This window comes from Populus alba, chromosome 9, assembly GCF_005239225.2.
Source record: "Populus alba chromosome 9, ASM523922v2, whole genome shotgun sequence".
Classification (NCBI taxonomy): Eukaryota; Viridiplantae; Streptophyta; class Magnoliopsida; order Malpighiales; family Salicaceae; genus Populus; species Populus alba.
In genome coordinates, this window is record NC_133292.1 from 1,798,205 (window position 1) to 1,867,210 (window position 69,006).

Below are 69,006 nucleotides of genomic sequence, written 5' to 3' on the forward strand. Positions count from 1 at the left end.
AACAAATGCCATTTTATGAAATTCTTTTTCACAAAATTCATTTTCAACTAGTATAAGTGAATCTCTAACCTGGTGATTTTTCTTCGGTTGTGAATGAAGGTGGCTACGGGACCCTTGAAGAACTGCTTGAAGTCATAACTTGGGCCCAGCTTGGCATCCATGACAAGCCGGTAAAGCACCTTTCCTTGTATCCAATTTGTCTAGCATTCCTGAAGTGGAAGAAGCCGATAATTTCTATTTATTTCTTGGTAGTAGAGTTCAATAAACCAAGTCTGGAAGCAGAATTACAGTAGGAGTCATGTTTTGCAGGTGGGATTACTGAATGTGGATGGATATTACAACTCCCTGCTGTCATTCATTGACAAAGCGGTAGAGGAAGGCTTCATCAATCCAAGCGCACGCCATATAATTGTATCCGCCCCCACCCCAAGAGAGCTTGTCAAGAAAATGGAGGTACTCATGGTGTTTATTTTACTTCTTGACAGGCCAGACGCTTGGGAGGGAATGGTTTTTGATATTGCAGTCGTCCTGACAAACTTATGAACTATGAATCTGTTTCAGGAGTATTTTCCACGACATGAAATAGTGGCCTCAAAGCTAAGCTGGGAGATTGAACAGTTAGGCTACCCTCCACAATGTGATATCTCAAGGTGAAAGAGATTGATCCATACAAAGAGAGGAAACAGAGCATGATATATGCTTTTGTCAATGCAATGGACTAATTTTAGATGACCAATATAGTCTTCTTCTTCTTCTTCTTCTTCTTCTTCTTCTGAAGTAAACTACAGACAAAATCAACCTTAAGATTCCAGGCATGATTCATCTCTCCAATGAAAAATCTGGTGCTGTTTTGTTTTGTGTGTTATTATTGCGGGAAAATGAAGGGAAGGAGTAGAATTTTACAATCGGTGAAACCAACGAGTTTGCAGTTTTCAAATAAAAAAACTGAAGATATAAAATTCCGCTGCCCAATGGGCTCATCTGCAAAACTTACAATGTAAAGCCTACCTGGGCTGGATTTTAATTCAAATCAAAATAATATATATTTATCCGTTTAACTCAATTGATTTACTTGTCTGTTTCAACACCAAGAATTAAAAAAAAAAAATTGATTTTGATAATAAAAAATAAAAATAAAATTGACTAGTCTCCTTTTCAGGTAAGATCGTGGCCCGGTTATGACAAACCATGCAAATAGAAGCAAGAGATGATACTGGCGGATCCAGTGTGTTGTTTAGGAAGAGACATGGACCTCAAGAATATTTACCCCAAGAAGATGAAGAAAAAAAAAAACCTTGGTTTACCCGGTTCTGTCTTTACCAATCCGGCTACTACAACTAGGCTTGTAGTGTGTTTGACATTAAGGATTAAAATGTTATTTGTTAAAAAATTTAAATTGTTTTTGCTTAAAAGTTAGGTTTTTTTTTTTTAGATTATTTTAATGTACTGATGTTAAAAATAAATTTATTTAAAAAATATTATTTTAATGTATTTTCAAACGAAAAGTACCTTGAAAAACAACCGCTATCACAATGCCAAATATGCTCTTAAATAGTAAGTGTATTTGAATTAATACTGGAATTAAAATTAAGAAAAAAAAAAACTAAAAAACAAGTGAATCATTGTGCACCAAGGTACAAGTATATTGAAATAATAAAATGATCATTCTATTCTTCTAAAATAAAATTGTTTAACTAGCTATTAAGGGCAAAACGGTATTTTCAATATAGTCCATTTTTCATTATCATATTGATCGAGGATAATTCAAGTCTTTAAATATTTTTAAAGTATGATAAAATAACTTAAATACCATTCAAAGCAAAAATAAAATAAAATTGGGATTCAAGGGCTTTTCAGTCTTTTAACATTTGATTGTACAATGAAATGGCTTTATTTTCTTTAAAAGTAAAATATTTAAAATTTAAATTCAGGGGCTTTTTTATATTTTCATCATGGTGTTTTAATAATAATCAATTTGAATAAGATGCAATTTAGTCTTTTTCATATTTTCATATACTTTGGTGGATATTTTCTTTTATTTTCCTTCTTTTCTCTTTCATTGCTTCGGAGTACACATAAGCCCTTCTAAATATCAAATGCATACTATCATGTCAGTTTGTATTTGTATCAAATTTACTTATCATTCTTCTTATTGTTATTTGTTTTGTTTTCAATGCTTTTTGAAGTTGATTTTTTTCAATCACATCTCTCAATATTTTATTTTATTTTATTATCTAATTTGGTCCTCATTCTTTTGATTACTATTTATTTTATTTTTTTCTTGATTTTTTTTTTAATTTCATCCATCAATATTTTATTTTATTTTATTTATTTATTATCAAATTTGGTCATCATTCTTATAATTGCTGTTTTTTTATCCTTTTCTTGATTTATTTTATTTTTCAATTTATTCCTCATTATTTTCTTTCATTTTGTTTTTTATACCAAATTTGATGCTCGTTGTTTTGATTGCTATTTGTTTTGTTTTTTAACTTTGGATTATTAAAATTTTGCTTCATGATCTTTTTATGTTTGCCTTTTACATAATAATCTCGATCTCATGACTTAAATCACAAGTTTTGAAAATTAACTTGATTTAACTCATGTATTTTTTTTAGATCTTCTTTTTAATTGATTTATTTTTAATTTTATCATTCGACATTAGATTATTAGAACTTGAGCTTGGTGACTTTTTTTTGTTTTTCTTTGCGTGAGATTATTCCAATCTCATACCTCAGGTCACAAGTTAGTTAAGTTAACCTAGGTCATGGGTTAGTTGAGTTAAATAAGGTTAACTTGGGTTTTTTTATGTTTTTTAAAATTTTCCCTTTCATCATTTAGCTTACTTGAGAGCGAACCTCCATTGTTTTTTTTTTTTATTTCTTTTATGCAAGGTTATCATGGTCTCATGACAAGGCCACAAATTTAACATGGTGACTTGAGTTAGGTTTTTTTTTTTATCCTTTTGAATTTTTTTTAGTTTATCCTTTAAATGTTTACTTTGTTGATAACTCATCATTGGATTTCTTTTATTATTTTTATGAGGTTATTTCATTTTCATTTAATTTTTACTTTGTTATTAAATAAGATCGTTGAGACCTTTTAACAATATTAAAAAATATATTTTTATAATATTGACAAGCATTCATTTTTTATTATTAGTCATTGATATTTTTTGGGTTTTTTTATTGTCATTGATTTTTTTTAATTATATTATTAAATTAACCAAGATTGTTAAATTCATTCAAATCAATGACCTAGGTCCTAGATTTTTCTTACTCTTTTAAAATGATATCATTGCTCATTGGACTTTTTTTTTAAGTTACAAAAATTTAACCCATCTTCCAATGTAGTTTGGGCCACCTATGTAGTACAAAACACTAAAAGAGATAAGTAATTCATTGTAGATTGTGAGACAATTTATTATAGATTGAAATAAGATTTTGTATTTTTTTTTTCATTTTGATCCTTTTTTATTATCCTTTTTTTTCCTTTTCAAATTCATCCCTTATGTTATGTTGATTGTGAGATTAGTAATTTATTTTTATTTGTTTTTTATATGGGTTTTGAGGTTAACTTGTTATCAAGTTTGGTGCTCGGATTCATGAAAATGGATATATATATATATATATATATATATATATATATATATATATATATATATATATATATATATATATATATATATATATATCTGCTCAATTGATTTAATTATCTATTTCAACACTAAGAATTAAAAAAAAATAAAAAAAGATTTTGATAATAAAAAATAAAAAATAAAATCGACTAGTCTCCTTTTCAAGTAAGATCGTGGCCCGGTTATGACAAACCATGCAAATAGAAGCAAGAGATTATATTGACGGATCCAGAGTGTTGTTTAGGAAGGGACATGGAACTCCAGAATATTTACCCCAAAAAGATGAAAAAAAAAAAAAACCTTGTTTTACACGGTTCTTTCTTTACCAATCCGGCTAAAGTGTGTTTGACATTATGGTTAAAACACTATTTATTACAAAAATTTAAATTATTTTTGCTTAAAATTAGTTTTTTTTAGATTTTTTTCATGTGCTAATGTTAAAAATAATTTTTTTAAAAAAAATCTTATTTTAATGTATTTTTAATCAAAAAATACTTTGAAAAAACAACTGCTATTACAATTTCAAATACGCTATTAAATAGCAAGCATACTTGAATTAATACTAAAATTAAAATTAAGAAAAAAAAAACTAAAAGAGACAAGTGAATCATTGTGCACCAAGATATAAGTATATTGAAATAGTAAAATGATAATTTTGTTCCTCTAAAATAAAATCATTTAACTAGCTATTGAAGGCAAAACAATATTTTCAATATGGTCCATTTTTCATTATTATATTGATCGGGGATAATTCAGTCTTTAAATATTTTTATAATATGATAAAATGACTTAAATACCCTTCAAAGTAAAAATAAAAATAAATTAAAATTCAAGAGCTTTTCAATCTTTTGACATTTGATTGAATAATGAAATGACTTTATTGCCTTTAAAAGTAAAATATTTAAAAATAAGCCCAAAGGCTTTTTCATATTTTCATCGTGGTGTTTTATTATAATCAATTTGAATAAGATGCAATTTAGTTTTTTTTTCATATTTTCATTTACTTTGGGGGGCTTTTCTTTTCTTTTCTCCTTCTTTTTATCTTTCCTTGCTTTGGATTTTACGTTAGCCCTTCTAAATATTAAATGTATCATGTTAATTTGTATTTGTATCAATTTTGCTCCTTATTGTTATTTGTTTTGTTTTCAATCTTTTTGAAGTTGATTTTTTTTTTCAATTACATCCCTCAATATTTTATTTTATTATTCAATTTGATCCTTATTCTTTTTATTGCTATTTATTTTTTTCTTTTCTTGATTTTTTTCAATTTCATCTCTTGACATTTTATTTTATTTATTTATTATCCAATTTGATCCTCATTCTTATAATTGTTATTTTTTTTTATCTTTTTCTTGATTTATTTTATTTTTCAATTTATTTCCTCATTATTTTCTTTCATTTAGTTTTTTATACTAGATTTGATGCTCATTGTTTGATTGTTATTTGCTTTGTTTTCTAACTTTAGATGATTACAAATTTTACTTCATGATCTTTTCATGTTTTCCTTTTACAGGGTAATCCCCGTCTCATGACCTAAATCATAAGTTTTGAAAATTAGCTTGATTTGACTCCGGTCTTCTTTTAGATTTTTTTTAAATTGATTTATTTTTAATTTCATCATTCAACATTATGTTATTAAAACTTGAGCTTTGTCCTTTTTTTTTGTTTTTCTCTACGCGAAGTTATTTTGATCTCATATCCCGGGTCACAAGTTAGTTAACCTAGGTCATGGGTTAGTCAAGTTAAATAAGGTTAACTTGGGGTTTTTTATTTTTAAAAAAATAAATAAAATTTTCCCTTTCATTATTTAGCTTACTTGAGAGTTAATCTCCATTGTTTTTTTTATTATTATTATTATTTCTTTTATGCAAGGTTATTATGGTCTCACAGCCAAGCAGTAAATTTAATATGGTGACTTAAGTTTGGTTTTTTTTTATCCTTTTGAAAATTGGTTTTTTTTTTTTTTTTTTTTTAAGTTTGCCCTTCAATGTTTTACTTTGTTGGTAACTCATTATTGGATTTCTTTCATTTTTCTTTTTATGATATTATTTTATTCTCATTCCAAGTATTACTTTGTTATTAAATGAGATCATTGAGACATTTTAATAATATTTTGAGAGTATATTTTTATAATATTGACAAGTGTTCATTTTATTATTATTAGTTATTGGCGCTTTTTGGTTTTTTTTTTTTATTGTCATTGACTTTTTTTAATCATATTATTAAATAAGATTGTTAAACTCATTTAAATCAATGACCCGAGGTCCTATATTTTGCTTACTCTTTTAAAATGATATCATCGCTGAATTGGACATTTATTTTTACGTTAGAAAAAATTTGACCTGACTTCTAATGTAGTGTGGGCCACCTATTTAGTATAAAAAAACTAAAAGAGATAAGTAATTCATTGTGGATTGTGATACAATTCACTAAAGATTGCAATAACATTTTATTATCCACCCCTAAAAAAATAAAAAAAATAATAATAATAGGACAAGGCTTGTGGACTACCCTCAGTTCGTGTGCCTAAACTTTTAAGTTTTTTCTTTTCACTTTTATTTATTTGTTTGGGTGATTTGTTTTTCAGTTTTATCCTTTAATATTTTATTTTTTTAATTAAAAAACATAATTTATTTTAGTTTAATATTTGTGGGTTTTTCATGGTTTCAAATAAATACTTTGATATTTAGTTAATGCTTACTTTTGCAAACATCTCTTTTTTACTATATAATTAAAGAAAAAATATTTATTTAAAATAGATTAAAGTTTTGAAACCAAGTTTAGTACATCATTAAACTCAATCACGTATGAACAAAAAACCTTAAAGTCAGCTACCTCCGGGCCTTCAATTAAGGTCAGCCAAACATCTCTTTTCTTCGTACTTCTTACCAAAATCTGAAGACAAATTTCCATTCTTGCCTAATGATCTTTAATTAGGAGACTTGTAATAAGGAGTCCGTAGGGTTTGAACAAACCGTATGTGTGAAATTCCTCGAGCGTCTACTAATTAGGTGCCAGGCCACTTGTGTATCTGTTGAAATTATTAAGCACACTAATTAAGACCTGAGCCTGCACAGAGATTGACCGATCTGAGTGTAGAACAAATCAAGCATACGACACCATTACGTATATTGATAATGGCATTATTAAGGGATGCACGTGGAGATCGGAGGGAGACCCTTCAGACTTTGATCTCTCTCTCTCTCTCTCTCTCTCTCTATATATATATATATATATATATATATATATAGAGAGAGAGAGAGAGAGAGAGAGAGAGAGCACGGAACCTGCTTGGATCTAACCCTATGTGGATTCCACTTAATCATTTTTAAGCTTCGTCGAAACCCCAGGAATGGCCTGTCAAAGTTTGCCGCTTGGTTCGAGTCAAAACGTCTCAGTGCGCTTGATCTTGAGGGCTCCGGATTGTCTTGCAGCAAAGAAGGTTTGACTTTTCTTAGGGTTTATACAGGGTTTGGACTTTTTTGGACTTCGGTTGTCGAGATTTAAAAAATGCTTAAAGTTGGTGATTTGCTTGTGAATTTGAGAGGATTGGATCTTCTGAAAACAATGAAGGATTACATGATTAGTGATGGCTATACTCTAGGCATGTGCGCGAGTGTGAGATCATGTTTGCATGGCATGTTATACGGCACCTGCATTAACTGAAGAATGACTTGTCAGTCAATAAATTCATAACTATTGTCGGCTTGAAATTTTTATCAGTAGGATAAAAAAAAAAAAAAAAAACCTAGCCTAAAGTCATGCATGATAACCATCATTTTAAGTATTATTTTAATACCCAGGTGTATATTTATATTCGTATATTTATTATAAGGAAATCCTATCAATATATCTTATATATTACATCATTTTTCAATCATTTTATAAAAAGAAAAAAAAAAAAGCAATTTCAACCTTTGTTTGTTTTCAATACAACCACATATGTAAATTATTTTTGTTAAAAGTAGTGTTTAAGTGAGTAGTTTTATTATAAATTTGATGAAAATACATCTTTAAATAAATAGATCACAAATATATGTTGGTGCAGGGATTGGAATATGAATATTACATAATAAAATTTTAACTTGCACTTGTTACTTTTTGTATTTAATTTTTATTCATTTAAAGGAAAAAATTTGTCAATACACACACAAACCCCTATAATAAAATCCCCTTAATTTCTCCCACTTCACACCTTGAAACACAACATTTTTGTAAAGAAAGAGGTGTTAATTTTTACATCTTCTTACCCCAAAATGAAATTGGTGGGGGAGAGGAAAGGTTTCTGTTTCAAGGTATTCCCGGGAACATATCTAGTAGAGATGAGGTGGGGTTATAGCTCAGAGGATTAGAGCATGTGGTTACTAACCACGATGTCGGGGGTTCGAATCCATCCTTGCCCACAAACCAACTAAAAAGGGAAGAACCCTTCCCTCAGGAGAAAAAAAAAATCATATCGAGATAACATATCCAAAGCTATGAAACTTAATTTGATAGAAAGTTTTTAGACCTCATCGGTAATGTGAACATCCTCATAATCACGTGGTCATGCGACCCATAACAAGATTGGCAATGAATTATAGAATGCTGAAATAAGTCTAATAGGAGTTTGACATAGTGAAAAGATATCCCAAGACACGAACATTATAGGAATAAGAACCTCAACCCTACAAATATCAATTCATGAATGAAAAATATAAGGCAGATACTATGAAGTCGGTTAATCTTTGATAAGACAATTTAATTCGTTAAAAAACTAAAAAAACCATTTATCTTGGTGGTGTATATATATAGATCCTTTGAACCTTGTCATATTGCTTAAATGGAGGAGTTGAAGTGTCATTTTCTTCTAACAATATTAATAAGGGATAAATATTACTTACATAATATTAATGAATAATAAATATTTCTTATATAATATTAATATCAATGGACATATAGTAGGTCCTTAAAAGACTTGTATACATCTAAGGGTGTAGAGAGATGATTATTCTTAAGTTTTAATATTTTATGTTAAGAGTCATAAGAATAAATAAAAAAAAAAAAAACACCTCATGACCCAATACGGGGCTTATAATAATCATTAGTTTCATATACATTTAGACTTGGAATGATCTCAAGCTCAAAGGTGATGAGTTTGATAGCTTGTCAGACTCAAATGTACTTGAACTCAGTGTGTAGCCAGACTCACGTTTATTTGGGCTAAGTGCTAAGCACGCAACTGAATCCAAGGGCATTAAGTCCAGTAGCTCGTAAGTCTCCATGTATTTGGACTCAATACCTAGCTAAACTAAAAAATGCTGGGTAGCATGGTAGTTCACCAAACACATATATACTTAGGCTCAGCACGTAGTTAAATTAAATGATATTGGGTCTGACAATTCACTAAATCTATATTTATATAAACTTAATAAATAATTGAACTCATAGATGTTAAGCCTGAAAACAAGTCAGGCTCATGTGTTCTAAGCTTAGCAATCTACTAAGTTTAGATATGTGGGTTATTACTTTGCCTTTGATCCTTTTAAATACAAGTTTAGGCACACAAAAAATTACATATATATAAAATACATTGATTTATGAATATTTATGGGTGGGGATTTTTCATTATTTGTTGAGCTTTACGACAGATAATATTAGTAAAAACAATTTTTTTTTTCCAAAAGGGAGAACTAAAATTTAAAGGAAAAATCGTTAGAATAATTAAAGCTGGGAGGAACGATATGTTCACTGAAAAAAAAATATATTATTTTTAACGCATTTATAAATAAAAATTACTACTACAACGATTCTACCAAACACTATAGCATATGTTAAATTTTTTAGTTAATTATTAGTTTCCTCTTCTTAATTCCTAGAAGCCCAATAATCAATTCTAAACTAAACTAATGTACTTTAGTTAGTTACTCAATAATTTTCTTAAGATCAAGGTTATACTTCACCGACCATCTTCTGCAAGTGTAATGGCAACTCACCTATAAACAGGACTGATTGTCACAAAAAGAGGAAGGAAGAATGAACATATAGACGATCAAATTCTAACTTTAATTTCTCTTTTTCTTTCTAAGGAAAGCGACAAAACTTGCTTCAATTCTACCTCCCACAAGCAAATTCAATCTAAAGTCTATGATTTTTTGCGTTCAACTTGCGGAAGTTTGGCAAAGGCCCATTAACAAAGTTTGCTGCCACGTTCATCTACCATGTACGATATGCTAAGTCAAACTTGGCTATAAACCAATATATAATATAAATACACGTGATCCAGTTTGCACTCAAATCTTTCATATGTAATAATTCTTGCTTTTTCTCTCTCTCTCTGCAATCTTACGGGTCTCTTATCAGCCATTGATTTAATATTACTACTGTTTGTGTGTATTTGAGGTTTTAGCTAGCTTTTAGCGTGCTTCATTTGCTTGAGAAGAATAGGGCTTTTTGCATGTCGTCTGTAGTTCATTTTCTTTGAAAACAAGGTAATGCCTTAACATTCTTTGTTTTCTTTCAGTGTCTTTTGTCCAGAATGGAGTATTTTTCATGCATTCAACTTGAGTTTGGAGTTTGGACAGATGCTCTTGATCTAGGGCTAGAGTTTGACATTAGTTAATTAATTGCAGTAAAAGTCTTCTCTCTGTCAGCTTGGTCTCTTGGGATTTGGATCGTTAATCAGCTTATTTTATTAATAATATCCTGTTTAATCTATTAGAGAAAGAGAGAGTAAATAACACCATAAGGGCTAGTGCCAAAAACGCTGGGCTAGCCCTTTTCTGCGGCATCAAAACTGGCTTTAAAATGCTGTCTTAAGGGCATGAGGGAGGGAGAGATGCATAGCAAGCAATTAAGGCAACGCGTTTGTTGAACACGTAATTGAGAGTACTAAACTATTATTTGTTCAAAGAAGCATTGTTTAAATTGATACTTTATTAATATCAACGTTGAGACCATGTGACCATTGATGCATTTCTCATGGGATGCTGCTTCTCTTGCACTTTTTATCACCTTTCCATACATTCATATATAAGCATGTACAAAGGCACTGGATCCGTTACTACACGAACTCCAACCAACACCATCAACTTGCCTTCTTCTTCCTCGTTTTCAAGTACTAGAGTTCTTCGGGGCTTTCCTGATCAGTCTAACAACACTGAATCTTTCACCATATTTTGAATTTATACTGTTTGGTTAGCGTCAAGGAATCCATCATGAAAGTTTAATATTCTAGTTGTGGAGTTCTGTATGTTTGATTGATTGATTGATTTTGCGTTTTCTTGCAGGTGAACATTGATTTTAATTGAATTCAAGATATGGGGTTAATCCGGAATTCGACGATGAAAAGTGGGGATTACTTGGAAGGGATGCTTAGTGATTATGTGGGAGGAAAGGCCAAGTCCAAGGTACAGAGGAGTTCCTCGGCAAGGCTTGTCACTGCTCTTACTTGTCTCCAATTTGCTTTTGCAGTTTATGCAACCTTCTTACTATACTACATGAGCCCTACAATAGATTTAAGAACCAAACCAGACTTTACATGGGCTACAAGAATCGCACAGCAATGGAAACACTTCATCATCCCACCCCATGTTCTTGGTCGGTACCAGGAAGCTGCTTCTCTTGTTACAGCAGAAATCCGGCCAATCAATCCGTCAGAAGTTTGTGAGCATGAAAAGATTGATTTCCAGCAGAAGAAGTCAAACGATGCTCAAATGATTAAGTTGAAGAGAGAGCTTTATGATGAGGTATTGGATTTTCAAAGTAAGTCTACTGGAACAGAGACTCTGTCTGAGCTAATGGCAATGAAGTCCAAGTGGGATTTGCGAGGTCCCAATAAACCAAGGGTCACAGTGATCTTAAACCATTTCAAGAGAAAGACGCTCTGTGCCCAGCTTGATTCTTTGCTTCACCAGACGCTTCCTTTCCACCATGTCTGGGTACTCTCATTCGGGAGCCCAAACGAGCTCTCGTTAAAGAGAATTGTAAACAGCTACAATGACTCAAGAATCAGTTTCATTAGTTCTAGCTATGATTTCAAGTACTATGGAAGGTTCCAGATGGCTTTACAAACCGAAGCCGATCTTGTATATATTGTTGATGATGACATGATTCCAGGAAGGAAGATGCTGCAGACATTATCTCACGTAGCAGGGACAGAAAAATACAAGAACTCGGTTTTGGGCAGCATTGGAAGGATTTTGCCTTTCAGACAAAAGGACTTTACGTTCCCCAGCTACAGAAAGTTCCGGTCCAAAGAGGCAGGGCTCTACTTGCCTGACCCTGCTTATGACATAACAGTTGATAAAATTGTGCAGGTGGATTTTCTTTCCAGTTCATGGTTTTTATCTGCAGAGCTCGTCAAGACACTATTCATTGAGGCACCTATGACCTTCCTGACAGGAGAAGATCTGCATCTTAGGTATGTCCACTTCTTACTGCATTTTGATCACTTTTATTTCCTAGTTAAGATTAAATGTGATGGTTTTCCTGTAAACTTTGACCTGAGGAGTCGCCTAGATTTCTGGGCACTGGAGTTTCCATACATTAATAATAATATCGTATCTCTCTGTGTCTGATTCAAGCTAGTTGTAAGCACGTACCATTTTTATAAAACATTGTGAAAGAATGTCTTTAAAGAAGAGTTGTTTTATCATCACATTACCTAAGTTCGACTACGACAATAATTGATCTTTAATTGGGTTGGTAACCTATTCAATAATATATTGTTAGAATCATAAATTTACTAGATTCATGGCTTGAAAAATGTAATAGATTAATGGTTTTGCTTCATACAAAAATGATACACAACTAATTTCCATCTAAAATGTAAAATCATCTCGGCAAGCATTCGACACAAGAATCTGCTTAGCATGGCCTCCCTTTTTTAAACATGTGGTCAACCTTTCTTCTGTTAGTTTATTATTATCATTACTGATATAATATTTTCCATTTCAAGATGATACTCTGTATCCTCTTTCCACTACTGATATTTATGTATCCACTAATCTGTCTCTTCTTAATTATATACATGTTTAATTCGATAAATGAGATGAAAAGGAAAAATTAGTTGGAATTAGCACTGCCTTTGAGATTCCTTGTTGCTCCTATCTGCTCATTATTGAGTATTATTTTGGTCAGGGCTTAGGAGTAAGTTCAAGTGTACCATCAATGGAGAATGGAGAGTGCTCCATTACTGATTTTAGTGGCTCTTGTATAATAAGCATAATACCAACCATTCAAATGGATTAATGTTTATTATTTTTTAGGTTTTCGAATTTGTGAAAATTACTGTTATCCATGTAATTTTAAGTCATTTAACTGCTATGATTATTACCAAGATAAGAAATTATGGTACCATGATACTTGATTGTGGAAGAACGACGAGTTCTCATAATATGAAAGAAAGTTGTTCTCTTGATACCTAACTAGTACTTCTCTTTCTTTTCTTTTCTTTTCTTTTTCCTTTTTTTTTTTACTGTTTTTCTACTTCCTGATTGAGCTTCTGATGTTATAATTTTTCCTTAACACATGCAGCTATCAGCTACAGAAGTACAGAAATGCTGGTTCATTTGTGCTTCCGGTTGATCCAAACGACAAGGAAACATGGGGTGATAGTGAGCACAGGCTAGCTTATGTTTCTGAAACCACTGTAATTTTCAAGGACATTGTTCAAGTCCGAGATGATCAGTGGTGGAGAGCACTCTCTACCGGTTATGTGACTCAATGGGCAGCAATGCACCCTCAAAAGATAGACGCACTCTTCTATGCCCACTCGGTCGATGAAGTCAAAGCACTTGCACCGCTTATTGAGAAGTTCAGGTCTACTGTTGGCAAAAAGGCATACATTGTTGTCTCTGGAGGCAATTTTTGCCCCTGTGAAGATGCTGCAACTGCTCTAAAATGGCCAAAGATTGTCTGCAAAGAGCGAAGATTCAAGATATTTGATTTGGCGGTTGCAGCGCAGACGGAAATATCGAACTCAGAAGTGCCAGTGATCCAAGCAGTGTACTCGAGCCTTAAAGGATTGATCAAGATTCACAATCCCAGTGTGTTGATCGCTGTGAATGACATTGATCCTAATGTGAAGAAAGCCTTGAAAATGGCGACGGAGACTGATACTAATGGCACAACAGTGGTTCTTCTACCAAGGCCTTCAATATCGAAGGTTCTTTGGATGGCTGATCTAAGATCAACAGCTTTGCCAAGTAAGAACACATCCAAGCTTTTCAGCCCTTGAATGCTATTTTCTCTAAATAAGTAACCATACATTTAACTTGCGTGCGCAGACTGGAATAAAATGAGGATTTCTGTCAACATAATCACCCAAAATCGTGCTCCTTCTTTAACAAGGCTTCTCAAATCTCTCAGCGATGCCTACTATGTGGGGGATGAGATCCCCATCAGCTTCAACGTGGACAGTAAAGTTGACGAGGAAACTATAAGATTAGTGAGCTCGTTTAATTGGCCTCATGGTCCTAAAACCCTCAGAAGAAGAATCATCCAAGGAGGTCTAATTCGAGCAGTCAGTGAAAGTTGGTACCCTTCATCTGATGATGATTATGGCCTCCTACTCGAAGATGATATTGAAGTCTCTCCGTTCTACTATCTATGGATCAAGTATGCTCTTTTGGCCTATCACTACGATCCACAGGTGTCGCTACCGGAGCTCTCCTCCATCTCCCTTTACACTCCTAAATTGGTGGAGGTGGTGAAAGAAAGGCCAAGATGGAATGCAACGGAGTTCTTTAAACGAATCCATCCTAACACCCCTTATCTCCACCAGCTACCCTGCAGTTGGGGTGCAGTGTTCTTCCCTAAACAATGGAGAGAATTCTATGTTTACATGAACATGAGGTTCACTGAAGATGCCAAGGCAAACCCAGTTCAGATCCCGAAGTCAAGAACAAATGGATGGCAAGCTTCATGGAAAAAGTTCCTCATTGACATGATGTACCTCAGAGGCTATGTTAGTCTCTACCCCAACTTCCCGAACCAGGCAAGCTTCTCGACTAACCATATGGAACCAGGGGCTCACATTAGTGCAAAGGACAACGTTGTTAAGCATGACAAGACAGATTTCGAGGTGCCATTGTTGAAGGAAGATTTTAGATCCTTTTTGCCAAATGGCAAGTTTCCTCCAGCATCAAAATTGCCATCACTTAACTTGTTCAACCAACCTGTTTCGCTCAAGGGTCTGAAGGCTGCCGGAGCTAAGCTGGGTCAAGATGTACTCAGGTGCGACAACGCCACAGAAATTGTGAGCGTGGATCATGAAACAGGGCTGCCTAAACAATGCGCAAAATTCTGATGACTGAAGATTTTTGTGATCGATTAATATTCTTTGTTCTTTTGAAGCATTTATTATGTCCATACACATGATTATTGGAGATATCAAGTGCAGGAAACAGTTGGACTCAAAGGTGGACAAAAGTTTCTTCCTTTGATTGGATTTCCCAACTAATTAAAGGTACTGCGGACCAGAATTGTTGTCGGGGAAAATGAGATGTGTAATTTTATTATGAAGCCAAAAGAAGCTTTCATAATTAAATGTATTCAAAACAAAATTGTGTTCTTTAATTACTGCAAACCTTCTTACATTTTCTTATCATCTCCTTTCACGATGGCTCATGAAAATCTCTGAGATATTCCATCCCTAAACTTTTAATATTTTCTTAATGTGGTCCCTCTACTTTTGTATTTGTCTTTCTATCGTCTCCTTTCATCATTCACTAAAGAGATTCTCTTGAGATATTCCTTCCCTCTACTTTTGAGATTTTCTTAATATGATCATTCTACCTATATTCTTGTCATGTACATCCATATAACTCTTGGTCAGTTAAGAATGTAGTCCCTCTTCACTAATTTTATTATTTTTCATTAATTCAAATCACATACTTCTTTTTTTATTTTGGATTTTTCTTGTTATAACGCATTTCTCAAATTAATAGAAAAATAAAGGAACCATAATCTTAATGGATGAAGAGTAAAGGCTAGGAGTTGAGAAAACTAAGATTTGTTATAAAATCGAGAAAAAACTTCATCATTCAAATTGGGCTTTCCACGGTCTACAAAACTGGACCAAGTGTGGAAGTTGTGCTTCGTGTTTAGCTTGAATAATCATGAGAAAATGAACTTATGGTGAAAATAAAAGACTCTCTAATATTTAAGTCAATAATAATAATAAAAAATTGTTAACAAGAGAATATTAAGTATGAAAAGCCTTTCTTATTTACTTAGTGATCTAAAAAATTTATAAACCTTGGTTATATTGGCTCATCTTAAATATAAAAAGGGTATTTGAATGAGAGGTAACTTGTGTTTTTTTGAGTAAAAAGTATGTTTTTATAGCTTTTAAAGATGTGGTTTGTGCTATAAAAAATTACTACACCTCTAAACCAAACACACTCGAAAAGTGATATTGCATTTGATTGGAAAAAAATATTGGTGTTCACCATTGATAATAATATCTAGGACTATCATTGACTGAGTAATTGATGAATGTCAACTATACATTGGAGAAAATAGCTATTGGTCAAAAAAGAGCTGTTTAGCTTGCGTAAAGTGTGGGACACTGTTACTATCGGCTAGAAAAGAATGGTGCCCTGATATATCAGTTAACACATTGTGTTTTTACTGTAATAGCATTGTAGCAGGGTTTTTTTTTTCGGAGCATTTTTTTTTTTCTGCTTTTGTTTTTTTTTTCTGGAGCATTTTTTTTTCCTACTTTTGTTTCTTCTTCATTTTTTTTACATGTTTTTTTTTTACCCAAAATTGATTTTTTTTTTAATTTTTTTTCAAAATTATCTTTGCTAATTTTTTTAAATATTAAGCTGGTTGAAAATTTAGCTATGTATCTTTTTTCTTTAAAACATTGTGAATTGCTATAATGTACTCATACATTGTTTTTTTTTTTGTGATTTGTTTATTTTTTTCTTAAATGGTTTTTGTAGATTTTATTTTTTTTATATTGAGTTGGTTGAGAATTTAGCTTTGTAGTTTTTTTTTTTTAAAAAAAAAAACAATATAAATTGTTACAGTGTTTCCCTACATAGTTTTGTTTTGCTGCAGTGTTCCCCACATATTTTTTTAAAAAATTATCTTTACCAAATTTATTTTTTCAATATTGAGCTGGCTGATAATCTAGCTTTAGCTTTCCCCACATGTTTTTTTTTTATTATTATTTCTTTTTTATTTTTTTTCCACAATTGTCATTTTTTGCATATTTTTTTTTTCTTTTCAGAATTATTTTTGTTCATTTTACTTTTTTTGATATTGAGCTGATTGAAATTTTAGTTTTTTTGGTTTTTGCTTTAAAACACTGTAGCTTTCCCCGTGTGTTTTTTTCCTCGCTTTTGTTTCCTTTTTTTTTACATGTTTTTTTTTTCATTTCTTTTACCCAAAATTGACTTTTTTTTTTTTTAAAATAGTCTTTGTCAGGTTTTTTTATATATTGAGTTGGTTTAGAACTTAGCTTTTTAGCTTTTTTTTTTTAAAAAAAAAAAAACACTATGAATTGCTACAGTGTTTCCCTTACATGGTTTTTGTTTGGCTGCAATGTTTCCCCACATGTTTTTTTTTTAAATTATCTTTGTCAAATTTATTTTTTCAATATTAAATTGGTTGAGAATTTAGCTTTAGCTTTAGCTTTCCCACGTTTTTTTTTTCATAATTATTTTTGTTGATTTTTTTTTTTTTTACTATTGGGCTGATTTATAATTTAGGTTTTTTAATTTTTTTCTTTAAAACATTAGATTGCTCCAGTATTTCTCTACATGGGTTTTTATTAAATAATTTTTTTTTTCAGAATTATCTTTATCGATTTTATTTTTTTTATATTTAGCTGATTGAGAATGTAGCTTTGTAGTTATTTAAAACACTGTAGATTGCTATAGTGTTTTCCCACATAGTTTTTGTCTTGCTACAGCGTTTCCCTACATATTTTTTTCATTGATGTTTTTTTTTCAAATATGTTTTTGTCAAATTTATTTTTTTCATACTGAACCGGTTAACAATTTGGCTTTTTTTTTCTTAAAACATCGTTGATTGCTACTGTGTTTTCCCATATACTTTTTTTTTCTTATGTTTTTTTTTTTAAATTGTCTTTGTCGTTTTTATTGTTTTTTGATATTGAGCTGGTTAAAAATTACAACTGTAGATTTTCTCATGAAACACTATAGATTGTTATAGTGTTTTCCTGGATGTTTTTTTTCCTTTCGTTTTTTTTTTATTTGTCAAAATTATCTTTATTGAATTTTTTTTTTTTAATATTGAGCTGGTTAAGAATTATAGTTGTACATTTCCTCACAAAACACTATAAATTGCTGCAGTGTTTTTTTAAATGATTTTAATATTTAGCTGGTTGAAAATTTAGCTTTAACTTTCCCCACATGTTTTTTTTTCTTTTTTTTATTATTTGCTTTTTGCTTTTGTTCTTCCAAAATTGTCATCTTCTTTTTTTCATTGTTTTTTTGTTTTTTTTTTCATAATTTTTTTTGTCGATTTGTTTTTTTAATATTGAGCTGGTTGAGAATATAGCTTTGTAGTTTTTTTCTTTAAAATATTATGGAAGGTAACAGTTTTTTTTTATATGATTTTTTTTACAAATCCACAATAATGCACAAGCATGCTACAAGCCCGCGGCATTGCGCGAGCATGTCACGCCTTTTACTAATATATTTACTTATTAATATATTAATATTATTATAATTATTATATTATAATTATAATTATAAATATTTATTTATTATATTATATTGTATTATATAACTATTTTTTTTTTTTTTTCTTTTTAATTTTTTTTAATGAATTTTTTTTGTTTGATTTAGTTTGTTAATGTTAAATTTTTTTTTATTTAGTTATCAGATTTTCATGATACGGATCTCAGGTTTGATGGGTTAGTCTGATTTGACAAGTTATTTTTTTCATTTAGAGTTTGTTAAAGTTAATTTTCTTTCTATTTAATTATCAGACTTTCATACTTTCATGACACGTGTCCTGGCTTGACGGGTTAACTTGGTTTGATGGGTTAACCCAATTAATTCTGAGTAAATCCATCATTTATTTTTCTATTTAGTTATCAAACTTTCATGATGTGAATTCCAGGTTTTACGGGATAACATGGTTTAAAGAGTTAACCCAATTAATTCATTTTTTTTCTTTTTCTTCATTAGTTTTTTTCTTTATGTTGATTTTTTTTCTTTGTTTTTTTTTAATTAATCTATTTAATTATCATATTTTTATGACACGACTTTATAGCTAGACCCACATCTAATATTCTTGGGTCCGGTGTTGCAGTCAGACTCACTTAAACTTGGGTCATGCAAGTTTAATTTTATTATTAATATTATAAATATTACTCTTAGGTCAGGCATTACAGCCAAACCCAAAGATTCTTGGATATAGCTTTGTAGAAAAACCTAAAATTTTTTAATTTTTTATTTGTTTTAATATTTTTTATGCAAACAAAAATGATCCGCGGCATTGCGCGCGGGTGAAGTATCTAGTTATCATATATGTGGTATTGTTTGCTCACTCATCAGGACTATAAAATATATGTGCTGTGAGTGTGTGTAGCTATTTAGGTTGATGCTTAGATAGTGATGTGGTCACCGTTTGTACCTAGGCCCAAACAATGCTAAAAATATATTTTTGAAAAATTGAAGAGTTTAAATTTTTATTTATTTAATAATTCTCACAAAAAAAATTAATTAAAAATAATTTAATAATATAAATGATATATAATTTTGAACATATATTCGAGATTTGTAAAAAAGAAAAGAAAATAATAGAATTACTTTGTCTTCTTATGAGTTTTTGAAGAAAGCTAAACAAAGTCCCAGACGAGGAGGAGACGAGGCCAGGCTACCTACTCACCCCAAATCTCTCTCTGTAAATTCGCCATTTCATCAATAAAATCAAATCGCGTAAGTTTCGAACCCTAAAACCTTCAAGATTTCGTGATATTGCGAATTGTTTTGAATGATTTGTTAGTTCGAATTCTGATTTTGAATTTCTCTCCATTAAATTTGGAATTCCTGGTAGATTTGAAAGAAAGAAAGAAAGAAAAAGGAAGAATAAATGAATTTAATAACGTGCATATTACGTGTCTGATTTTTTAGTTATCAACTGTGGCTGGCTGGCTTGAAGCTTGAAGAATCATTCATATGTGCCGTGTCAGTTAGGCTGCCTTGCGTTATCGATCATCTTTTTTTCATCTACCTTCTTCAAATTGAAGAATGTATTACTTTGATTCACAAAATGTGCTGCAGGATGTCAATGTGATTATTATTTTTAATTTTTTTCTCGGAATTTGAATTTTTTTGTTCTTTATTTTTTGTTTCTAGATTTGACTATCGAAAGACGTGCCGAGATGGGGACTATACATCGCAGGTTTGGATTACTATGATGTTGATGTAGGTAGTATCTTTATAATTAGTTTGCTAATCTAGGTTGATTAATCTCCAGTTTCTCCTGCAGTGGAGTTTATAGGAAAACAAATGATAGTGCCAGGCTCATTATCGTAACAATCGTCGGAGTTGCTTTTGGATTTTTTGTTGGTATATCATTTCCAGCAGTGACATTTACAAAGGTTTGTTGATCACTAGTTTATTCCGGGAGAATCCTGGAGTTTCCATTTGGTTTAGTTAGTTTTCTCTATTTCAGATTCACCTACATTCAAGCTTTACATCATCTCTCGATATGTCCATTGTGAATCAGAATGAATTTAGAAGAAGCAAATCACTTGAAACTCTTGGATCAGGCAGCAATGTCACTAATGTAAGTATGTACCTATGTTGCTTAACTGCTCATTCGTTTTGTTTATTTCATGTTCATTCAATGATATGCTTGTGCCTTGTTTACTTGCTCTCAGATTTATGTTCCAACAAATCCTCGTGGTGCGGAGTTATTGCCTCCAGGAATTGTTGTGGCTGAATCTGACCTTTACTTGCGAAGATTATGGGGTGAACCTAGTGAGGTATATTTAGAAATTGTGAATAAAAAGATAACATTCTATAGTTTTCATTGTAATTGATTGCGGTAGCAAGTGGATTATCTTTGAACTGTTGATTCATTTCTATCTAATATCGTTGCATTTGGCTAATGTAAGCTGTAATAGAATAGGTGGCGGCCATCTGTCTGTAACACAATAGAATAAAATGAAAGAAACTGGAATCTACGCTCCATAGGCCATGTGTTTTTTTTTAAATGGATGAGCCATGAATGATCTCCATGCATGGACAAATCGGATTTATTCAAGTTCTGGCGCAAATCTAGTTGTTGGATATTGATATTGTTAGGCCTCCAATTAACAGATTAAGCTTTTAGATGGAATTTCTTCAATACGAACCATTTGGTCATAATGGCTCTCAAGGTTGTCAAACTTTCTCTTTATTTGAGATCAATAGAGGATCCTTAAAATCGTAGCATTAGATCAATATCATAAATCTGCCAGATTTTACAAACCACGTGATACAATTTTCAAAATTGCAGATCTAAAATGCAATATATAAGCTCTGAATCATACTGTCAAATATAAAACTTAAATCGTAGGATACTGAAGTGTAACTTCCTGTTAATGATATCATTAGCACAGAAATAGATTCTTATAGCAAGTGAAATTTGCAGGATATGTTGAAGAAGCCAAAGTATTTATTAACATTTACAGTCGGTTATGATCAGAGGAACAACATTAATGCAGCAGTTAAAAAGGTATACTGAAAGATCATTGCACAAGTCTTTGTTTTTTAAATTGTTCGTGTTTCCATGGATACTGAGCCTTGTTTTTTTTTTTTTTTCCTTCTTAATTCTATGATAGTTTTCTGATGATTTCCAAATTTTGCTTTTCCACTATGATGGCCGGACAAGCGAATGGGACCAGTTTGAGTGGTCAAAAAGTGCAATCCATGTTAGCGTAATGAGACAAACAAAATGGTAAAGTTTATGCTCTGCTGCACAGTGTTGCAATATCTGTTATTAAGAACTTGTAAACACAGGCTACATACCATATTCATTAATGCACCCTTGAGTAGAGTTAGCTACCCATTGTACTGTGAGGATGTTGATACTTATCATTTAGCTGATAATTTTGTAGTCTGCTCTGCCATTCATGCCTGCCTATGTTTTACAGGTGGTATGCAAAAAGGTTTTTGCATCCTGATATTGTTGGAGCTTATGAATATATTTTTATATGGGATGAAGATCTTGGAGTAGAACATTTTAATGGAGAGAAGTAAGTTTTCCCTCAATTTTTTTTCTCTTCAACAGCTAAATGTTTCTTTTAATTCATCTATGCAAATTTTAGGTATATACAGTTGGTCAAGAAACATGGTCTGGAGATCTCTCAACCAGGTCTTGAGCCTAATAATGGACTTACATGGCAGATGACGAAGAGGAGAGGAGACAGAGAGGTTCACAAGTAGGCTTGCTCTGTGTGTGTGTTTTATTGGATCTGGGTGGTCTTATATGACTTGATTTTTTTTTTTTTTACTTTTTTCATAAAGAGTTGCTGTCTACTTTGATGAACAGGGATACAGAGGAGAAACCAGGCTGGTGTAGTGACCCACATTTGCCTCCATGTGCTGCGTACTCTCCCTCTCTCTCTCCCTCTCTCCCACACACACACACACACTCACTTCCTATGTGCGTGTGTGATATTTAAATATGCTATGTTCTTTCAGCTTTGTGGAAATCATGGCACCTGTATTCTCTCGTGAGGCTTGGCGATGTGTATGGCATATGATTCAGGTATTCTATGTTCAAAGATTGTGATACTAGGTTATCTGTAATTGTTTGCATAATTACATGCCTATGGGATCAGCATGCATGATTGTAATGTTGGAAGTTTGAAAACGGTCCAAGATGTCCATATCTTTTAAGGAAAAAACTCTGTATTCTCAATTGGAGGTAGTGGAAGATAGAATGAAATAAGGAGCATGCACATAGCATTGCCACCAGTCTGTGTCTAAATCATCTTCGTCGGTGTGCTTTATTTTTCAGCTGCTTTTAAAGTAATGGTTAGCATGCACATAGCATTGCCACCAGTCTGTGTTTAAATCATCTTCTTCGTGCATTTTATTTTTCAGCTACTTTTAAAGTAATGGTTTTAACTGTATGCTTTTAGAATGATTTGGTGCATGGATGGGGTTTGGATTTTGCTCTCAGAAGATGTGTAGAGGTCAGTGTTTTTCATCAATTGTCTCATTTATTTTTTGCAATTAATGTAAAATTATGTTTCAACTACTTTCTTGTGAACCTTCATGTGTAGAAGATGTCTACTACCATGCCGATGATGTTTGTGTGGTATGGCATAGACTCAGATCAAACTTTTGTTGGAGGCTTACTTGGTGTTTTGACCTTCTACCTCTTTTCAAGTACACAGTATCACTTGAAACCCAACATATTTAACCTCTTCAAAACATGTGTTGGTTTTATAAATGCAACAATTCATATCGAATATTATTTTTTTGTGATATACAGAAGGTATTTGGTTCTTTTTTATTCACAGAGACACATGCAAGACATCAGGGTGTATTTCTTTTCTCTTTTATATTCACTCACATGCATGCAAGACATCAAGTATGTGGATGCCAATGTCATGACTTAAGTCAAGGGTATCGGACATAGTTTTTTCCACAAACCCATGTAGGAGATAATCAAAAAATTTGAATGCCAAAAAATGATAAATGACTCTCTTCCCCCACTTGCACATGTTAACACTAATGTGGGTTCTCATTATGCTGAACAATGGTAATAAACTTTCTCCAAGTGTCCTTTTATCAGTCTTGTGTGAGAAAACTGGGCCGTTCATAAACCCAGAAGTTGGGATTTTGTAATTTTGCTAAATGACACCAATTCTTGGCTCCTTTATCTAAAAAAAAGATCCAAGCTAGTTTGTTGGGATCTTTATATTCACCACACAAGATCCAAGCTAGTTTGCCGGCTCCTTTATCTAAAAACAATAGTCTTATATTTTAGATCAGCTAGTTAACCTTCATTTTGAGATGACATTAATTATTTTTGCGTCACACAACAGCCTGCACATGAAAAAATTGGAGTGGTTGATTCACAGTGGATTATTCATCAAGTGATTCCTTCTCTTGGCAGCCAGGTGAGTCAGTGCTTTATAGTGATGAAACTTATTTTGAAGTGAATTCATTTGGTACTCTGCAATCAAAACCACCAACCTCTTGAGATGCAAATATAAGCATTTATATTTATTTATTTTTATCTTCTCCTTGTCAAGTTTGTCTCTCTTTTGTTGTCTAACCACCCTGGAATTTTCTGTAAAATGTCCAGGGGAAGTCAGAGAAGGGGAAAGCTCCATGGGAAGGGGTGCGTGTCTTTAGCAAAATGAGTGTGAAATCCATATCCACTTTTGAATTTGAATTATGCACACACATGTTAGACCAATCGTTATTTTCCTTTTATACAAGATTGAGTGACTCCTCTCTGTTTATTCTTTTTCTAAGATTTCCTTTTCCACCCTCTTCAGGTGAGAGCAAGATGCAGAAATGAGTGGTCTTTATTCCGGAGTCGTCTCGCAGATGCTGAACAGGCATACATCTCTCAGACTAAGAAGGGGTGATTTTTTTGCCCTAACTCTTTCTGCTCCTTCCTTGCATCTCACTTGGCCCTGAAATGTGTGTGAGATTCAACCCGCAGAAGATCTTTTGCTTAAAGTGGCATGCTTAGTTTCTGTTTCGCGTTTTGAGTATCCTGTCCATAGTTGTTGTAGTTGTCCATCGGGACATGAGATGAAATTCGGACTTCACATTTCAGTTAAATTGATAGAAAGTTGTCTTCAGACGGCATGTTCATCATCCATTCTTTGACAGGTTTAGAGTTTAGCAAATTGTCTTGATGACATGTTCGGTAGTGTGGTCCCTTTTTCCTACAGCCTGTGACTTAGGTATGCAAGGCAGGCCTGTTCTAAATGGAATGTGGTAGAAAGAGGGAGGAAAAAAAAAAAAAAAAAACCCGCAATGGTTTCAGGCATGCATTAAATATGTGTATCATTCCGTGAATTTTGGGGCAGTGATGATTCGACTTGAAATACGAATTGGCTGATTAAATGAGCTCTCTTTTTTTATATATGTAAGTTTTATAAAATACTCCACTAGCTTTTTGGAGCTGTGATAAATAACGTTTCCTGCGTTGAAAAACAAGAGCTGAACATGTTTGAAATTTTGCAATTTGTCGTCAGATGGCATGCTTGTTGAATTGGTTTTAATTTTTAATCTTTTCGACAGCATAATTCTTTCTTTTTAGACTTTGAACTTGGCAGTGAAATTTGATGGGGAGTGGCCAATCTCATCTACAAATTTCTATTTTAAACTGATATAAGGATTTTTGAACAGTTTCTTCTAATTTTAGTACTATTTACTAGAAGAGATGTTTCCGGAACCTGTACAATGCAAATTAAAAAAAAAAAAAAACATTTTCTAGTTAAGTTTCACTTCTTCATAATAGAGAAGAGATATTTGTCCATAAGCAATGATTTTTACTAAGATCATCACAGATGCATTAATGCATCACGGAAATATTTTCCCATGACACAGCCAGAACATGTGACCAGAAGGAGCAGGATCCGAAGCAGTGGCCGCTGCAAGATCATACGTGAATTTGGAACTCGAGATTAGTAGGTAATAAAGTCTCTAGCGTCTAGAGAAATTAATAGATTGTTTGACAATTTCGAAATGGCTCGAGTGGCTATACTGTGATGTCAATCATTCGAAGCTAAGACAATGTATGAGTGTTCCAAATATTTGAGAAAACCTCAATCTAACCGTTAATTTATTACCCCATTAAATCCCTTTATTATTATTATTATTATTATTATTATTTTATATATATTATCAAGTTTGTCTCAAAGTAGTGGACATTAGACAGAGTTACTTTGGAACAGGTGCTGCTAAACTGGTAGTTTTGAGTCTTTTTTTCAGGGTGATGGATATTCCAAGTCGAGGTAAGAGTGAAAATGCCAAGGAGTCTTCAAAATTCAACTGGATCGTGGGTTTGAAGTCAGAATCAGGTGAATTATGAGAAGGTTTTGCCTGGTTGGCGATGGTGATGTTTCGATGGAATAGAGCAGGAGAAAAAAGTGCTGTTTGGAGTGAGATTGAAGTAAGTTCTCTCACCTAACACTTAATTGATGTTGAGGGTGCCAAATCTTTTGCTTCCATTGGCAGATACCTCTCACTAACAGATAAGATATGTTCATCTCACCTTCCATTCTTTTGTGCGGTAAGAATTGCTTACCATCCTCCTCTGAAGTGCTTAGAGATGCTGCTAAAAAGACTAGTTAAATTATTATTATTATTATTATACTCAAGAATGTGTTGGACCAGAACAGAACAGCCTTTGTAAAGTGCATGTCAAGTAATTTCTGTCTTAAAACGGCCTCTTGGTCATTTGAAATTGTAGATTTTACCTTGTTTGACTGTAGTTTTGTCTCAACCTCCTTCCTTCTGGAAGTATGTCAAACCATATGGGAAAAAAATATAACCCAAAACCAAACAATCTTAAATAATAATAATAATAAATATAACAAAGTTAGGCACCAACCTTGGTTGCCTAAAAATATAAGAGAGTTAAAGTTGCATTCTCATACAAGCTCCGCCATTGCCAAACTCCCTCTCTCTCACACACACACGATTCAAGCAGCTCAGTCTATCTCCAACATCTTGCTTCAATTTTACCAGCCGGATTCCGGTGATTGCATGGAGTTGTAGGGGCCCTACATTCCTGTAAACACAGAGCACCACGCGAATAAAAAGGATCAGTTCCAAGGTTTGTATACATGGCTATTCATATAAACAGTTTTTAATTAATTTACATTAACAATACTTTTGTTTTCTTTGTGAGTTTCCAGGGCTCCTCACAACTCCAACAAATTTATCTTCATTGAAGGTAGTTTGTTTATATATATGTTTTTCTTGCTCATGATCAATATAGCCTAAGAATTTCTCCTTCTCAACAAAAATGGTGTGCTAATTTGATCAACACTTGGAATCATTACTCAGACAAATAATAAGCTTTAGTTTCCTTGTTGTCCAAGAAACCAAGTACAAGAATCTCACGTTCATTGGTGCTTGCAAATAAAAGATTCAATGTATCATCATCGATCCTTGTGTCATACATGAATTGAACACTTCATTGACAATGAACGTCCAACTACCTTCAATCACCATCGTCACCAACCAGAATTGTTTTGAGTTTATAGTTCAGTCCCTTTTGTTAAGTTAGTCATGATATCGAAAACTTTGAGTTAAGCATATTATTTACCACAGTTGATTATTGATTGTTTTTTACATGCCCAAATTTCATTTCTTAAATGCAATTTCAATTTTCCTCATGGTAATTGAGATTGGAAATTTAACTGAAATGGAGGATGTTTCAGGGAAAAAATCAAATTGAAGAACTAATTTAGAAACAAAATACATAAACTCAATATTGAGCTTTTTTCAAACTAAAGGGATTGGCTAATTGTTTGGCAAATAACACAAGGATTAATATGATAGTTTACTCATTGTTTATCATCCCATTCTTCTTTATGAAACCTGGCTATTCTTAACCTTGAAAGTTTTTTCCTGTTATCTAATTCTCTAGTAGTTTACAGTACTTTGCCTACTTGGTTAATTTTAGAATGTAAGAACATTCATTTATATATTATATATTATATATAGAACAATCTATTTATTTATTTATATATTGGCTCTAAGCACACGCTAGCTAGAAATATGGCATGGCATCTCTCATAATCTTTTTTCCCTTTTCCTTTTTTTTTTTTTTTTTTTGTAGGTCTGATTTCAGTAAGATGGGAGAAATGTCGAGCTTCCAATTGGGTGTTATCGGGGCCCTGTTTCTTTCAGTGGCATCATCTGTCTCCATTGTCATTTGCAACAAAGCTTTAATGAGCAATCTTGGGTTCCCATTTGGTAACTTTGTTAGCTTCTTGGAGAGGGCATGCATTCAATCTGAAGATTTGCTACTGCGATAATATATATAACAATTTTGACTGTTTTTCTCTTTTTTCTTTCTTGTATAATGTCACAGCTACAACTCTCACTAGTTGGCACCTCATAGTAACATTCTGCACACTTCATGCGGCACAGCGTTTCCATTTTTTTGATGCCAAGGCCATTGACATGAAGACTGTGATGCTCTTTGGAATTCTAAATGGTGTTTCTATTGGACTTCTCAACTTGAGCCTGGGATTCAATTCCATTGGTTTCTACCAGGTACACCTCAATTTTACTGCTACTTGAGACTTCCAAAGTGGTTTACCTAGCCTTTCTTCTCTACTTGATCTTCATCCTGGAGGGGTTTTTCTTCTTTATATTGCAGATGACCAAACTTGCAATCATACCATTCACTGTCCTATTGGAAACTCTGTTCCTGAAAAAGCAATTCAGGTTTCAACTACAATCTACACACACACACACACTGCTTGCATTATTTTTAAATGATTTTTCTCCAAGTTTCTAACAGGCAAATTTATATTTTCTACTTCTTGCAGCCAGAAGATAAAGCTTTCACTCCTTGTGTTGCTTGGTGGAGTTGGCATTGCCTCTGTGACAGATCTCCAGCTCAACTTCGTTGGAACAATTCTCTCTCTCCTAGCCATCGTAACAACCTGCGTTGGGCAAATTGTATCCTTTCTTAACTTGCTGCATGCACCATCAATGTTTTTCGCTTCAAATTGGTGCTTGATTATGACAGTGCTACTGGGAACAAAGCACCAATAGTACTGTTCTAATGACTGTTTGCAAATATAATGGCAATGACTACATACATTACATGTTTAAGTTGGAATGTTTAAGCTCAGTACTCATTGATATTCACATAATCATAATCTTATTACTTCAGATGCAGCGTTAGCTCCTATAGGGACAAGTTCAATATTCTTAACTTAATTCTTGATCAGCTGACAAATACAATACAGAAGAGGTTGAATGTGTCTTCCACACAGCTGCTTTACCAGTCAGCCCCATTTCAAGCAGCCATTCTCTTTGTCTCAGGCCCCTTTGTAGATCATTTCCTCACCAAAAAGAATGTGTTTGCACACAAGTATTCTTCAATAGTCTTGGTATAGATCCTCTCTCTCGATCTCTTTTCCATGATTCCTTGCTCTGACTATCTATATACACAAACATTTTGGGTGGGTGCAAGGATTGTGATCTCATGTGGTGCATAATTTAATTCCATGCAGGCATTCATTATCCTTTCATGCATTATATCAGTGTCCGTGAACTTCAGCACCTTCATGGTTATTGGCAAGACCTCACCAGTCACATATCAAGTGCTTGGACACCTCAAGACTTGCCTTGTTCTTGCCTTTGGGTATACTCTGCTGCATGATCCCTTCACGATTAGAAACATCATTGGAATACTTGTTGCTATTATTGGCATGGGCTTATATTCATATTTCTGCGTCCAAGACAACAAAAAGAAACAATCAGTTGACCTTTCTCTAGCTTCTCAGGTAGGTACTCCGTGTGTGTTTGCGTTACAAATCTTGACTTATATGTTCGTTAGACATTTTGGAACTGAAATGAAAATGGTGTTGTTTGTGTTGTTTCAGATGAAAGACAAGGATAGCACTCCACTCCTGGGGATGCCAGATAAAGAAGGTCACGAGGCAAAGAAATCAACAAAGGTCTCCCTTGTTTAATTAAAATGAATAGGCTTAATCTGTTAAAAAGAAAAAAGCTTCATGTATGATCAGGTGTTTGTTCTCCCAGAAACAATTTGTTGATCGAGTATAAAATGATCTTGATTCTTTCAATAAACTGTACCGTTTCACTGTTATCCATTTTGTTTTAGACACAGTCAACGTTGTCCAAAAATTCAAATTTAAAAAAAAATAATAATTTTTTTATATATTTTATATCGATTTGTTATGCATTTTAAAAAATAATTTTTAAAAAAAATAAAAAATATATTATTTTAATATAATTCAATATAAAAATATTTTAAAAATTAATGTCTCCCAGATTCGTATATCAGCACTGCATTGCGTGAATGATTGAAGCTAATTTTTAATTATATACAGAATATTGAATATTGAAAAGATGATATATAGTTTAATATAACAAAACGGAGGTAAAAGCATAGACAGGAGGTAAAAGCATAGACAGATGGACTATTTTCAAAGTTGAATTTTATAACAATTAAAATAAATATTTGAAAGATGAAAATTTTGAAGAAAAACAGTGTTTATTTAGTGAAAAACCTATTTCTTGTTTATGTATTTTTTTTCTATTTTAACAAAAAATATATATTTTTTATTAATAATATGATATTATATTCTCATTTTATATTAATGAGCAGATTATCCTAAAAGTTCAACTGATATATAATTATCGATAAAATTAAAAATTGATAAACAGTGAAAAAAGAATCCTCATATTAAAAAAAAAAAAAAAAAACAGCATTATAATATATCTCTCCGATAACTATTTTCTTATTACAAATTCAAAAATAAAAAGGACCATAAGAAAAGAAAAAAACAAATAGACCAAAAAATACTTTTTTACATGAATTTAAAATTGACCAAGCAGGTTTGTATTTGTGTTTCTTGAATAATAATAATAATTTTTTTAATGTTCTGATATTACTTAGTTTTTTAATATAGTCTTCAAGTTTTTTTTATTTGTTTTATCCTTTATAAATATTTTTTTATGAATATTTTGTATTTTTATTTTTATTTCCATACTTATTTTTTATATATAGGTTAGCATATTTGTATATAACGTTTTCATAATCTTTCTTTTTTGTTATTATTTTAAAAAAAAAAATTTATAGCTTTTAGGGTAATATTTGGGGTACTAAAATTTTAACTTTTTTTTAAGAAATAAATAATTCAATTTCATAGAAACCAATAAATAAATGGACTAAGTGTGCCAAGATAAATAATTCAATTTCATAAAAATAGAAATATTGATTATTAATAATTTTTCTATTCAAATAAAATATTAATAATAAGTTCCATCCTCAGTTATTTTGTATTGGTTATTTATTTTTGTCATAAGTTTAATGATCATTGTGTATAGCTGTTTGCATCACTGAAAACAAAATGAAAAGTTAAAAATAAATAAAACAAAGTAATAAAAAAAAAAATCTAAGCACTTTCCTTTATGAAAAAGGTTGTTTTTTAAAAAGTAAAAATAAATAAATGTCCCAGTTTTGCATCATGTAGTTTTGAAGTCCAAAGGGATCGAGTATTTGGAAAGGAAAGACACCAAGAAATTAATTTTGAAAACAAGCATGCACCATTAATATAGTTAAGAGAAAACGAAATTTATAATTTTTTGAAACCATTTCATAAATAAAAAGTAAATATAAACCAAAAATCGGCTTGTTTATAAGCATTATTAAAAATTATTTTTTAAAAAAAATTATTTTTTTATTTCTTAATCATTATTAGAGAATAATATAAAACATCACCTAAAAATTTAAGTTGTTGGATTGAAATGGTTCTTTAACATAATATTAGAATTTGATAACAAAGCAGTTACGAGTTCAATTCTCATCTTTCCTATTTAGAATAGATTTGTTTTTTTAGGTAGTTTTTATTGTTGTGGTTTTTAAAAATTAAATTTAAGAAAAGTGCGGTTAGTTGTGGTTAGTTGGATTTAAATACTTATTTGATAAAAATTATTGTTGAAGTTTATGTGTAGGAAAGAACATGTATAAAATGTTTGGTAGAAGTGTAGTTGCAGTTGTTTTTCTAAGTGTTTTTTACTTGGAAATGCATCAAAATAATATTCTTTTTATTTTTTTAAAATTATTTTTGATATTAGCATATCAAAATGAATTGAAAACACTAAAAAATATATCAATTTGAAGCAAAGAAAAAAATAAAATAAAATTTAATTTAATTTTTTTTAAAAGCGTTTTTAAAACGCAGAAACAAACATGGTTTTACAAAATTCAGTTAAAAAAGCATGTAAACATTGTGTTTCAAATTCAGTTTTTTAATGGGCTCTGCAGTACAAAACGCAGTTTAGTTTGTTACCAAACACCTTGTTGCGTTTGTTTTACTGCAAACGCAAAAGCTGGTGAAAAAACAAACGCAACCTAATATTTGATAAAAATTAAATACAATGTTATGTAAGTTTATACAAGCTTTAAATCCAAAAAAACTTTTAATTAAGAGGATATATTAAATAATAATATAAAATCATATATTAGGAATAAGTCACTTATGATCAAGGTTTTAACTTTGAAGGTTAACACGAGTAGATTTTGGTTTTTTTTTTTAGATTATTTTTTAAAAATTGATTATTTTTTTTTAGTTTTATCATTCAACTTTTGAGTTTTTAGGAATATGTATTCATGTTTTTTTTTCAATCTTCTTTCTAAGAGGTTATCATAATCTTGTATCCATGATTATGAGGTTAGTCGGTTAACCGGTTAACCCAAATTGACTCAGATTTTTTTTAATTATTTTATTTTTAGTTATGCCCTTCAACATTAAGTTGTTTGAGAATTAAACTTAATAATTTTATTCGGTTTGCTTTCGCGGGGTTAGCTGGGTATCATGATCAAGTCCATAATTTGGCATGCTAATTTGGATGGGTTTGAGTTGGGTTTTTTTTTAGCTTTTTTATGTTGTTATTTTTTCAAGTTTATTAATTGACATTGCATTTATTTGTTCATTATATTTGAATTAGTCAAGCTTGTTAAACACAAGTGAGTCAATGACCTATTTTATTATGTCTTAGCATTTTTTTTATATTTAAAAATTTTAGTTAACTTATAGTAGAGCTCAGGTTTTCTATCCAGTGTTATATATTCTTTCATATAAATAACAAATTATCCAAATCAACGATATATTATTTTTTATTCCATATAAATAATATATTATCCATTCCTCGATCTTCTTTACTTTACTAAAATTTAAGAATGTTGTTGAATTTTAGCAAAATTCCTTGAAATTTTATTTTTTAAGTTCGTTTTGCATTAAAAAAACATATGTATATACTTCTTAGAGGCATTTAAATCGAAATATAACTCCAAAAATCATTTTTCAACAACTATTTAAAAAAATAAATCTAATTTTATACTTTCTAAATCTTAAAACTTCAAATTCATACACATAAAAGTAAGAGCATCAACATTTTTTTCAAGAAATCAAATAAATAAAAAAATCAATCGAAAGTTACACTTTCTAGATGGAGAAGGTTGTTTTGCATGGTAAAAAAAGTCAAAATATAAAACGTAACAAACTCCTTCTCTTCGTTCTCTACTGTATGGAGGTAGGTTTATTTTGTTTTTTTTCTGAAAAGCAAAATTGAAAACAAAATCGCAGCAGTTACTAATCGCTCTCGCTTGATGTTTTGAAGAAAAATTGATGAAGAGAATGAATATTAATACAAGTGCCTGATTGAGAATGTTTAAAATTAAATTGATAAAACTTATAAATTTGAATTTTTATTGATAATGGGCATTGACAATGATCTCTTAATTAGATAATAATGCAGGGTTATGAGAAATTGATTATATATATATATATATATATATATATATATTATTCTCATTGAATATTCGAATATTCATGTATATTTTTTTAAAAAATAATATTGTGCATATTATTTTTATATATATTTGAACACTCTAAATTTTGATTTATTTTTATCTAAAAACATTTAAAAAAAAAATACCCTAAAAATCTTAATAACTCACTTACAATCTAAAAACACTCTCTAATCCATTTTAAAATAAAAAATCAAAATTAAATTCAAGCCCCAATCTACCTTTTCTAATATATTTAGAGATGCAAACCACCACGACCCCTCTTCAGGAACCCATCAACACTAAATTCTTGTATTTTGCTCTCCTCATGATCAATAACCTTTTCTTTTCTCTCTTAACGATCTAGGGACTAAGGTGCAAATAAAAATAAAATTTATAAATCTATTGTAAATGAAAGAAATTATAAGGACTAAAATGGAAAAAAACCGTCTCTTCAACAATTGGACCCACAATAAGTTGATAAAGAGTGAAATCTTGTTTTGCTTTAGTTTATAGCTTTAATTTAAATAATAATACTTTGACAGGGACGAGACTGATCTGCAGTCCGCAAGGTCATCATCAAACTAGTAATCTTGCAACGTTGCTTGATTGTTGATTAATGTGACGTAGGAGAAGGAAGCGCTAGGCCTGTTAGCAGGAGAATGAAGAGAGACTACAAAGAAAGACATAGATTTTAAGTTTGGATGAAATGGAAGGGAAAGTTATTGAAATCCTTTCTGGGCTGTGTTGGTATTTATTTTTGTTTTTGTTTTTATTTATATATTCGTTATGAGTTACAACTCTTCATATAAAAAAAACACGTGTGAAAATAATAAATTTCTACTATGTTTTTTATTTTTAGTGATGAGTTTCACCATTAAAAATAAAAATAACAATATATATATATATATATATATATATATATATATATATATATATATATATTAGGTTGCCTGATCCAAGGGTTGGTTTGGGTTACAACTAACAATCCAAATTAATTTTTAAAATAATATTTTTTTAATATTTTTTTTAAAAAATAATCATTTTGAAACAAAAAATCAAGCTATGTTTTACTTGAATTGTAACAAGTTAATTCAATTATGAATTAACATGTTAAGTCAATTAAATTTAGCATAATTAATTCTCATATAATTCAATATAAAACTCAATTTAAATTAAATTTTAAGTTTCAAGTATATAATTCACCGGATTGACTCATTGAGACGAATAAGTTTGGTAAGTGTGCTCTCTGGCATCTTCACATGTTATTAGTTTTCATTATATATATATATATATATATATATATATATATATATATATAAAAAAAAATAATTGAAGATTTGGCTGAAACTTGCCACTTGATATAAAGCAAACAATCATCATTATTAAATCATTTTAGCCCAGCCCAGCCCCAGCTACACCTTACCAGCCGTGTATTGTTATTATTATTATAAAAATATTTAATTATTGTAAAATACAATACCATTCGAATTTTTGTTTTTTTTAAAAGGAAGAGGCTACCATATATTATTCGATCCTCCTCAATCTCTGTCTCGCTCTACGCTCACCTCACCACCCCAGCCCATTCCTCTCATTTTCAGTTACCTTTTTAACAGAGAGACAAAACAGAAAAAACAGAGGGGGGAGAGAGAGAGAGAGAGAGATTTACTTCTTTTTTCTCACTCTTTCTTCAAATTGGCCGGAGGCTGGACGGAGGGGGACGGAGGGGGGCGGAGGGAATCAGTGATCATCTATCACTAGCATTTCCTTTTGCCACCTTGAAGTGAAGAAGATGGATGTAATAGTAATATCACAGCAGAAGAAGCATGATGATAATAATGATAATGATAATAACAACAATGAAAGAATGGAAGGTTGGTTATATCTAATCCGTTCGAACCGGATCGGATTACAGTACTCAAGGAAACGCTATTTTGTTCTTCAACATCATCTCCTCCAGAGCTTCAAGTCTGTTCCTCTTTCTAAGAACCAGGTTTCTTCTCTTTCTTTCTTTTTTTTTATTATTCGTACGTATTTTTATTTTTATAATATAAATTGCTGTACTAGTAATTATTTTTGCTATGCAATGGTAGCGCAGTTTGGAATTTCTATTATTACTGTATATTGCTTTATTTAGAATTTGTTTGTAGGTTGTTTTAAGATTCCTTGTGTTTCAACCGGGAGTCCTATCATGCAGAAACCACACGGTATAAGCGTTAGCACATTTAAGATTGATTGATCTGTCTCGAACATTTTAAGTCTGTTGGTTGATTGGAATTCTAAGTTAAAGGTGTTTCTTCTTAGTGCCAGATTTTGCCCTTTTGTATTTCAAGTATTTAGGAGGCCTTGCTTTCGGCTGGAACCCATAACAAGCTGAAAAAAAGCACTTCCACTAAGAAACCAGTGCATCCTGTGATTTATCTCCCTATCGTCTTTTTCATGTCACGTCGAGAATTTTTGTTTCTACTTTAGGCATTATGGGTCGTTTTCAGTGGTTCTCTTCGTATCCCTCCTACTGTGAACTTTAAAGTCTCACTACAAGGCATATCATACACACGCGCACATGCGTGAATGTGCCGCATACATTTTAGATTAGTGGGCAATAAAGGTATGATTTTAGAATCCAAGTCATAGAAATGTATACTTGGGCAATAAAGGTATGATTTTAGAATCCAAGTCATAGAAATGTATACTATGACAAACACCAATGTTTACGTACCTGAGTTGAATCAAGAAACAATAAAACAGCTGTAATTTTTTTTAAAAAAAAAAACAAGTTGCATTATCTAATTACATGTTTAAATATATCCATAACAAGATAGTACAAATGACAAGTTGCTTTGCATATCTAATTCATGGTTTTGTCGTTGTGTGTGAAAAAATATGAGAGATATGCTTTGAATTTAAGCTTGTAGTGGGGTTCAGTGGGATGTTGTTCTGTGTTTAGTTTTGTCGTCTATTTGAGGGACCCTGGCCCTTCTTAGAGGAAATTTGCTTTATTTTTAGTCTCTGCGGTTTGTTTTTTTTTTTTTAAGATACGATAATGTCAGACATGGAGATTAAAAAGAAAGAACTTTGACTTGCTTTTCAGGATCCTGTGAGAAGCGCAATCATAGATTCTTGCATTCGTGTCACAGACAATGGGAGAGAGAGCATTCATCGGAAAGTATGAACGTTGTGTTTCCTTTGTTGTCATATGTTTTCTGATTTCTTGTGGAATCAATATTTTTTTTGAGCTCGTTACGCAACTTGCAGGTATTCTTCATATTTACTGTCTATAACACTTCTAATCACAATGATCAACTTAAGGTGAGGTCACTAGTCTAGAAAGAGATTCTTATTTGTATTTAAGTTTTATACGCATAAGTTTTGAAATCTAAATATCGTAGCTGGGAGCAAGCAGTCCTGAAGAAGCAGCAAGATGGATCCATTCTATTCAGGAGGCAGCTTTAAAGGTTGCAAACTGCTTCTGTAATTTACGGTGAAAGAACTTGTGGTTAAAACAAGGACTAATGTTTATATCTATTTTGCAGGGTGCTCATAGCATTGTTGGTTGTTCAAGGAGCAGTTGTCAGTCTTTTAGGTAACACTGTCCAGCATTCTTGTTTGAGGCATGCATGCTTATTTGCTTTTACCTTGATTGTTCACCTGTTCTTCTGATAGATTTCAATCTAGAATCAATCTTTTCTAGTTGAATTCGTTTTAAAATTTATTTCTATGAATTATGATTAACTTTTGTGGTGCCTGTGTTATTATATACTGCCTCTTTTTTGGAACTATTATCAACATTTTTTGCTCTCAGATTGAGCGGTCCCAGTTGGGTAAATCATAATAAACCAATAGACTGGACTCATTGTTCATCCACCCACACTGATTTAGTGACTGATGTTATTGCACCTTCACCTTGGACAATCTTTGGTTGTCAGAATGGTAAGAATAAAGTTAGTTATATGCTGTTCGAGGTAACTGAAGTTGAGTTTTTAATAAAATGGATTTTTGTAGGTCTCCGTCTCTTTAAAGAAGCAAAAGATAGGGATTCTCATGGAAAGGTGGATTGATTTTCTGCTTACAAATTTATTTGGTTTTAATCATGACACAGAGTTAAAATGTTCCTTTTGGTGGCAGTGGGACGATCATCCTGCAATCATGGCTGTGGGTGTGGTTGATGGAACCTCAGAAGCCATTTTTCAAACTCTCATGTCTCTTGGTCCTTCAAGATCCAAGTAAGTTTCGTGAGTATTTATTACAATGAAGATTTTAATCTCAATCTTTTGTTGATCTGTTATGTTGCATCATTTGTATGTAGACAAAGGAAGAAGTAAAGAAAGGAATTTTTATCTGAACATGTTTACAAATCATGGTTTGCAGAGAGTAACAGTTTTGGAGCCTTATAATCTTTTAACCTAGGACATGAGAAAACGTGCTTGCTCAATGGAACAAAAATATATTGGCAACTTTTCTTCTCAAAGTTTTGTATTCTTAAGCAATTTGATATTTCTTTTTTGTGGAAATCATATTTGTCATTCCATAAATTTCACTTTGCAAATTTGCTTGCAGATGGGATTTTTGTTTCTACAAGGGAAGTGTGGTTGAGCACCTTGATGGTCATATGGACATTATTCACAAGGAATTATACAATGATTGGTTACCTTGGTAGATCTGTACTTCTTGAAGCTTATATATATATATATATATATATATATATATATATATATATATATATTATTTTATTTCTAAGGCAATTGCTCAGCAGTCTGAAATCTCATACTTGTTGGTGCATCGTACTTCCCAGGGGAATGAAACGAAGAGATTTTTTGTTGCGGCGTTACTGGAGGAGGGAAGATGATGGAACATATGGTAGTGATACTCTGCTGAATTTTTTTATTATTATTATTTTTACAATAGATTTGTCAGAATAAAGGCTAGGTTAACTTCATTTCACTTTGTTCTGCTGCAGTTATTCTCTACCACTCTGTGTATCACAAGAAGTGTCCACCCCAGAAAGGCTATGTTCGTGCTTGCCTTAAAAGTAATGTATGCTTAAGATTTGAAAATAAAATGATTCGTCTACTTTAAGAAGTTTCTTGTATTGCATGGAATCTCTGATAAAGGTTTAATGCAGGATGCACATAGAATTATATGTAGTATCTTTGTCTCTCTAATGTGCTTGTTTAAATCTAATGCATGGTACACTAGAGCAGTTGGTATCCTGTACTAATGATACAGATATGTTTCTTTAAGAGAAGCAGTTTGACGTGTATTGTACTCTACTATTTTTTGTAAAGCCTGAAAGGTTCACTGATTCTTCTGTCTTCTTAATCGTCATCGTCATCATCCAACTCATAATAATATTTACATGCTGTATATGATGAATCTGCTGGTGATTGTAAGGAACTTGTTCTCTGGTTTTCCTTTCCCTCTTTTTTTAGGTATGGGAGCGGGAGTCAGGCATTGCTTGGCTCAAGCCATTTAGATGATAAAAATTTCACTTTCATTCAGGTGGAGGATATGTCATATCTCCTGTGAACCATGAGAGACGATCTGTCGTAAAGCACATGCTTGCTGTTGACTGGAAATCCTGGAAATCATATCTTAGGACTTCTTCAGCCCGGTCCATTACCATTCGAATGCTTGAGAGAGTTGCTGGTAATTTTCATCTAATGATACAGAGTTATGAGTCTTAATATTTTTGTGCTTTTTCTCATTTTATGATCTGGGTGTTGAGTCAATTGCATCTACGTTGTGCTTGCAGCATTACGAGAGTTGTTCAAAGCAAAACTAGGGAATTGTCCTTCCTCTGATTTTTCTTCAGGAGAGTTGGTCGGGAATATGAGGCTGCATCAGATTGAAGGGGATCAGAGGATTGATGTTCAAACACCAACAAATGATGGGATGACTAAGGAATGCATGAATGAAGAAGTGGATAAGACTTTTTCAGAACATGCTAGCCTAGTAGGCCTTAATGATCCTGCTGATGAGTTTTTTGATGTTCCAGAACCATCAGATTATGATCAATTAGAAAATGGTTGGAGTTCAGATTTTGATCCAGAAATGTACTCTCAGGTACCATTTATCACAAAGTACTTTCCGCTCCTCACATGTAAAGGTTATTTAGGATTCATGCTTAAAGGACATCTGCATTGATCTTTTACAAGGCAATGAAAGTGCAAATTTTGGATCGTGTTTAATATTGGGAAGAATCCCTGGTGAATAAACTGTTTTGTGAGTGGTTTATCCTGGTTGGATTTGCTACCTATTGTAATATCAGCACAGTTATGCTATAGGTGCTTTCTATCTCTGGTGAGGCTACTGCAGCTAATTTTGACACTTTTCCATAATCTATATGCACCTGGTCAACTGTAGAGAGCTCTCACTGTTTTAATTTCTACTTTTTTTCTGTTTTAATTACTTGTGTTGGCAGCAACTGATGAAGTAAAAATCCTCTTCTTTTTTTCCTCTTTGCCTCTTTGCTGCATCATCGACTTTACTCTTCTTAGAATAGATTTTTGGATGTAGCTTGCTTTGCTTCTCACTTTGTTCATCACTTTGAGAGTTTCAGGATGCTCGGCAGCCAAAGTTATCCACTGCTGCTGGTTTTGTGAAGAAACTGCATGAACTTGCAGGTGATTTTGAGTTGGATGATGCATATTGAGGTTAACAAGTTGATGGATATCATATTTGTTTCTGTCAGATTGTTTTGTATGATTTAATGATGTTCAGATAATGTATGCTTCAGTTCAGAAGAGGGGCTACATGGACTTGCAAGAGATGGTGAGGGAAGACAGTATTTCATGCTGCTATGGAACCACTCTTCTGAAAGACCCGACTTTTACTCTGCCTTCTAGTTGGGCAACAGCTGATCCTTCTAGCTTTTTAATTCGTGGAAAAAATTACCTTGAAGACCAGAAGAAGGTATGAACCAGACCTCAATTTAGTGAGAATAAATTTAGTACTTATAGGAAAAGAGCATGTCAAATAGTGACCACCAATTGAAGAGGCAACTGGTTAGAGTTCTGCACTTAAACTGACACCCTCTCGTTTGTCAACTGCAAATTTTCTCTGATTGATTCTCATCTGTTTTTATCACTCTGTTCACTCTTTGTTTGCTTCTATAATATCTCTTGTTTTTTTATAGATCAACCAATTTTGTTAGAGAAAGAAACAGTACAAAACTAGGGTCAGTACTTGTGCTATGTCTACTTTGATATTTCATTAATCAATCATTGTGTTTTTAGGCTTTACCTGCCCAGGGCTCATCAAATTATATGTTGATTTTCTGATTAGTGCTACATGCAAGACTATCTAGAGATGAGAAAGACCACTTTATATCGGCTGCTATAAGTTCTTAATGCACATGTAAAAAAAAAAAAAAAAAAATTGGTTCCTGGTAAATTGCCTCCATGGCAGCCATCAGCTTCCCTTCACATATAGAAGTAGTGTTATCTCTTTATGTGGTGGCTCTTATTATATTTCTACGCTCCCTTTTTTCTTCCAGTTTAAGGCCAATGGCACTTTGATGCAAATGGTTGCTGCAGATTGGCTAAGATCTGACAAGCGAGAAGATGATCTTGCTGGCCGTCCTGGGAGCATTGTTCAGGTGGTATTTTAATTGATCAAATTCTTAACTTTCAAATATTTTCATGTCATTAATCATGCTTATAATATTAAGATTTTTTTTGCATTGCAGAAATATGCAGCGCAAGGTGGACCAGAGTTCTTCTTCATTGTAAATATTCAAGTAAGTTCCTGCATAGTTTTTCTGCTCAATGAGGGCTTGTTATCAATCACTCCTCTTATCTGTTCTTGCACAATCTAAGATATTGACAATCAAACAGGTCCCTGGTTCAACAACATATAGCCTTGCCCTGTACTATATGATGAATACACCTGTGGAAGATGCACCCTTGTTGGAGAGCTTTATAAAGGGGGACGATGCATATAGAAATTCAAGATTTAAACTCATACCATATATATCTAAGGTTGGTAAATCTTCCGATTGCCGTGATTCAGTAGGTTTAGAGGAGAAGGCTTGCTAGTATTTCACACCACCAAGCAAGGAAGTATGTTTACCTCTTTCATTGCTAAATTAAACCAACTGAGCCATGCGTGTAACACCATTTCTTACAAAAAGGAAAGTTGTCTTTTAATGTTTTTGAAGTATGAAGATCTTGACCCTCCTCTCTCTTGGTTCTCTGTTCAAGTGATTTCAATTTTTCCTGTTCTTCTAGGTTTTAATGATTTGTGCTTAAAGGCTGTCTTTTTTTTTCCTGCAATTGCACTTTGTATGTCATTTTAGGTCAATTGCACGTTTTCAAGATACTTGAACCTGATGCTTACTGTGATTTTGATAGCTGCAAACCATAATGGAAGGGTAACATGCACCACCATCATGCTGTATGTCTCTAATGCCAATTGACATTTGTTTTCTCAGGGTTCCTGGATAGTTAAGCAAAGTGTGGGAAAGAAAGCATGCCTGATTGGCCAAGCTCTTGAAATGAATTATTTCCGTGGGAAGAACTACCTGGAGGTAAAGTTGAAGAAAAAATATCTCTATGGTTTATGAAAGAAATTAATGCTGAAAACTTTGGTTCACAACTAATGGGAAATTTTGAATGCCTTATTAATATAACCTCTCAAAACAATATGGTCTTTTTTATTATGCAGAGATGAAAAAAAGAAGGGTTTGGCTTGATCCTTGTATAGCTCTCATTTCATCTCACCGGCTGCACTAATCAGTTTTATAGAATTATGAGTAACTATTTGCCCTGATTTTTCCCGAAAACTATGAAATTATAACTCCTCAGTAAACTCTTGCAATGTGCTGTAATCATTAACCAAAACACAGAGAAAGGCAGTTGTCAAAGAGAAGTTTGCTAATTTTGGAGTTTCAACATCCTTTTCCAGCTTGGAGTCGATATTGGGTCATCAACAGTTGCAAGGGGCGTGGTCAGTCTTGTTCTTGGCTACCTCAGCAATTTGGTTATCGAAATGGCATTTTTGATACAGGTAAAACAACTATATTTTCAAACCGTGAAACAAATGAACAGCATTGCAACTGGAATAGCTCTTCAAAACTAAATAATTCAAGCTTAAAAAGACACTTCTCTACCCTATCTTTATAGCCCTGGGTCCATTGAAGAGTTCAACTGGAAAATGAGTACAAATTCTTTAAAAGAGCATATATCGCTGACCTGCTTCTGCAATGTCACTTTCTTGATTGTCTTCCTTGCCTGCCATAACTCACAAGTGCAAGTCATTTTCTTACAGGCAAATACAGAGGAAGAGCTCCCAGAATATCTTCTTGGAACCTGTCGTCTTAACCATCTGGATGCCTCCAAAGCAGTTCTATTGAAATCATGATCAGGATCATGGAATTGAATATAAGAAAATTAAGATGGCGTCTCAAGAAGTGCAGGTTTTGCCAAATAACTCCACCAAAATCATTCTTTGATTAATTGAGCTTAATATGGCTTCAATCCATTGTTGCTGTCTATCGGTAAAGTTGATGGCTGCTTTGTTGTAACGATGCTATATCATGTCAGAGCTCATTCTTTGATAGTTATATGACGTGCGTGTTTTTGTCACTTCAAAAAGAAAGAAAAAAGATTTTTCTGTATAACCTTTGCTGGAACCCCTATAAATTTCCTTGTAATATAGCTGGATGAGTTAATTTTCCTTCTCCTTCCAATTTCAAGATATTATTATATTAAAATCATCAAAAACAAATATTTAAAAAATATCAATACAAATTTTTTTTTCAAGGAAAAATTAATTTGAAAGTAAATATAAACGCGTTACTAAATAGGCTACTTTCTTTGTAATTGGAGTTTGATTTTAAAATGTTGGGATCGAGTGGTAAATAATAAATAGTATTACAGATTTGACCGCACACCATCTTTAGTCACAAAGTTTGTCATATAAGATTTGTTTTATTGTTTTTATAATTTGGTTAGTGATGATTCATATTTTTATCAGTATATCTTAATAAAAAAACAATGGATTAAAAAAAAAATACTGATAAATTTTCAAAAAAAAAGTAAAGGTATGTTAAGCTTGCCAGTTGGCAGCTCCAGATTTGTGTGAAGTCTACCTATAGCTAATTAAGTCAGCCTTGCTGGAAAGAAAGGGGGGAAATCCGGATTATTGACTTTAGACTCTCAAGTAGGAGAATCCGCTGCCCCTGTTGTGGACTAAGGGGTGAAGCGGCTCAACTTCAGGAGAGGGGTAAAAGGCTAGAGGCCACATAATAAGTGATAATTCTTTAAAAGTATGGATCAAATGAGAGGGATGGGATTGGGATGCCAAGAATGCCAAGCCCTGGGCATGCCTAAGAGAATGTGTATTTTTATTTGACATGCTCAAAAAAATAATTATTCTCTCTTAGCACGATCAAGAAAATGATATGCAATCAGGCTTGGTAGTGTGCTAAGCTATTGTCAAGCCCCAAGCATGCTCAAGAAAATACAAATCCTTTATTAGCACGCCTAAAAGAATGATCATCCTCCCTTGGCATGCCCAAATGAATAAAGTAATGTGAGTCTGGTGAACATGTCGAATCCAAAACACTTGAATGTGATAATCCATCAAGTCCAAAATAATATAGGTCTAACAAATATGTCAGACCCAAGGAGCTTAGATCTAGCCATTCGTCAAATTCAAGGTACTTGGACTTGACAATTAGCCAAGTCCAAGGTAATATGAGTCTGGCAAACATGTTAGACCCAAGATATTTAGACTTGGAAATCAACTAAGTTCATTGCACTTGAACTTGGCAGCCAGCCAAAACCAAGGTAACAACTATTCTTTTTTGGCACGCTCAAGAAAATGATCATCCTTTATTGGTACATTAAAGGGCATAAGGTAATGTGGATCTGGACAACATGCCAGACCCAATGTACTTAGACTTAGCATTTAACCAAGTCCAAAATAATATAGGTTTAACAAACATGTCAGATCCAAGACACCTGGGCTTAATCAGCCAAGTCTAAGATAAAATGGATCTGACAAACATGTCAGACTTAAGGTACTTGGACTTGGTCATTTGTTAAATCCAAGGTAACGTGAGTTTGACAAACATGCCAAACCCAAGGCATTTGGACTTGACAGTTAGCCAAGTCTAAGGTAACAACCATCCTTAATTTGCTTCTCTAAAGGAATGACAATCATTAATTGGCGTGCCTAAAGGGATGACCATCCTACCTGAGGCACGCCTAAAGGGATGGCCCTTCTCCCTTGAGTCTAGCCTAGGGAAAAAGCTTAACCTCAATGGGCTCAGCTATATATAATATTTTAGACCCTAATTTTCCTACACCTTTTAGGTGTATAAAAATCATTTGGAGACTCATCGTATTTCTATCAAACATTAAAGACCCTCATCTTCACAATAATATAGATGTAAGGGATATTTATACCTCATTAAATGTTATAAGGATAACATTACACTTTAGACCCTTATCTTCACAAAAAAGACAAGACTCGTGAACTATAAATACACCATGACATTTTCAAATTAAAGGTTCACAATCTTCATTCTAATTTCATATATATTTTCAGAGCATTTCTCTTTTGAATATTATTGTATTTTCTCTCTATAAAAAGATACTTATTTAAGCATCAAAGAACTTCACCTCTATTAAAAGAGATTTTGCAAGTACTAGCTACAAGTCACCTTTACCTACCAAGCACCAAGTATAAGCTATCAACTATCTTGGCTAGGGAGAATGGATGAGAGTGTTAAAACCAATTGATTAAATAACTATCCAACCTGGGAGCCTATTCCTAGGCTACTTGAATTTTTTAGGACTTTATTAGTTCTGTCATATGTGGAAAACTAATAAAAACAGCCATTGGTTTCTTTCGAAAGCTTGCTTTAAACATTTTCAAACCATTCCATGGTACACAACCAATGTCCACCTCAGCTAGGATGCATGACAAGTCTTCTCCTTATTATAAACACTCTTGCCCAAACAAAGCCTTAACAATCCTTCAATTAGGTTCAACTTGGCATTGAGGCAATGCTAGCCACTTAAAGAGACAAGTAAATTTAGGCTATGCTTTGCCAACTTTACAAATACAATTAGAGCCTTGAGATTTTGAAAATATTTCAACAAATACGAGTGAAATGTTGGTTCAAACCGTAAAACATGTGAAGTATTTTTTATAATGATCCAAAAAAAAAGGAAGAGTCTCCCTTACACTGGACACTTTATTCAAATAAAAATTTGTCATAGTCAATGAGAATAAGAATGTAAGTTTCTTATATATAAATGACTTATTCAAAATGGTTGTTTTCATTTTCTCTAGGTGATGTCTTAGGGCATTTCAATAATACATCTTGAAAGAGATGAACTTAGTCTCCCCGGTGTTGTATACACCACTCTTCATAGGATTGGCTTGGTTTTCCCAGTGCTATATGCACCAATCCTTAAGGGATAAACTTAATCTCCTCAGTGCTATATACATCAATTTTTAAAGGATAGATATAATTTCCTCAGTGTTATATGCATCAATCTCAAAGGGATGAATGTGATTGATCTCTCTAGTACAAATAACATCATGTAATCGCCACTTTCAGTAAAGGGGTTGTCATGCCTCGTAAAAAAAATCATGATGTCCACTTTTTAGTGATGACTTTTAAGCCCTATAACAATGCTAAGAAAGCTATAGACTCATACCGCATTTAAAAAAAAAACATGATGATCTTTCTTTAATGTAGAGGGCTTTTAAGCCTCTTGACAATGTTGGGCTGCATGCTCATGCTGATAACCTATATAAAAAAAAAAAATCATGAAGGCCACTCTTTAGTAGATGGCTTTTAAGCCTCATGATAATGTTGGGAAAGCTACATGCTCATGCCCCATAAAAAAAAAATCATAAAGGCCACTTTTTAGTGGATGGCTTTTAAGCCTCATGATAATGTTGGAAAAGCTACATACTCCTACTCATCAAGAACCTATAATCACTTAGAAGTTTCTAAGTATAAGTTCAACTTCATTGGGTTCCCCATAACTATTTTATCGAAAATATTGGGGGGATACCAATGAACCAAATTTTTATCTATTTATCTTAACCAAGAAATATTGGATCAAAACAAATTTATGAGTATAAATTTCCTGGAAAACAAGCATGCCCCAGTGAATGCACTTTAAGCTTGACAGTGTGCCAAGCCGCATACTGGGTTTAGCTAATGCCAAACCCAGACACGACTGGGCTTGGCAGTGTGCCAAGCCCCGGGCACGATATGTCTCGTGTTAGTAAGACCCAAACGCAATCAGACACACTAGGTCTCGTGTTAGCCAGACCCAAACACGAATGGGCTTGGTGATATGCCAAGCCTTGGGAACATTGGGTCTGGCAAACCTTGATGAAATTAAGCTTGATAGTGTGCTAGACCCGAGGAACACCCAAATAAACGACTATCCTCCCTTAGCATGCCCAAGAAAATTATTGGATTCTCCCTTGAGCATACCCAAGGGATTGACCATCCTCCCCTGGGACACTTAAGAAAATGACCATATCCTCCTTTAGGCACACCTAAAGGAATGAGGTTGTGTGAGTCTAGTGAACATGATAGAACTAAAGTACTTCGACTTGACCAAGTTCAAGATAACATGGGTTTGATAAATATGTCAGATCTAAGACATTTAAATTTTGCAGTCAACCAAGTTCATTGCACTTGAACTTAACAACTAGCCTTGTTCAAGATAACATGATTCTGACAAATATACCAAATTCAAGTGTCTTGGATGTGGCGGAATGTCAAGCCTAAGTGTCTTGAGACTAATATGTTTGTCATACATATATTTAATAAATTATCCAACTCAAAAGTCTTATTTTATGCTACTTGGATTTTTTGGAACTTCATGAGTTATAATATAAAAAGAAATATTATTTTTAAAAAAATATATTCAATTGATATGATAAGTGTATTTTTTATATTATCTAAGAATAAATATAGCATTTAATTTCACAATCAAATAAACAAAAAATACATGAAAAAGTCAAAATCATGTTAATCATTAGAAATTTCCTACATCCTACTAATTGTTTCAACCATTCTACTGTCTGTATAAATAAATAAAGTAGAGCATGTTGCTAAAATCATCACCTGCAAACTGGGTGCTGCTTTCCTAGATGAAGAATCACAATTTCTTGATTTGAGCGGGGATTGCGGTCTCCAAGCACAGTTGTTCGCTCCGCCAGTCCCATGATCTTGGTAGTGGCGAGGACGCTAGCAGCATTGCAAAGGGGCGACAAACTGCGGCGGAGGGTGGAGGACCCCACCACCTCGATATTCATGAAAGTTTCTGTAGATGGTGCTGGCTGATGAGGTGGCTACACGCACTCCTAGGCTTCGTTCTTTTTTTTTTTTTTTTGTGGTTTACGGTATTCTTACGAGTTTTTTAGTCATATTGCGCACCATTTCCTATTACTGTTTTCGAATGTTTTTTTTTTTTTTTTTTAAACATGCTTGGATTTGACTAGTTTATAATGCCGAGATGATTTTCGAGATAGTTTATTGGCAAGTATTTGTTATTGATATTAAACTAGATTTAAAAAGTTAAATTTAAAATTTTTTTTGTTTAATTTTATTAAAAAATAATATAAATAATATGATTTCATCTAATAATTTAAGTTTTTGAGTTAAGATAGTTTTTTAATATAATATTAGAGTATTGATGACCAAATAATCACGAGTTCAAATCTCATCATCCCTATTTATTTGAAAATAAATTAAGTATAAAGTAGTGTGAATATAGACAAGTTTCAAATTTAAAAGACTTTTATTTAAGGAGGTATATTAGAGAATAATATAAATCATATCTTGAAACTTACCTAATAATTTAAATTTTTAGATTTAGATAGTTCTTTAACATATTTTTTTGTTTAATTAAACTTTAAAATTAAATTTTTTTATAGTTGTTCTGATATGACTTGATTAACTTGACGAGTTTAAAAGTAACTCGAATGACCAGTAAAAAACATGTTTAGCTTTAAAAAAAAAAATTTAAGATAACATCTTTTTCTTAATATTAAGATAACGATATATTTGATTGATTCAGGTTTCACGGCTTAACACGTTAGATCTATTATTTAGATCATGAACTCTACTAGATTTAAGAAATTTTTAAATTATTTTTTATTTAATTATATTATTAAAAAAAATGTCACGCTCATAAAATTAAGAACAAATTAAGTATAAATTAAATATAATGATGTTTATTGAGGCTGCGATAAACTCATAAAAAAATAAAATAATTTATAAAAATAGATTCAAAATCAAGTTAATATTAAAAAATAAAATTAAAAAAATAAAATGAAGATGAAGCAAAAAGGCTTGATGGAAAAAAAAAAAACACTCATTTCTTTTATTTTTCATATAAATAAAGAACGAGATGCGATGTTCCCAAGTTCTTTTTAGTAAGAAGTATAATTTTTTAAATAATTTTAATCTACAGATGTTAGAATTATTAAAAAATATATATATAGAAATATTAATTAGATATTTTTATATAAAAAATATTTTTTTAAAAAATAATTTAAATTTCAAACACTCTTATAGTCATACTTAATCAGGTTTAAATGTATAACATTATTCGTGCATTTAAAATATATTATTTTGTTGCATCATTTTCAAGAATTCGAAACTTGCAAGATAACGTGGAAATGTTTGTCTGGTATTGATGTGTGTGCATTCTGAGATGAAAACAACATTAGTAAAAACAATGCTTAGTTAATTAGCTACGAGGTTCTGTCAAAATTCGAATTATTTTTGTTTTGTTTTAAATTAATTTTTTAGTATTTTAAAATTATTTTAAAATTTTTATATCAAAAATAAAATTTTAAAAAATAAAAAATTATTTTAATATATTTTTAAATAAAAAATAAAATCTACCACACTTACAAAACCTTTAAAAATATTTTTTTTTTTCTTAAATAAAAAGGAACCGCTCTTCATATTTTTTTTAATATTAAAAGTGGGGTTTTTTTTTTAAAAAAAAATCATATACTTTGATTTCAAAGCAAATCGGATATTAAATTAAATATTGCTTTTATGCTAAACGCACGTAGCATCATCAATTACAGGCATGACGAACAGAGCCACTTAGCCCATTTAAGGGGTGAGGTGGATCTCTCAACTCTTCAACCACAAAGTCAATCCACCATGTTAGGTAAAATAAAAGCTTGTCATTTAATCTGATTTTATAGATGAGATGGGTAAGTTTTAATTCAGTTTGATGCGTAGAGAGGAGGAAGATAGTTCTATTTCCTTGCTGCCATGGCTTAAGCTCTTGTGAATTCTGTAGTTCCCAAGAATCCTAATTTCTTGTTTCCTAAATCTGCTGTTCGTTAAAATCCCAGAAAACCCTAGTTTCTTTTTTGCTGTTGATTTTGACGATATGATTTCTCGAGTATTTCACTTGGGATGAAACTGTGTTTCGGGTTCCTGGAAAAGATTGAAGAATGGGATAACAAAACCTCGAAGTTCAACCAGACCATCAAGAACTGGTTAATGAAATTAGAAATGGCTCAGTTTCACAGGGCAATATCAGCTCTGTTTGAAGATCTACGAGCAACAATGGCTAAAACAGTTTCGCGAAGTCTCAAGATTTCCTTGAAGATTGCTCCACCTCGCTCATGAATGATTTTATCCGAGGAGCATGCTTGGATTGTAATTTGAGATTGTTTTTCCTCTCGTTCATTAACGAGGTGTTCTTGGAGGTTTTGATGAGGAAAAAAAGTCTTGGACTTGGTGTAGTTTATCATTTTTCCTCTGTAGTTAATGGAAGATTGGCTGTTGAGGGTGAAGATGTAAATTCATTCTATTGTGTTCATGAACTTCTTTCTCCCCAACTTCATTCTTCACGGAGAGAGTTATAATGATGCTTTTGTTCTTTTCGTGAAGAAAAAAGTAATTGAGTTGACTATTGGAATCAGTTTAGTTTTTTCAAAAAAGTTCATTAGATTGGGGACAGGAGTTGAATAAATAATAAGATTTAATTAATTTTTTAAATAAATTATAAAATCTAATTTTTAATTAATTTAATATTAAAAAATAATAACAAATAACTCGAGTCAATCCACCGAATTTATAATTTGATTTACAAGTGTTTTTATATTAACTCGGATTGACTTGAACGGTTTTTTAATTATATTTTATCAAATTTAATTTATTGAGAATTAAGTCATATTATTATTTTATTTTAAAAAAATTATTTGTTTTTTAATTATATATAAAATTTTGAGAGATGATTTTTAATGTTTTTCTTATGAAAACTTATTTTTTAAGAAGATAATATCTTTTTTTTTTATTTTAATCACAATGTTTTTTATTTAATAAGATATTTTCATTAAAACAAAACAAAAATACATTAATAAGGAAATATAATTTAGATAGAAGAGATACACATTTTCCTACTTATTTTAAGTTATTTAAATTGTTAAAAACATTTATTTTAATTGTCTTTACTTTAAAATTAAAAAAGCTATCAATACAAAAAAATTACATAAATAAAAAAATTAATAATTCATCTAATAAAACAAATAAACCAAAACCTTTCTGAAAAAAACAGCTCATTTGATCAGTTAAACTTTTTACAATTAATTAGTTAATGGACAGTGATGTAAGCTGTTTTACGCTTTGACGAAATGCCCCCTGTGAAACAAAAAGGAAACTCCGACCAAGATCAAATATTTTTAATCGGTTTGTCTGTCTTCGGTGCCATCAATTCAGAGCAAGCTCTCTGTTGTTTTTGGGACACAACACAACTCAAGAGAAGACCAAAGCCCGATCCACTAGTTTTCTCCGGAAAACACAAATTTTGTTTGGTCTTTTGAGTTGTGAAAAGAAAAATCGGACGACCCTCCTGATTGACTGGGAGCTGGAGTGAATCCCAACCAGCCCATCAAAAAAGAAAAGGCAAGGGCTTGGGTTGTGTTCAAGAATTTATGAGCACAAGATTCCTCAACTCGATACAGGTGAATTTCTGTTTCTTGTTTGATAGTTTTCTCCATTCTGCTATTCTTTCTAAACCCTATTCTGTTTTGGCAGTAGGTGGAGGAGTAGAGGGCTTTTTTTTTTCTTTAACCGGATGGATCCTACTCTGAAGCTGCTTGCCTTTCTGATTCTAGTTTTGGGTATGTTTTTATTGTTTAAAGTTTTTCACATATTGTTTTTTGCTGGTCACTCTGCATTTACCTCTTGTTTGTTTGTTTCCGTGTTAGCCAATATCTGTCCCATCAAGAGTGATTTTAGCCACTGTGAAAAGGTTGTTAAAAACTGGGCATTCTCTTCCCTTCAACGAGTTAAAGAGGACAAGCATACACTTCGAGATCTGTTGTTTTTCCTTCATGTCCCCAGAACTGGTGGCCGCACGTATTTTCATTGGTATTTCCTCTATGGAACATCACACTATGATCAAATTCGAGGCCTTACTTACAGCTCTACTACCTTGTGTTTTGTGCTTGCAGTTTCTTGAAAAGGTTGTACGCTAATGCTCAAGAATGCCCCCGTTCTTATGATAAGCTACGGTTTGATCCGAGGTATCATTTTCCTATTCAGCAACTCCTTATTTCTTATAATTCTGGTTGTCCATCTTTTTGTTCAACCAAATGTTCAGTTTTTCTATGGATGTTATTGATAAAATTGATTTCTTTGAAATCTCTTTTGGAGGCTGAATTGACAACACTATTATATATATTACATACAATGGGTAATCCTAACGGGTTTGTTTTCTCTATCTATCGAGTATTACTCTACCCCATCCCATCTCTAGATTCACCTCTAATCAAGCAAGTTCTTGCTTTCTATAATTTTATAAGTGCAGAGGTAGGAAAAATGAAAGGCTTGATTGCAGCAACCACATGGCAGTATTTTAAATATTGTAACACTATAAAAAGGGACAAAGGCTATCTATTGATTTATGATATTTTGATTGATGTAGTTTGCATCTTGTGCAGAAAGCAGGAATGCAGGTTGTTGGCAACTCATGATGACTATAGCATGATGTCCAAACTTCCCAAGGAGAAAACTTCGGTGGTGACCATTCTTAGAAATCCAGTTGACCGCATCTTTAGTACTTACGAATTCTCAATTGAAGTTGCAGCTAGGTTTTTGGTGCATCCTAACTTAACTTCTGCTACAAAAATGGTTGGCCGCATGCGCCCTGGAGCTACTGGAGTCAGTACATTGGATATATGGCCCTGGAAATATTTGGTCCCATGGATGAGGGAAGACCTTTTTGCTCGGGTATGTTTCTCATGTAATCTGCTGCCACCTGTTGGATTTCTCACTTCCTCTGTTTGTTCAATAACATGATATTTCTACTTGATTCTTTTGTTTTATTGTTCATAACTGTTTGGACGTATGCTCTTATCATGAATTCCCATCCACATTATTGTTCTTCAGGAAAAATACAGCTCAAAACAAGACCTAATTAAGTTCTAATTATATCTGACCATTTTGAAGACACGGATACTCCAAGTTATTTGTCCCTCTTCAGTAATCATCTCACTCTAATTTCTCTAACCTGCATGTACATATTCTTTACAATGACCAGGACCAATTCTGCATGGACCACTAAAACTTGTCATGACAATGCAATAATTTATTGAAAGACTAGGCTTTTTCTTCCTTGAGCTGCATGCTATGTTTATATGTTTTATTCTCATGGACAGAGGGATGCTAGAAAAATGATGGGCTCAATTGACATTAAGAGGAATGACCCATACAACATGGAGAAAATGGTGATGCCTTTACAGGAATACATCAATGACCCTAGAGCCCATGAGCTTGTACACAATGGAGAGACGTTCCAGGTACTTGTCCTCTTAAATCTCGCAGCATGCAGTACTTCATCCTTTTTCTTTATACAATCGCACCATCCAGGCTACTATAGTCATTGAATTCTTGGAGTCTTACCAACTGTTTTAATTAACAGGTTGCAGGATTGACAAACAACTCTTATTTTGCGGAATCACATGAAGTGCGTTGTTGTGTGCAGAAGCATAAGATTCTTGGTGAACATGTTCTTGAAGTTGCAAAGGTAATTACAATAGGTTTCTGCGTTTTGGAAAATGCTGTTTCACGATATTGTTCCTCTGATATTTTTCCCTCCATGGTTGTTTTCATGGTAGATACTTGTAAATCTTGCAGAAGAGGTTGGATGATATGCTATATGTTGGACTCACTGAGGACCACAGAGAGTCTGCAACTATGTTTGCAAATGTAGTCGGTGCACAGGTGATTTCGAAGGCATTAACAGAAAATTCTAGCATGGAGAGTGCTGCTAATAGCAAATCAGGTTGGTTCGGGGAGGAATTCCATTTCCACTTTAGCCCTTCCTTCAAGTGGTTTCGTATCTTCCAAGTCATATAATTTTTATTTTTATTCTTTGCTTGAGGTACAGGGCAGGGTTCTTCGCATTCTGAATCATTGCCTGAAAATGATGATAATCAGGTGAGCAGCAGTGAACTCTTTGCTCTTGGCACTAGTGATATTTGGTAATTAAGGTAGTTCATTTAGTAAATGTGACACTGAATACTAAGCAGAGTAGCATGTATTCTTGCTATTTCTTCATGACAGGATAGCACTTCAGACCACAAGGCAGATGAAATTGGTTCCGCAGAGGATCTGGAAGAGAAGAAAGAAACTGTAAGGCACATTGTATACATATAATGAATTGTCTGTCCTTTAAAAGGTTAAAAGTTAACTTGGATCATCTTTCCAACACATTAGATGACTGTGGGTAAACTTATGGAAGCTTATGAAGGCTGCATTTCTAGTTTACGAAAGACCCAGTCACGGCGCCGCAAGTCTTCTTTGAAGAGAATCTCTCCAGCAAACTTTTCGAAGGAGGTGCACTTTTCAAGATTTTCTTTCACCGGCCATTCTTTCTGCTAGTCTAACCCCCCTCTTTTTTTTTTTTTTTTTTTTGTCTAAACAAATTTGTTTTTCATATCATCAACCTGCCTCATAATTTGTCAAATTTCTACGAACTTTGACATTTTCGATGCTTCTTGAAGAATTAACAGGTGACAGGATTCGTTGTTGTGTGATAGAGCAGACTGCAGCCAAAAATGATGCAGTCCTTTCATGTTAAATACTGTCATGCTTTGCTCTGGGTAGTCTGAAATTTGAAGTCTAGCTGAAGCCAATAAATAAATTCAATGAGAAATGTGCAACACATCAAACATTTGGATAGGAGGAATGACTGGTGCTTTTCTTCAAGTCATTTCCCATCTTTCCCAAACCTCTGATCCTCAACAGTTCCTTTAGCAGATTTTATGTGGAATCTGAAGGGCACTCCATAGTTGAAGCTGTGTGGTCAGAGGCTCTCGATAAGTCTAGCATTAATCTTGTAGGGTAGTAGATCTCAGAAGACCACATCTCTGCATATTTGTTTTTTGTGGCACCACGTGGCTTAGAAGATTTTTTGGTGCTATGCTGTTTTAGCAGTGATTATGTTAGGATAAAGAGAGATGCTAAAATTTCAAGGAACATTTCTCTTTTGGTCATGCGGGACAGGACAGCGATACTAACCTTGCTTCCTTGTAATGCTGTTGCAACTTTTAAGGGTGTTTCTCTGGCGGACATTTAGCTGAATTGGTTTGGACTGGAATGCTCTTTATTTTGAGAGTGCTTCTTTTCCATTTTCCAGATTGTTACCTTCAGAAGTAGAAATTCTTTTTCTGCTTGCCTCATAGTATTTATACATTTGTTTATTTCCAAACATCTTCATTTAATGTATTGCATTTTGAAGTTTGTGCCGAATGTTTTCTGTCTCACTTGTGTATGCATGTGGTTTCCATGTTGAAACATTTTGTAATGTTGGTAGACTGCCTTTTTGAATTGTTATGATTCACTGCTGATGATTTGATTATGGAAGAATCCACCCCTGTTATTGCTTACTAACCCTTCCATGATGACATTTCACAGGATCGCAGTAGGGTTTCTGAGGTGGTTATTGAGCAGATAAGATCACTAAACCATCTTGATTTCGAGCTATATAAATATGCTCGGGAGATCTTTGCAAAGCAACACAAGCATGTGGTGGAAAAGTTGTCTAGTATGGTAAGCATCTCTTTCAGAATTGTAATCTATTCCATGTTTCTGCTGGCGTTCACACTTAATCATGCTGGTTATTGCTTCACCTAAGAAAATATTGACTGGTGAAACTTCTATAATATTGTGATGCGTGTTTTAACACTCAGTGCTTTCTTCTTGACGCTCTCCCTGTCTCTAACCCATGCTCATCGATACTTATTTTCTTTGTTTTTTTTTCACCTGCTTGTCACACCATTATCCTGTTCTGTTATAGGTTTTAAATATGTGATGACTTATCAGGATGCAGTAACTCCTGTTTTAGTTTTGTGAACAAAAAACTCCAACAATACTCTTTTAGCTGTCATATCTCTCAACCTTTTTTAATGGTACGCTGTCCTGTGGTATTTATGAAGAGTATTGCTATTTCAGCTACCCAAGGTCCTTTTTGAAGAAGCTTTTGAAGATAGTTTTCTGTTCTTGGTACTGGACATCATATATTATTTTCTGTACTTGAAAATGCAATCTCATTCCATGCTCTGGATATGCATCTGGCAGTTAATTAAAGATGCCAGAAAGCACAATCACAAAAGGCGTAGAACATTAGAGAAACACCAAAATCAAGTCTTTATAGCTTTTCCCCACCCAAGAAAGAGCAGGGATGGTTAACAGTATCCAAACATTCTTTGCATGAAAAGCTATTTGTTATATCTTATAATCACATTTTGAGGAACAGCTGATTAAGAACACCTCTGAACATGTTTGGTTACTATCAGTTTTAAAACTTCTGCTTTTGTGTTTCCTGGTGTTATTCCGACATTTTTCTTTGTTTTTCATGGTCATCTTTAAACAGCTTAAAGGTGAGGTGCCTTATATTCCGTGTTTTTTTTCTACTGCAGGAGTCGGAGAGCATGTTCAACAACCCTGGTGGGATCACGATGTGGAAATTCTTTTCATCAGCCATGTACATTGTCGTCCTCCTTGTACTCCTTTTCCTATGTGTAAATGCAAGAAGAAGAATGTCGAAAGTTAAGATATAAAAAATCACTTTCTACTTGTTTAGAAATAGAAGATATCCATTGGCCAAAAGGGAAAAAAAAAGTTCCTCTACACTGGATAGGAAAGTAGGTTTCATTCCTATGCCTCTGGTTTACTTTGAAGCTCGATCAACGATGTACCGGTTCTTTTTTTTTTCTTTTTTTTTGATAGGGATGGCTTGCTGATGAAATGTTATAAATTTTGTTTATCCAGCTCCCACCTTTTCTTTTTCGTTTTTGTATTTCCTCAGAAATCCAACAATACCCACATTGGTCCTGTTCATCTTTTGTTTTGTCATTATTATTGAATGTTCGAGCTTAAATGAGTAATTGGCAAACCCTAAATTCTTAACTTGTGAATTGTGATAGGATGGCACGGGACAACGGAAATCAAGGCACATGACTTGGAAAAATCTGAAATTATCAGCAACTCTTTCCTTCCTTCCCAAAACGATCATCATTGGCACTCCAATTTTCACAATTTAAAAAAACGAATTTTCACAATTTAAAAAAACGAAAAACAAAAACAAGAATATTAAAGGACAACGTTTTCATTATTTTTTTTATATAAAATCTTTTTTCTAAAATAATGTTAAGGCATACATTTGAGTTTAACTATGAAAGACTCAACTAAAGGTATTGAGAGGATTATTTTAGACTGACTCATAATTTAGACCTAGTTTATATCTTAGATTAACAGGTTAATTTGAATTGACAATGATGTTATTTTGATTTAAAAAAAAAACTAAACTAGGGTTTTACTAGATCGATCAGCATAGGATTTATCCAAGTCAATTATATTATGTTATGGTTTTAAAACCTGATTTTAGGATTGACTCGGAGCAAGGATCGGGTCACGAGTTGTGATGGTTGACTTGGTTCAATTTAATTTTTTTAAAAAAATTCAAAACAATGTTATTTTGACAAAAAAATAAATAAAAAATCAACAAGTTAATGATTGGTTTTTGACCATGTCCACTTGAATTTTTTACCAGGTTACCGAAGTTTTTTTTTTCTTTAACCTAGATTGATCTAAATACCAAGTCATGTTTGTCCAAGAAGGCCTATCCAGGTTTTTAAACAATAAATCATGCTAGATCAACTCATTTATTTTAATGTGAAACCTAAGTTGAGTGACAACTTGGTTTAACAAGCTATTGGCTTGACTCATCAAGCCAACGAGGCTTAAAAACACCGATGAAAAACACATGATTTTTTGCTGGAAATATTTCGCTTCTAGCAAAGAAAAGATGGAAGAGGGTTTTTAAACAAATAAATAACATTGACCATCATCATGAATAATTTACTAGTACAAACAATGGTAGGTCCTGCTCCCAACAACAAAGAACATGGTATTTGACAACTATTTTCCAGAATCTAATATAATCATCGGTGCTCTCTCAAATCAAATCTTAACCATGATGATTAATATACACAACTCCAGTTCTTTTATTTTTTATTTTTTTCTATTATCATGTGTTTGTTTGGGGAATTGGGCAATTAGAATAGAAAATAATAAAAAAAAATAAAAGAATTAACACAAAAACAAAAAGTTTTAGCAAAATAGCTTTTAAAAGTTGTGGTTCAGAAAAATTACATATAATTTATGTTGTGTTTTTGAACCGTGATATTAATTAAATATTGTAGTTCTAAAATATGACATGAATTAAATTTCAGTTGCCATCCCAACAATTCTATAAAAATCAAGCAGCAAAATTCTTATGTGTCTAAATCTAACAAAAAAAATGTTCTTATGAAATTTATTATTTAGTTTGTTAATCTTAAATTTAAATTAGCTAATGATTTTAGAGAATAAGAAATTTTTCAATTTTAACAAAATTTAGGCAAAGTTTCCCCTATTTAGAAACTATACCCAAAATTTTGTCCCGTTTAAAAATATTTGCAAAGAATTGCAATAACAAAACACAATAAATTCTCATATTTCATGATCACAAGTAGTCTTAGGAATGAAAATAAATAAACATATTTACATGCAAAATGAATATGAAATACTTCAATAATACAACATTCTAGTAACTAAAATCTCAAAATATACAACATTCTAGTAACTAAAATCTCAAAATATGGCAACACAACCCATCTATATATCTACGTCTATATCATCTACTAGATGATCTAGGCTCATCAATAGCATGACTACATTATGCTCCTGCCTTAGTGGCCTTTTTCTCTACCACGACATCATCAAGAGTTAACCTTACTCCAAAGTTATCAAGTCTACTATGGAAAACATTGAACCACCGAGACATATAGGTGTATCTTTCATGTTCTTTGTCAATATTACAAAGCACGGATACAACCTCTCGACCCTCCCGTAGCAACAATCAACCTAATATTAATAAAATATTAATGTTAAATTAAAATATCAATAAATAAAATGCATTGTTTAACATATATTGATTTTAAAGTGATTTAATTACTTATAATATTAATCATTTAACACCCATGTTGGGCATGTTGCTTGTACTAAATGTATATAGGTGGAGGAACCTCCTTGAGATTCAGTGTAATAACCCAACATGTTGTACCTATTTATCAAATCATATACTCCTCCTTTATAATCACATGATATGTCTATAAATATCTTATTTCTTTGTGCATCACACTCTAATACATAAGCTCCATATGACTTAACCAGTTATATTCATTATTTTTACCCTAATGATTCATGATGTGCAACACATCACTTATATTAATGTTAATTTGAATGAATTGTTTGTAATTGAATTGTTGCATTACTCGATCTAGACATTGTAGCTCAATCATCTCAAAAAATATCAACGAGACCATTGATATCCATATGTCCTTCCTACTAGTGCAAATAGTTGTAGCAACTGCCAATCTTTCACCCTCATAAGACGCCTACATGACCTATAAAAGACAAGTATCTTAAATATTAAACAATAATAATTTGGTAAAGTTAAGTTTTTTCTTTAACAAATGGTTCATAAAATACCTGGATAGGCTGCCACTTATCTAGCTCACTCCGATAAAATGACAACATATGTTGAATTATTATAAAATACTCTACTAGCACACCATCTAGCATTACAAATATGTCACTTTAATTGCATTTTTAAGTTATAATTAGACAATATAAATGTATATAATTGCAAAATAACATTGTAATACATGCATCTTAGTTGAAGCTGAAGTGTAACCCCTATAATCTGGATAAATTATAAGTGGCAATCTAGGCATTTGGGACCGATCCACATGAAGATGCTCATAGGGTCGTAAATGTTATTTAATAAAAAAACATGTTTATTTCGTGTTAACAACAAACATTTAAAATGTAAATAGTTATTTTAAACTCTTTAATTCATACTTATAGAAGTAACAAACATCCCCAACATATTTGGCCCCTTTCATGTATACGTATGCCAAAACACCGGATCCCCAGCAATATGTGGGAATGACATCAAAGTTCTCAAGAAGCATCAGATAAATTAAAGGCACATATCTCCTCATGAGGTCTATGAATAATACACCTCCAAACAAATACAATATTTATGATTTAGTATACCTACATAACATAATAAAATTATCATACTAATTCACATATACTTAACAAATAATCAACATATTCAAATTATAATTTAATGAATACCTCTGCAAGACCTCATCGTTAGCATCATTTAGTGATATAGTAAATGTATTCTTAATTTATTTAAGATGTATGCTACTCTCCCTTCACTTCAGAATGAGAGAGTGTCAATCCAAATACACGCTCGCATAACGTAATCCAATTACACATACTAGTAAATGTGACTGTCAGTTCATCAATAAAAAATCTAAGCAAAACTACAACGTCTTTTAATGTTGGTGTCATCTTCCTATGCTTAAGATGAAATGTGTGTGTCTTATGTCTCCATCGCTCAATTAGTGTGTGGATCAAGTCATAGTCAAGCTTAATGTGCTCTACACAATTGATGTATAAAAAAACATTTTGTAACACATATGGCTTAACCTACTCATGCAACTTCATCCCCTTATATGTTTGTTAATAAATCATAACCTCATCCTGCATAACAATTTACAATATAATTATATAAATATATAATATCTTTAATGTTAAGTATTGAAAATATTTATTGAAATTAAAACATATTTATAATCTCGATGAAAATATCTTCCGATCGATGTTTATCTTGCAACCGCAAGATAAAAGTGTCAACGAGCCTGATTGGCATGTACTATGAATCAAACTTTCCATGCAAATAGTCATGCTCTCTAAAAATATCAGCGTCATAATGTGGCTACCCAACATAAGAAGAAGATTCACCCCCTTGCATACAACAAAAGGCCCAGTTCCACGAGAAAAAAAATGATCTCATGCAGCTGCTACCAATTTTGTTACTGGAATTCCTTTTGAGGATACTGCTGCTGTTGAGAAACAACAACCTTATTGTGCAAGCCTTTCTGCTGATCCTCATACTGATTCAATGTGCACAGAAGCTGGTACACTTGATAACTTGAAGACCCAATCCCCTGGGCGCAAAAGATCCAAGATTGCTACCACTGGTACCAAGCAATCTACTACTCTGAACTTTATGCACATTTCTGAAGAAAGAGATACTCCTGCTGTGAAGGCTCTAAAAAGGCAGTATCCAACTAGAAGCAGGGTTGTTGCCACCTCTGATGTGATTCTTCAAGAAAAGCAAAAGCTCAAAAGCCCTGTTGTAGCTCCCATGTCAATGAGCAATTCCGATGATATTTCTCCATCGTCTACCTTTTAGCTAATTGTACTATGGTTTATAATTTGCAGGGAGGTTTTCCCTTGCTAGTTGTATTGGTTTCTACTTGTTTTATTTTTTGTTTATTGGTTCAACTGTTTTTTGCATGATTTCTATTCGTGGTTATGGTCCTGCTAGTAGTTTTTGGTTGGGTGGCCTTTGGATCTGCTATCGGCTTTATTGGTTTGTATGGCCTCTGTGTGGTGGGGACTTCATACTTATTCATGTAGCTGCTATGCTGCTCAATCGCAGTCTGGATGCTTTTGGGTTTTTTTTCTGCTGCTTGGCTTGCTCTCATCTGTTTTGCATTGTTGATACTAGCTTTTGCCTGTGGCTTCTATGTCTGGTCTATGGTTCCTGCTTCTTCCAACTTGGTGGAATCTGGTAGCTTTTGTCTGTTTGCCTCATTTGGTAATCCTGGTTGTTCTGGCGTTGCTTCTCTCTTGATTGTTAGATGGCTTGATCCTACTGGTTTGTTCCAGGTGCATGTGTTCTGTGTTTTATTTTGGCTTTGTGGGAGTCTGTTCCCCTAATCTCTTTTGTCTGCTCCGTTGGTGCTATGTTTGGTTGTGCTAGCTTATTAGGTTCCTTATCTTTGTTCCTTTTAGTGGATTATGTTATGCTTTGCTCAAGCCGATGGCTGAATTGGGCTGCTTTGTTTAGAGTTTTATTTCCTCTATCTTCAAGGAGTTTGTTCCCTGTATTTGTATATGCATGTACAGTTGACTTGTTAGTTTCCAGCTTTGTTTTATTTTGATTATATATATATATAAGATTCACCACCTTGCATGTGCGACATCCTATGTAAGTGTACCTGTGTTTAATATGAAGTTAGACAAGTTTAATATACTTTTAAAAAAATATCATAATATACTTTAACAAATATTTGTTTTGTCATACATATGTTGTCGAATAGAATATTTTTTCTTTTTTTTTCTTCCTTAAAAAAATAATAAGGATTGAATGATAATACACACACATTTATGATGAAATTATTATCTTGCTTTTTTATGTATGTTGATATTAACTATACGATGGTGCAAATAATCTATTTGACATATGATTGGTTTACTTATTTATTTTATTATTAAATATATTTAAAAAATAATTACAAATTTTTCTAACATGATTTTGATGAGTTAATAAATTGCTCTTTTAAATTTAGTTAAAAAAATGAATGATCATTATAAACTAAAGTAAATTCTTAATATTCCAAAATTACAAATTTGATGGCAATACATTTCAGTAATACAATAGACTTATTCATTGCATTAAAAGAAATGATGTTTTTATTATACACTACCTCATAATTCATTACAATAGTGTTTTGTTTTTACCTTTGTTTTTTTTTTATTTATTGAATGTTAAGCTTTATAATTTATTGTATTTTGCTTTCTATGTAGTTATCGCAATCTTGTAACTCGTGTTAAAGGTTTAGTAGATTAACCTCGTTAACTTGTTATTTTTCCTTCTTTTTTTAATTGGTATTTTTTTTTTTCAATTTCGTCCTTCAACATTAGGTTGATTAGGAATTAAGTTTCATGATTTATTTTGGTTTGTGTTCCATGAAGCTATCTTAGTCTTATGACCTAAGTCACAAGTTTTGTAAGTTAACCCAAGTTGCATTGGTTCATCTTATTATGTCATTTTTTAGATTATTTCAAATTCATCTTTCAACAATGAGTTGATTATGAATTGAGCTTTTATTTTGATTTGTTGTATATCAGGTTATCTCAATCTCATATCTCGAGTTGCGAGTTTGACATGTTAACTAAGCTTGACTCAAGTCGTTTTTTGGTTTGCTTTATGTGAGTTTATCTTGGTTTCATGATTCGAATTATGAGTTTGGTGAGTTAACTTAAGTTGACCTGAATAGTTTTTTTGTGTCCTATTTTTTAATTGATTTTTTTTTAATTTCATAATTCAACATTGGATTAATTGAAAATCAGACTTCATAATTTGTTTCAATTTAATTTTTATGAGGTTGTCTTAGTCTCATAATCTGGGTCATAAGTTTCGCAGGTTAAATCAGGTTAACTCTAGTAATTTTTTATCTTTTTTGTTAATTGATATTTTTTTTAATTTCATTCTTCAACATTATGTTGATTGAAAATTGAGTTTCTTAATTTGTTTTGATTTATTTTATATAGAGTGAGGTTATCATGGTTTTATAACTCAAAGTCATGAATTTAGCAAGTTCATCCGAGTTGACCAAAATCAATTTAATATGTTGTCGATTCAATTTTTTTTTAGAAAAATAATATTATTTTAGATTTTTTAAGTCAAATTATATTTTTATTAATCATTTAAATTATATTTGGATTTATTAAATGTATTGCGTAACATTTTTTTTTTCTATTAAATAAAATAATAGCAATATCTTAGATATTTTCTTCACGTTGAAAAAAAAAATATTGACCAATAATCTAGCCCATATCAACCACTAATTGTCTTTTATCAATGGATAAGTTGTCACCACCAAACACAATTCCAAAATCTCCTATCCTAATTCTATTTTATCGTATCAAAGCACTAATGAAGAATCACTACCTAAAGGACAAATGACCAAACATGTCCTTCGGTTTTAGAAAAAGAAAAGAAAACTGCCAAGTGCCAAGCACTCGAAGTAAAAAAAAGAAAAACAGAAAGCAGAAAAAATGGAGATAGACATGAAAGCTGAGTCAAATGTAAATCCTCCACGTCACAGTTCAGAAACAACGTAAGGGAAGCGAAATAGTTGTAGTTCGCTTGCTCCCCCTTCCTGTCTTTCTGGTGTGGTGTTCTGTCGTGGTAGAATAGTGAGGATGCAGCGAGTGTTTGGTGCGGCCGCGAGGAGGTCTCTGTCTCTTTTAAATACAAACAAGAAAAAACTCCCACAGCCTCCTCCTCCTTCTGCCTCTTCTTTCTCCACCGCTTCTACCTCTTTTCTCTTCGATGATACTCAACTCCAGGTCTTCTTCTGCTCTTTCTTAATTATTGTTGTTGTTATTTATTTGCTTCTCTGCTTGCTAAATGATCTGTTATTTCTTTCTTTTCCACAGTTTAAAGAAAGTGTTTCTCAATTTGCTCAAGAAAACATAGCGCCTCATGCCTCCACAATAGACCAATCAAATTATTTCCCCAAGGTGATTTAAATAAAGGGTTTCTTTTTGTTGAGAATTATTCAATCAATTTGATTCATCTCCTCCTAATTTCTCTAGGAAGTCAACTTATGGAAACTCATGGGAGACTTTAATCTACATGGGATTACTGCACCAGGTTAGGGTTTAGGGTCAGCAATGTTTATTTCTTCTTCCTAGAAACCTCTTAATTTTCCTTTCCTTTCCTTTCCTTTCCTTATGCCTTCGTAGAGGAATATGGTGGACTTGGTCTTGGTTACTTATACCACTGCGTAGCAATGGAAGAAATTAGTCGTGCTTCAGGATCTGTTGGCCTTTCTTATGGTGCCCATTCTAACCTCTGCATCAATCAGTTGGTAAACTAGACAAATCCCTTTTTTCATAGTCTCATTATTCTAATGTATGTTTTTCTCACTGTCTTGAAACTTCTTACTTCCTTAATGCCTGCTGCCTGCTCTGTTTTTTAGGTGAGGAATGGAAATCCTGCTCAAAGACAAAAATACTTGCCCAAGGTTATTTTTTTCCATCCTTTTCCACTCCAGCATCCCTTGGTCTCCTCGCTTTAATAACCAATTCATTCTTCTGCTAACGGTTTCTCAGAAATATGCCTTATATTTTATAAATGATCATCATGCTACAATCGTAAAGATCACACTAAAGTTTTCTTATTAATTTATGTGCAAAATGAAGTTGATGATATCAAATTTCTATGTCCTTCTTTCAACAAGGTAGGGATATGAACCCGGACCATCTATTTCCTATCTTAAATTGATAAATATGATTTTCGCAATTATGGGATTCCCCCATGTACTTTCTTTACTGACTGATATTCTCTTCTTATGAAGCTTATTAGTGGAGAGCATGTAGGAGCACTTGCAATGAGTGAACCCAATGGTAATCCATATGTTTGCACAGCTTATGTTTTGCCGGGATTGCTAGCTATTCTTTTAGGTGATTTTTAGTCTGGCTCATTACTGTCTTCTTTCAGCTGGCTCTGATGTTGTTAGCATGAAATGCAAAGCTGATCGTGTAGATGGAGGCTATATCATAAATGGAAACAAGATGTGGTGCACCAATGGGCCAGTTGCTCAGACATTGGTAACTTCTCAGTATTGCCCCCCAACTCCCTTTATCTCCCTTCTTATGAAATGCATGTCTATAATGCACAATTTTATGAATTGATAAACGTATGAGTTGCTTGGGAAACTAGACTTGCACATGAACTCAATGATGGATCCAAATTGCTAATCCTTTTTTGTTCTTCCATTTTGTATTGTTTATTATTTATATTCTCAAGAACATGAGTGGAGTAATATCTTTTATAACGCTGTTGAAGAGCTTTAAATAATAAGCCAATGCATGTGAATGCATAGAACATTGGAGATGAAACAAACTGATAAAAACAAACTATTTTATATGATCCTGTTGCAATAGATAACCGATTTCAGTTGGGAATTCTTGTGTAGCATGTTCGAAAGTATAATTGGTTGTGTATGAGTTGTCCCCCTTTCCTTTTCTGATCCATTGAAAAGACAATTCCTACTCTACTGCTATGCCTGATATCCCTATCAATTTTCTTTTTTTGGAAGACATTAATGTTTGGTTGTAAAGCTAGCACGTGATGGTTACCTCATGCAACTATTAGTGTGATGTTGACTAATTGTATCATATTCTGTTCTATGAAGTCATCTTTTGTTTGTTGAAAGTAATGCCTAGAATTGGGACAGGTTGTTTATGCAAAAACCAATGTCACAGCTGGATCAAAAGGAATCACGGCATTTATCATTGAGAAGGGAATGCCTGGGTACTTGAACCATCATTTTCTATTAAAATGGAAAGCCACTTGTTCTTTGGACTTATTTGTTAGACACTTCCCTCTGAATGAGCTGGGCACCGCCTTTCATTTGATTAAAATTTTCCTAAGCACTATTTGCACCTGAATGTAAATGGGTAATAATTACATCAGTTTTGCGTAGAAATTTGAAAGCAGAAATGATTTTTCAAAGAAAAAGAACTGTTCAAATGAGAAGATTTATTTCTGAGACTATTCAAAAAAATCCTTAAATGTTTTAGAAAGGATAAATATGGGATTTTTTGTCATGGTAAAACGTAAAAACACTGACAAATGAAAAGCAGAATTTGAATCCTTGACTTATTGAAGGTCTTTTTCTGGTGACTGCAGATTTAGCACTGCCCAGAAATTAGACAAGCTTGGGATGAGAGGAAGTGATACGTATGTTAAGAATGCTCTTAATGGTGTTTTCTATTTTCTAGTACATCAACCTTCATCTTTCCCTCCTTCCTACTAATATGGTTGATGCCTTGATGGTCTGAGCAGATGTGAGCTTGTGTTTGAGAATTGCTTTGTACCAGAAGAAAATGTTCTCGGGCAGGAAGGGAAAGGTTTATTCATACTATTTTCTTGTGTTTCTTTCTAGGAAGACCTTTGTAAGATGTTCGATGTCTAATTACATTGATTGCTTGTCACTGTAATTAGACAAGGTTCTTTCATGCTATTTTCTTGTGTTTCTTTCGAGGAAGATCTTTGTCAGATGTTTGATGTCTAATTACAGTGATTGCTTGTCACTACAAACAAAGTGTATGTGTGTCTAGGGATCATGACACAAGCAACTCAGCCAGACTATCTGTAACAGATAAATGTGACTGGAGATAAAACTAGGTTTTAAATACCTCCAAGGATTCAGCCTCTCACAGGAAACATTCTTAAATGACTATGTATTAGTTTGTTAGTGATCATGATCGTAAGGAAGGATGCACAGATAGTCAGAGATTTATGTGTGTAGAACCAACCAATTTTGTACTTGTTCAAATTGTTTGGGAGAAATCACATTTATCATAATAAATTTGCATCACATAGATTGCTTTCATCTCCTCTTTACTTTTTTCTCTAAACATCAAAAGTTGTCCTTTTCTTTCAGGTGTGTATGTCATGATGTCAGGACTGGATCTGGAGAGGCTTGTGTTGGCTGCTGGGCCACTTGGCATCATGCAGGCATGTCTTGACGTTGTTCTTCCTTACATTCGACAAAGAGAACAGTTTGGCCATCCAATTGGAGAGTTTCAGTTTATTCAGGTATAACTATTGGTGACCCAAACTTTCTAATGCAGTCTAGCTGGTGTTTGTATTGGGTCTTAATCTGTAACTAATAGTGTGCTCCTGTGTTGTGGGAGTTTCACCAGTTTTCCTCTTTATGTTTTACCATGACCTGTTGTTATGAACTGTAATTTGATAGACTTGACATCACATGGGATGGTTTTGTTTTTCCTTTTTTTTTTTTTTTGGTTTCTTTAGCAAGTTATATTGTCATGAATGGTGTTTCAACGCCCTTTATTAAGATTTGTTATTGCAAGTTCTAGTAACTTAAAGCAAACCTGTCTTCCTTGAAAACCCCTCATGTGAAAAAAATCATGCGTGCAAATTTTTCTTGTTCTTGTATATTCACTTTTCATCCTGTTGGGTGTGGAAGGATAAAAATATTGAGAAAATGGTTAGATTTCAAACCAGTGCTCCTTTACAAAATTGAGAAATATGTTTTTATAGTTGGAAAATAAACATATCTTGGTATAGTTTTACATTTGATTTTTCCTTTTACATAGGCGACAATCCTAAAAAGATAAAAAAGACCAAGAAAAATTATGAATAATAATGGAAAGGATAAAAAAATTGTGACCCCTTAAATTTAATTCAGGAGCTGAAATAAACCAATTGCTAGTCCAAAATATCATTTTACTTTTAAGAGAAGATTTAAGAAACAATTTAAGAGACTGAATAATGAGAAATATAAAGAATTATGATTTTACACTCAGCAATTTCAAATGCGTGAAAAAATATATCAAGCTTTTACTTCATCCCTTCGCACATGTGGCTAGTACACGTCATCACCATGATGCACTTTCAGCTGTTGCATCAGGTTTACTCACACATAAGAGATAGATAGATATTGATTTTGATTGATCTTCATTTGCAGGGGAAGATTGCTGACATGTATACTTCCTTACAATCTTCAAGGTATGTATCCTAATAATATATTGTACTGTACTTTTCTAAATTCTGATGTTTGTATGGTAGCGACTAACAATTCTGAACATTTCAGGTCCTATGTTTATTCTGTCGCAAGGGATTGTGACAGTGGTAGAATTGACCCTAAGGTGATGATCTCATTCACATAGCTAGATGTTGATGTTTCATCTGTTTTTTGTTTGTCTACTTTGTATATTGAAACCCCATGACTTGAACTCTGATTGACATTTTTTTCTTGTGGATGTAGAGGTCCATAAGAATGTGGTTTGCATCATGAGAGCTCTTTGTTTTACTCATAAAATTCAGTACTGTTGCTAGTTGTCTCAGCACATTATAGATATTATGAATACCTGCCACGATACACTTGTTGCAATATTTTTGTCATAGTTTCTGTTGATGGGATATACTGGGAATGATTATTGTGGTATATACCCGGTAAGGATGGCTACTTGACTGGAAAGATAAGGGGTTGTTCAGAAATGTAGCACTCCATTTTTCCTGGAAAAACAGAAAAAATGAACTTTGTGTCCAAGTGCATATTTTTATAAAATGGAAAGCAGAAAATCTCTTCTTTGTTTTTCATGATAAAGCATTGAATTAGAAAACATGTTGGGCATGTTTTCCAAAATTTTCTCCCTTTCAAAGCTTAACTAAAAAGGCACTTCTCCAAACTCTTATAACTAAATGATATTTTTTGGACAAAGGTGTCCTCATCACTTTTGGGTTATGTCAATTAAATCCTATATATAATCTAAACTTTCCTCAATTTGTAAACTAAGCAGCTGCACCACCACCCTTTGTAACTTCTTCTTCTTCAGCTCTGTCCCCCTCCTCCCCGATCTCTTTCATTCACTATCTATTCATGGATCTGAT

General features: G+C 32.6%; 7 protein-coding genes across 27 annotated transcripts in view; all 7 read left to right on the top strand.

Moving 5' to 3' along the window:
* LOC118034752 (cytokinin riboside 5'-monophosphate phosphoribohydrolase LOG1) overlaps window positions 1-1,341 on the top strand; it is a 3,949-nt gene extending 2,608 nt beyond the window's left edge. The window contains exons 5-8 of one of the 2 annotated variants that reach the window (XM_035040134.2): window positions 100-170; window positions 310-453; window positions 562-650; window positions 1,160-1,341. In XM_035040134.2, the coding sequence (XP_034896025.1) occupies window positions 100-170; window positions 310-453; window positions 562-650; window positions 1,160-1,163 (308 nt within the window). In that variant the 3' untranslated portion in view covers window positions 1,164-1,341. Of the gene's footprint in view, window positions 1-99; window positions 171-309; window positions 454-561; window positions 859-1,159 lie in introns of those variants that run through there. The other variant, XM_073411322.1, reaches the window with a different exon arrangement.
* Window positions 1,342-9,939: 8,598 nt separating this feature from the next.
* On the top strand, window positions 9,940-15,221 carry LOC118034750 (uncharacterized). Of its 2 annotated transcripts, none has more exons than XM_035040132.2 (4): window positions 9,940-10,107; window positions 10,906-12,038; window positions 13,154-13,824; window positions 13,906-15,221. In XM_035040132.2, the coding sequence occupies exons 2-4, from the start codon at window positions 10,936-10,938 to the stop codon at window positions 14,925-14,927; spliced, it is 2,796 nt and encodes a 931-aa protein (XP_034896023.1). In that variant the 5' UTR covers window positions 9,940-10,107; window positions 10,906-10,935; the 3' UTR covers window positions 14,928-15,221. The 2 variants fall into 2 exon arrangements, with proteins under 2 accessions (XP_034896023.1, XP_034896024.1); XM_035040133.2 differs by lacking the exon at window positions 9,940-10,107 and adding an exon at window positions 10,185-10,812.
* Window positions 15,222-19,383: 4,162 nt separating this feature from the next.
* On the top strand, window positions 19,384-24,709 carry LOC118034747 (uncharacterized). 12 transcript variants are annotated; one of them, XM_035040128.2, is made up of 17 exons: window positions 19,386-19,542; window positions 19,738-19,795; window positions 19,963-20,008; window positions 20,096-20,207; window positions 20,336-20,395; window positions 20,490-20,594; window positions 21,245-21,328; window positions 21,435-21,550; window positions 21,747-21,848; window positions 21,921-22,034; window positions 22,145-22,201; window positions 22,297-22,363; window positions 22,740-22,793; window positions 23,652-23,726; window positions 23,915-23,950; window positions 24,111-24,199; window positions 24,354-24,709. In XM_035040128.2, exons 2-17 carry the CDS (start codon window positions 19,783-19,785, stop codon window positions 24,448-24,450), a joined length of 1,227 nt encoding a protein of 408 aa, XP_034896019.1. In that variant the 5' UTR covers window positions 19,386-19,542; window positions 19,738-19,782; the 3' UTR covers window positions 24,451-24,709. The 12 variants fall into 12 exon arrangements, with proteins under 12 accessions (XP_034896007.1, XP_034896009.1, XP_073267501.1 ...); XM_073411400.1 differs by having other exon boundaries at window positions 19,385-19,542; window positions 20,084-20,207; window positions 20,282-20,395; window positions 23,915-23,972; window positions 24,111-24,422; XM_035040115.2 differs by having other exon boundaries at window positions 19,389-19,542; window positions 19,738-19,856; window positions 20,084-20,207; window positions 20,282-20,395; window positions 24,111-24,422.
* Window positions 24,710-26,197: 1,488 nt separating this feature from the next.
* LOC118034749 (UDP-xylose transporter 1) lies at window positions 26,198-29,428 on the top strand. Of its 3 annotated transcripts, XM_035040130.2 has the most exons (9): window positions 26,199-26,407; window positions 26,490-26,527; window positions 27,419-27,555; window positions 27,674-27,858; window positions 27,965-28,032; window positions 28,137-28,269; window positions 28,545-28,706; window positions 28,830-29,102; window positions 29,202-29,428. In XM_035040130.2, exons 3-9 carry the CDS (start codon window positions 27,435-27,437, stop codon window positions 29,289-29,291), a joined length of 1,032 nt encoding a protein of 343 aa, XP_034896021.1. In that variant the 5' UTR covers window positions 26,199-26,407; window positions 26,490-26,527; window positions 27,419-27,434; the 3' UTR covers window positions 29,292-29,428. The 3 variants fall into 3 exon arrangements, with proteins under 3 accessions (XP_034896022.1, XP_034896021.1, XP_034896020.1); XM_035040131.2 differs by lacking the exon at window positions 26,490-26,527 and having other exon boundaries at window positions 26,198-26,407; XM_035040129.2 differs by lacking the exons at window positions 26,199-26,407; window positions 26,490-26,527 and adding an exon at window positions 27,110-27,265.
* A 5,261-nt stretch (window positions 29,429-34,689) lies between these two features.
* Window positions 34,690-42,811, top strand: LOC118034746 (protein ENHANCED DISEASE RESISTANCE 2). Of its 3 annotated transcripts, none has more exons than XM_035040109.2 (21): window positions 34,691-35,129; window positions 36,228-36,302; window positions 36,392-36,445; window positions 36,526-36,591; window positions 36,670-36,719; window positions 36,939-37,066; window positions 37,139-37,185; window positions 37,262-37,359; window positions 37,694-37,789; window positions 37,929-37,993; window positions 38,094-38,165; window positions 38,636-38,782; window positions 38,889-39,199; window positions 39,696-39,759; window positions 39,873-40,048; window positions 40,632-40,733; window positions 40,824-40,874; window positions 40,972-41,115; window positions 41,568-41,663; window positions 42,041-42,142; window positions 42,404-42,811. In XM_035040109.2, the coding sequence occupies exons 1-21, from the start codon at window positions 34,929-34,931 to the stop codon at window positions 42,494-42,496; spliced, it is 2,238 nt and encodes a 745-aa protein (XP_034896000.1). In that variant the 5' UTR covers window positions 34,691-34,928; the 3' UTR covers window positions 42,497-42,811. The 3 variants fall into 3 exon arrangements, with proteins under 3 accessions (XP_073267325.1, XP_034896000.1, XP_034896002.1); XM_035040111.2 differs by having other exon boundaries at window positions 34,989-35,129; window positions 36,540-36,591; XM_073411224.1 differs by lacking the exon at window positions 36,526-36,591 and having other exon boundaries at window positions 34,690-35,129.
* Window positions 42,812-50,733: 7,922 nt separating this feature from the next.
* LOC118034744 (protein-tyrosine sulfotransferase) lies at window positions 50,734-56,498 on the top strand. 4 transcript variants are annotated; one of them, XM_035040107.2, is made up of 13 exons: window positions 50,734-51,117; window positions 51,197-51,274; window positions 51,362-51,524; window positions 51,608-51,679; window positions 52,097-52,385; window positions 52,814-52,954; window positions 53,077-53,181; window positions 53,292-53,439; window positions 53,539-53,594; window positions 53,721-53,789; window positions 53,874-53,993; window positions 55,074-55,208; window positions 56,078-56,498. In XM_035040107.2, the coding sequence occupies exons 2-13, from the start codon at window positions 51,229-51,231 to the stop codon at window positions 56,216-56,218; spliced, it is 1,485 nt and encodes a 494-aa protein (XP_034895998.1). In that variant the 5' UTR covers window positions 50,734-51,117; window positions 51,197-51,228; the 3' UTR covers window positions 56,219-56,498. The 4 variants fall into 4 exon arrangements, with proteins under 4 accessions (XP_034895998.1, XP_034895996.1, XP_034895997.1 ...); XM_035040105.2 differs by having other exon boundaries at window positions 50,734-51,115; window positions 51,189-51,274; XM_035040106.2 differs by having other exon boundaries at window positions 50,734-51,115; window positions 51,192-51,274.
* A 7,084-nt stretch (window positions 56,499-63,582) lies between these two features.
* The window catches only part of LOC118034743 (isovaleryl-CoA dehydrogenase, mitochondrial), a 7,049-nt gene continuing 1,625 nt past the window's right edge, over window positions 63,583-69,006 (top strand). The window contains exons 1-13 of the mRNA XM_035040104.2: window positions 63,583-63,923; window positions 64,014-64,097; window positions 64,173-64,230; window positions 64,323-64,447; window positions 64,559-64,603; window positions 64,937-64,985; window positions 65,080-65,189; window positions 65,819-65,895; window positions 66,274-66,324; window positions 66,430-66,494; window positions 67,031-67,185; window positions 68,081-68,121; window positions 68,207-68,261. Coding sequence (XP_034895995.1) covers window positions 63,777-63,923; window positions 64,014-64,097; window positions 64,173-64,230; window positions 64,323-64,447; window positions 64,559-64,603; window positions 64,937-64,985; window positions 65,080-65,189; window positions 65,819-65,895; window positions 66,274-66,324; window positions 66,430-66,494; window positions 67,031-67,185; window positions 68,081-68,121; window positions 68,207-68,261 — 1,062 coding nt within the window. The 5' untranslated portion in view covers window positions 63,583-63,776. The remainder of the gene's footprint in view (window positions 63,924-64,013; window positions 64,098-64,172; window positions 64,231-64,322; window positions 64,448-64,558; window positions 64,604-64,936; window positions 64,986-65,079; window positions 65,190-65,818; window positions 65,896-66,273; window positions 66,325-66,429; window positions 66,495-67,030; window positions 67,186-68,080; window positions 68,122-68,206; window positions 68,262-69,006) is intronic.

What these genes read in the sequence shown, in the direction of transcription:
- LOC118034749 (XM_035040129.2), top strand. An exon ending in CAATCTTGGGTTCCCATTTG is followed by an intron (nt 27,556 to 27,673) that starts GTAACTTTGTTA and finishes ATAATGTCACAG; the next exon opens with CTACAACTCTCACTAGTTGG. An exon ending in TTCCTGAAAAAGCAATTCAG is followed by an intron (nt 28,033 to 28,136) that starts GTTTCAACTACA and finishes TACTTCTTGCAG; the next exon opens with CCAGAAGATAAAGCTTTCAC.
- LOC118034747 (XM_035040128.2), top strand. An exon ending in GGAGACAGAGAGGTTCACAA is followed by an intron (nt 22,035 to 22,144) that starts GTAGGCTTGCTC and finishes TTTGATGAACAG; the next exon opens with GGATACAGAGGAGAAACCAG. An exon ending in CATTTGCCTCCATGTGCTGC is followed by an intron (nt 22,202 to 22,296) that starts GTACTCTCCCTC and finishes ATGTTCTTTCAG; the next exon opens with CTTTGTGGAAATCATGGCAC.
- LOC118034746 (XM_035040109.2), top strand. Translation starts at nt 34,929, where the DNA reads ATGGATGTAATAGTAATATCACAGCAGAAGAAGCATGATGATAATAAT. An exon ending in TTCCTCTTTCTAAGAACCAG is followed by an intron (nt 35,130 to 36,227) that starts GTTTCTTCTCTT and finishes CTTGCTTTTCAG; the next exon opens with GATCCTGTGAGAAGCGCAAT. An exon ending in TCATACCATATATATCTAAG is followed by an intron (nt 41,116 to 41,567) that starts GTTGGTAAATCT and finishes TTGTTTTCTCAG; the next exon opens with GGTTCCTGGATAGTTAAGCA.
- LOC118034750 (XM_035040132.2), top strand. Translation starts at nt 10,936, where the DNA reads ATGGGGTTAATCCGGAATTCGACGATGAAAAGTGGGGATTACTTGGAA. An exon ending in GGAGAAGATCTGCATCTTAG is followed by an intron (nt 12,039 to 13,153) that starts GTATGTCCACTT and finishes TAACACATGCAG; the next exon opens with CTATCAGCTACAGAAGTACA. An exon ending in AAGATCAACAGCTTTGCCAA is followed by an intron (nt 13,825 to 13,905) that starts GTAAGAACACAT and finishes TTGCGTGCGCAG; the next exon opens with ACTGGAATAAAATGAGGATT.
- LOC118034744 (XM_035040107.2), top strand. Translation starts at nt 51,229, where the DNA reads ATGGATCCTACTCTGAAGCTGCTTGCCTTTCTGATTCTAGTTTTGG. An exon ending in ACAATGGAGAGACGTTCCAG is followed by an intron (nt 52,955 to 53,076) that starts GTACTTGTCCTC and finishes TTTAATTAACAG; the next exon opens with GTTGCAGGATTGACAAACAA. An exon ending in CTGAAAATGATGATAATCAG is followed by an intron (nt 53,595 to 53,720) that starts GTGAGCAGCAGT and finishes TCTTCATGACAG; the next exon opens with GATAGCACTTCAGACCACAA.